A 60,303-nucleotide genomic window follows, 5' to 3' on the forward strand; every position below is an offset into this window, starting at 1 on the left:
AACTGTTGGGGGACCATATTGCAAACAGACTAAATGTTGGGGGACTATATTGCAAGTTTTAAAAGTTAGGGAACCTAAATGAAAGCTTTAGAAAAATTTAGTGACCATTACTATACTTTACCCTATTATTTATTATGATTTTTATGAAATCATGAATTAACATGAATTTCAGGTTACGATGAAGAAATTGGGTTGAATAAGTCGGTTTGCAAGTTTAATGTTTTATTTAAATTTTTTGTTTATATTTATGATATTTTCATGTTTTATCTCACCTTAGCTTATTATTGTCTCACTAAGTTATACTTAGCGCATGATGATTTTCATGCGTAGATTCTGATATAGATAAGGACGAGTAGTGAGGAGCCTCCCGAGCATCTTTTTGAAAGTCATATCTATCATCAATATTAATAAGACATCTATGATGTTACTTTTGATTTTTAGTGGCATGTATATTTATGTTAGTAGTTCTAGTTATCGAATTTGTTTTCAAATGGTCTGTAATAGTTAAATATGACTATTTTATCTTGGTCAATTTAGTTTTATCAATAATTATGAATGAGTAGTATATATATATATATATATATATATATATATATATATATATATATATATAAAGTGGATTGAAAATCTAGCAGAAGTTAGGTAATTTTAATTAGTTTGTGAAACATCATTAAATTGTTTAATCGCTGCCCAAAAATAAGTTTGTTTTAAATGTCTGAATATTAATTTATGTTTTTATGTGATTAAGAAAATAGTTTTAAAGTTGGACTATAAATGTTTTTAAAATAAAACAAAATTTTAAGCATTTATGTTCAATGAAAATCTATCATATTGATGTGATATCTTTAATTCGTATTTCGAAACGTATATGAACTATGAGTGTTACACTTAGACAGGCCTTAAGTGAGGATCTGGTGCACCTTGCGACTGGTAACCCCATTCCTTGTGATGATCTCGGAGAGGACTATCCGATTTGGTACTGGGAACCCAATGGCGAATGTTCGGTCAAAATCGCTTACCACCAACTCTAATAGGATAAATGGGAACCCCAAAATAATAATTGGAACCTAACTTGGCATTTTAATGGTCTCCAAAGAATTAAATAATTCATAAGACTTGTCGTGTGCAACCATCTTATGACTAACATGGAGCACAACAGATGGGGTCTGTCTACCGAGCCTCAATGCCCGATTTGTGGCAGGGAGGATGAAACCATCATTCATGCTTTGCGCGATTGCCCCCCAAGCTAACTCGGTCTGGGAAGTATTAATTCTAAATAACTTTTTTGCTTCGTTCTTCTCTGCTCCTCTTATAGATTGGTTAAAGGTCAACTTAGCTAAGATTTTAAATCTCAACTGTAGATTTTCATTGGCACCATCTCTTCAGCATCATCGCTTGGAGACTTTGGAAGCAACGAATCTGCTTCATTTTTAACGACCGAGTGTGGGCGACGTCGAATATTCTCCAATCAACGAGATCCTGGGCAAGTATCATCAAGCAGAACCAAGGAAGAAAAAAGTCTTAGTAGCAACCACAAGAACACCTACCAAAGATTCGTACCTACTACAACTATCCTGCTCAGCACCGATGGACCCATGGACTCGAGCTTTATAAAAGCCACTAGAGGGGGAGCTCTCAGGGACGATAACGACGAATAGACCACGGGCTACACAAGGATAATTGGTTGTTGCTCGGCTTATTACACTGAGCTGTTGGCACTCTTTGATGGTATGGAAATTGGTTGACAATGAGGACATCGTCACCTAGTTGTGGAGAAGGATAGCCTTGAAGCCATACGTAGATTAACCTCTCCTATCCAGGCGGATGAATCCACCAATCTCAAGCGAGTTCAAAGCTAAATAAATCGTCAGTGAAGCTTTTCTTTCGTCCACATCCCACGTGACATGAACAGACTAGTTGATGCCTTGGCTCGCATTGGTCGTGGAGTGTATTTGGGGCTCTTGATTTTCCTTCAGCCCCCTATGGAAGTGCAGAATATCCTTGCTTTTGGACAAAACCACCCTGAGTACAAGACTTGTTGATGTTTAATTTAGACAAAAAAAGAACCTGAGGTCCTTGAACTCTAAAAAAATAATAATGTGCCATCATCTTATCTTTCAAATCAATATGGCCCTCCAACTATAAAAAGAAACTTAATGTAGTTTTTTGACCAACGATTTTTGTCTTTGACCGACGATTCCGTTAATTCCTGCTATTATAAATTGGGTAAATTACACAATTCATCACTCGACTATCTTCTCTTTTCTATTTTGGTCACTAAACTCTAATTTTTTTAATTTAATCATTCAACATTTAAATTGCTCCTATTTTAATTATCACAACTTATTTTATTAATATTTATGTATGATGTGATATTTGTTATTATTATTATTATATTAATATATAATTAAAATATTATTAATTTTCACTCGTGCCTTTTTTCCAAATTACATTCAAAGCAAGAAGTTCAAAATCTTCTATAAAAAAATTCAAATACCCACTAAACAGTATTCCCAATAAACAAATATTACTAAGTTAATCTAACTGAAAATAAATCTCAAAGGACAACAAAATGAAATATCAACAAACCTAGAAAAAAGAAAACAAAGCAACACCCAAAATATGTGAAGTTAGCGAGGATACTTTCAACTGTGGCCATGCTCACGGAGCAGGGGTATTTGATTCTTTTTTTTGGGATTTAGTGGGTATTTGATTTTTTTTATGAAAGATTTTGAATTTCTTGCTTTGAATGTATTTTGATAAAAAGACACCCGAGGTTCTTGGGTTTTTGGCTGTTACTCTTTGAATAAATTAAAAAATTGAATTTAAATTAAAATGGAATAAAATAATAAAGATGGGGTGGGTTGTGATTAAGGGTTTTGGGAATATTTTTTATTTAAATACAAATTTTTAATTACTTTAAAAAATTTAATAATATTATTTTAATTATATATTTATAAAATAATAATAAATGTCATATTATACATAAATTTTAATAAAATAAATCATGACAATTAAAATAGGAGCAATTCAAAAATTGAGTGATTAAATTAAAAGTTTTTAGAGTTTATTGATTAAAATAGAAGAGAAAAGATAGTTGAGTGATAAATAATATAATTTACCCAATTTATAACAACAGAAATTAACGAAACCCTTGATCAATGACACAAAATATTGATCAAAGAGTTATATCAATTTTTTTTTTGAGATGGACTATATTAATAAAAAAAAATAGGATGAGGGTATATTAATTTTTTTAAAAAAAAAAATCAGAAATTTATGCCTTTAATTTATTTCTTTGCCTGTAGCAAAAAAGAGAGTTTAAAAACATTTTTATAATATTAAAATAATAATATATTAATTGAATACATAGGGAGGTCAAGTTGTTTGCGATAAGATCGAGCCCAACTTGCGTACTTACAACGCAGTTTCGCAAAATGACGTGTATCCAACTCATGTTTCACACGGCCGTGGTGCCCAAGTAAGAATTCGTTGTCTTTACCTAATTGTCTGGCTAATTCCTTTAATTCGCAACATACTTTTCTAAATGTTACTATTAAAAAAGATGTCGACTTAACACGTGGACGTATCTAATCCGTTCAACGTCCCACACTTTCTTATATCTCGACCGTTCATCCATGTCAAATACCCTATATAATTGAGGCTTTGTCCGGGTAGAGCCTCTCATTCTAATTAATTCATCTTATCTTTTCCTCCTTGCCGTATGGTTTTTGCTCGTTCGATTTTCGCATCGATGTCGTATTTCCTTTCTGGGATTCTGTCTTCGGATCCGCTCGCATCGGCCCAACAGCTCTTTGTATATTGTCTTACGATGAAAGGAGCGACGCTGTTGGATCTATGCCTTTAAAGGCCTTTGCTGCTGGCAAGGAAGCAAATATTAAATTGAAGGACTCCAGCGCTTCTGGCGGCCTTTGCACGTTGTTAATGTTTTATTATTTTAATTTTGTAGGGACGGTTTCATCAGCGGCTGAGTTTTGGTGGAGCATACCGTTTTTGGATGTAAGGTGGTGATTAACGAGGCATCTGATGTTTTGAGCCGGCGATGTGGCATTGACTGGGTTGTTTTTGAAAGGATGTGTAAGATGTCAGGGCAAAAGGTCCTACTGATGATATTTATTTGTTAGGGGACTGAGTCCCGATCTATCTTTGTCGTCCAAGACCTTTGCCATGGCGGGTGCGCTTGCATGGCAGGTCACCTGAACTTAATAAAATTTGTCTTTTTGGGTGTCTTCGAGGGGAGATCGCACGGGGTTTGCCCGGGTTCTCCCCTCTGCTGCGGTGTCGTATCGTGTCTCCTGCACTTGTGTTCCTTTTTCTCTTTCCCTTGCTCGCTTTCCATTTTTACATCATACGGCATGGACGCTTGATCCAACACCACCATCAACGTCAGAATAAGCTCATGAACTTCCAAGCCAAACTACTAGGTTATCTCTCGGCCAAGGTATTATTTTACATATTTTAATCCCACTCCGCCTTATCTAATTTACTTCAAAATTTAATTTTATTCTGCAAGTAGATTTACCATTAACATAGATAACATGAAACGGTAACAAATACTAGTTTTTAACATATTAAGGGGTTTAATGAGATTGAATGGTGAAGGGTACACATGCATGGTTTTTAAATTGTTCATCACCCTTCAATCTTTGTTTTCTAAAATTACGCGGCCCTGAATTATTGATTTTCTTTCATAATTTTTTTCGTAGAGAATATTATTTTTAAATAAGCTGTCTAATTTTAGATTATTTGATTTTGGTAATGTTTTATCCCATCTTAGCAAGTATAATAGTAAAAACATAAATTGAAATGTTCTTTTTTAAATTTAATATATTTTCTTTTATTAAACCTGCTTAACGTGAAAGTCCAATTTAAAGCATTATTACGGGAGCTAATTGAAATAATTGTATGAAAAATTAAATTGAGTTAAACCTGCGGATGTTAAGTTCTTATTTAGTAGATCTTAACTGTATATTATTGTTCTATAAAATCAATTATTATATTTTAATATGTTTAAAATGATGGTATAAGTTCATTGAGGATACACTGGCTATGATCTCCATTTTTATCTCAGAGAAGTTACTCTCAACGTAATTGAAGCTTTTAAGGTTCGATCTGCCAACTTCACAGTTCATTGAATTTTCAATTTTTTCAGTCTGAATTCCATTTCTTTCTTTTCGTTTGTTATTTACATTTCACTTTTATTAGCCAAGTGCGTTCCCTAGTATTTCAGTATTCTTTTTCTAGTGCGTATTGGAACTGTATACTATGATAGGAGTTTTGTATGTAAGTTGATGCAGCATATGTATTTGCTTGTATGTAGCATTTTGTTGTTGTTTTGGTCCTTGTACGGGTTTCTGATTTCATCAGCTTGAAAGCAAGTGTTCCTTCACTCTCTGAACAAGATTCCGATGGATTATGTCACAGCAGCTGGTGTAATGATGTTGGGAGGTATTTTTGGATTTACACTATTCCATCATGTTACATGTTGCATGTCTAATCTTTTATAGAGAAACTGGCAATCAAGGCATGTGGGATGAAGTGTTTGTTGGGTATGGATTGGTCACGGCACGTAAGGATGTTGGGAGGTATTTCGTATTTACATTATTCCATCATGTTGCTTCTTCTCTTCTTTTTCATAGAAACTGGAAATTAAGGAGTTTGTGGGTCGCAGCAGTGAGCGTAATGTTGTAAATCCAGAAATACCTCAACACACTTACATGTTGAAAGTTGAAATCGAAAGATGCATGGTCAAAAGTTAAAGTTTGATACCGAATATGCATTAGTCAATTTTAGTGCAGTTTTTGTTGGACTAATGCATGTTAGGTGTCAAACTTTGACTTTTGACTATGCATCATTCGGGGTCAACTTTCAACACGTGGTGTTGGAGGTATTTTTGGATTTATACTTTTCCAATCATGTTCCGTATTGTGTATCTTCTAATTCTTGATAGAAACCAGAAATCAAGCTATGCTGGATGAGGTCTACCTCTGCAGAACTTGGTTGTTGCAGCGAGTATAATGAAGTTGGGAGGTATTTGGGATTAAAGGTTCTTCCCATAAAGATGCTAGGAGGTATTTCTAAATTTACAATATGCCATCATGTTCCATGGGTCTTCCCTTTTGAGTAACACAGGGAATCAAGGTATCTGCGGTGAAGTGTTTGTGTATATAGCTTGGTTGACATTCAGGGTTTATGCTGGAAGTCATTTGGAGACTTGGAATTGAGCTGTGGAGGCATTCAATGCAGAGTGGCAGGTAAAATTCTGTGAAGATTTTCCATACAGATGCAATTGTTGAAGCGTTGAAGTCATTATGCAGTGATGTAGTGAGATTAGTTTTGAGGAGCTTCTGTTGTGGAAGATTGATCGAATTCTGAAAGAGGTACATGCACACCGTGTAAACCAGTTCCTTTTACATAGTGAAGATTTTCAGTGGACTACGGTCCCGTGGTTTTTCCCCTTAATTATCAAGGGGTTTTCCACGTTAACTGTGGTGTTTCTTTTTTTGTTTTGTTTTTGTTTTCATGTTTCTGGCTTTTATGTTGCTCATTATCTTGTCGACAAACATTTCAAAGCCTACTTAAATTCTTCGTTTGCTGTTTTGATAAGTGCATATAGAAGGTATGGTCATGTGCCACTTTATACTCCCAGTGAATTACCTTTACTTGAACAGTGAGGCAACTTGGTGCAGGAATTGGATCTCTTAAAGGCCGGAAGGTTTTATATTTTGAATTTTTAGATTAATTTATAATGAGAGTTTTATTTTATATTTCATACATCATATTTCTTTTTCCCACTCCCCGTATAGCTTGCATTTTCATTTGCAGCGTTAATATGAACTAATTAATTAGCCGATTATTTTGAAGTCCTCTCTATATATCATTTTCCCCCATTAAACTGATCTTTTTACGAATCAAAAACCAAAACAAGGAACAAAGTATATGTTCACGCATTTATTGAAGACAGTAAGGCCGGTGATATTAAGGGGAAAACGACGGTATACAACATATATGGACAAGGTAAAAAAAAATCTCATTTTTGGTGGGAAGGATTTATCAAGTGGACTTTATAATTACTACTAGAATTCAAGTGCGGTGTATAGTTTATTCCGTGTGGCGCAAATAAAGGAACAAAAATATGAAATTCATGCGCGTTAATTTGCATGTGTCCAGGAAGATCTGTAAGCTCAAAATGGCAGAGCGCTCAATCCCAACTAGAGGTTTTGAGAGGTTGGTGGTTCGAATCCATCCAGATCTGCTCTTTCTCTCCCTACATTAGTTTCAGGGTTTTATTAAGTAGTATATATTAAGTAGTACTTAATCTTATTGTTGTGAAATTTGGGATTTAGGATGACTTGCGTTATTCATTAAAAGATTGTAAGGAGCTTTTTTTTAATAAAATTCCATATAATGCTTGAATAAAAAGGTTAAGATCAACTGATGGTACAATTTTATAATTTTTGATTGGTTGTTGTATAGACTCTTATAATAAAAAAAAGTTAAGATCCTCTAATGATACAAATTTATATAAAATTTAATATATTTTCATAAAATGTGGTATTTTACTAGTATAATTAGCGTGACATAATTTTATTTTCTAAAAATTGCGATGTCATGTGAATATTTCAAAACATAATAAGTCTGGAAATAGGAAAAAGAGATAACACTTATGTACGTATAAAATTGTCGCTGAAAAACTCATCTATCAAAAGTCAGATGTGAGATCTAAATCGTTTTGAATTAATTAAGCGAAATCGGGCAACTAAAAAATTTGCAAGACAGCTGGCTTCTTTGGGGGTTAGTCGAAAGATGATCGTTAATCTTTAAAATAAGGGAAAGTAGTCCTATGGGAAGAAAGAGAACGGATATATGAACAATTGTTTTCGTGAGTTATCTAATTAACCCAACCAAAAGGCATGGCGTTATATTAGTATTAATTACATTATAATTTTTTTATATAATATATTATGAAACAAATGAATATGAATCAAATATAAAAATTTTAATATAATGTCAACTATAGCTAAATTGTATCTATTAAGAATTACGATTAAGTTCGAACAATGTTATTATTATTATTTTAATATTAGATTTGTATCGTTTTTATTATTTTAATGATAAAATTTCAAAATATTTAAAAATAATTAAATGATTAAAATAAAAAAGCGATAATGATAAGGTATAATAAATAATTCCCAATTATATGTCTGGATTTAAACATTGGGTAAATTATGCATTTGGTACTTAAAGTTTGACTTTAGGTATAATGATTATTGCGAATTACGAATATCTGGTGAAGTTCTCTCTCTCTTGGTTATTTCACTATTGAAGTACGCGATAACGTTAACTAATCCAAATTCCTTCGCAATAATCGACGTGGCTCCGAATTTCGTTAAAATCAGCCAGTGGAGAAGCACCAGGAGCTTATATGCGGCGTTTTTGCAGGTTCCGATCTCTCAACTTGTTCTTGCTTTAGCTTGTGATTAGTTTGAATTTCTCTGCCTGGATCGTTTGAACCTCGTTTTCGTTTCCTGCAACCTTGTTCGGTATTATACCTACTCGATTCTTCTTGAATTCGTACTTATTGTACTTTTTTTGACTTTTCTTTTTTCCCTTTCATTTTTTTCTTACCTTTTTAACAGTCTTGTGCAGTAGAGCTGAGAACGTTAGCAATTTCATAGATGCGGAATCAATTTTTGGTCCGTAAATTTCTTTCATTTTCTATTTTTTCCCATTGTTCTTGGAAGACTTGACATCGATCTATTTCCATTAACATTCTCCTCTTGATTAGAACTTTTGTTTGAATCTTGTCAATAACTGCTATAGCTTTAGTACGAGAATTCTGTTTAATTGTTTCATAATTCTCACTTGCAGGATAGTCGCCTTGTCTACAAGCATTTTGCTACTCTTTACTTTGTGTTTGTGTTTGATACTTGATAGTTCTCAGAATGAGCTAGGCGTGCTTGACTTGATACAAGGTATCTTGGGAAATTTCATTTTAGAATTTACCTATAATGGACTAATCAATCTATAAAATGTGGTTCTCGTTAGTTATAGCCCTTTCCAGATCAAGATTTGAACTTAGTCAGTATTTGGAGATGTTTCAATAGTCAATACTTAAATGTTGCATTATTGATATAATGCTTTGTAATCATTATAAACATGCTTTGTAATGATCTTGTAATCATTATAAGTTGAATTTTGTTTGGATTTTGGAAGCACCTTTTTATGGAATAGATTTTGTTATCTGAGCATTTAATAATGAACATTGATTTTTGTGTGCTGGAATCAGCTATAAGCCTATAACTGTTGTTTTGTCAGCCTGACTTTGTTGCATTACCTCGGTTGTCTTTTAAGTGGAAAAGTTCGATTGTCATTCATCTTTTCTGTATGAACTATGGTATTGTTTTTAAACTGTAAGATTCAATGGATTCTTGGCTCTAAAATCGCTGTTTCTTTTTTCTGACCAGAACAAATTAGCAGGTTTGTCATACATTTCCTTACAGAGTAGAAAGCTATAAACAATAATTATTGATTTTTTTGAAATGATCATTTTACTTTCTTTCGATATGATGCCTTCAGTTTTTGTGGAAACGTTGGACAAATGCTTCCAGGATGTTTGCCAGCTTGACATTGTGTTAAATTACAGCAAGGTTGTATCTCTCATCACTAATATCTTCATCTATTGAGTGCTGAACATAAAGTTCATCTTTATTTATAGTTTGGTTCTTTGAAATGCAAGAGGATGGCACAGCTAATTTTACCAATAATGATATTGTTGCAAAACATTTATGGGGTATGCCTTGGGTTCCTAACTTAGTTGACGATAGGGAAAACCTTCTTGTGGTTCCAAAAAGTCCAATTATCATGGAGCTTGCCTAGAGTAACTTTAGAAAGTTAGCTTTGCCTAAGTTACCTAGTATTTTGACTCGATCACCATGTAGCTTGCTGAGTGTAACTTTTGAAGTTAGCCTTTCCCTAGTTGGTATTTTGATTTGGTAGCTCATATAGTTCTTGTTATAGTCAATATAAAGTTTCTAGTTAAGATGAGCATTATTGCCTTTTATGCAATGCTAACCAAGGAATGGCTTTTGAATAAGCTCAATTAGACACTTCTTACGACTTCATTTCAATTTCCTATCCGTGCCTTCAAAAATGATATGAAGTCCCTATAATGCCTCCTTATGATAAGATTCTGATTTAGATCTACTTTGCTAAGTCATTTTTGTTCCTCACCGACATCGACCTCATCAATGTCTTCGTTTTATTCAAATCTCCGATGACACTTTGCAGGTACACACTATCCCGGACGCAGAGGCGGATGCACTAAGATCTCATAGAGGACAAGTGCATCCTATTATTTTTGAAAAAGTTGTTAAATTTAATTTAATGAGTTAAGAAAAAAAGAAAAAAAATTTAAATTTTTGCATACCCATTAATTTTAAGAAAATAAAATTAAAATTTTGGAACCCTATTCTTAAATTTCTAGTTCCGCCAGTGCGTGGAGATGCTTTTTGGAGTGGTGGAAACAAGTTCATCAGAAATTATGGAAGCAGTTGAAGAGATTTCAAAGTTCTTTCTCTATCCTTGCGTCCTTTTTCTTGTGTGTAAAGCATGTACATGATGCCAGTTTTTCCACTTTTGCAGTGTATTTTATTCTTATTAACAGATGAACTGTAACCATGATGTAGGTTAGAAGCTGCCTCAAATGCCATCACACTCGTTCCAAAATCTGCTTCTGGTTGGCCAAGTAGGTATTTTTAACATTCAAATGCTGTTAAAATTGGTTGTTGAACTATTTACCGTCACTGTGAGTTGTTAAGTCATAATAACATTACTCTCTCTAATCGATAATTTGTTCAAATAAAAAAATATCAAAGACGAAACATCTTGGGAGAATATCAATCCTTCGAAAACCTTCATCACTGATAATTCATTTTTTTATAAGATTCTATCAAATCGACCTATCAAATATATATATAAAATTTATTACCTGTTGCTGGCTACTGGCTGCTGCCATGCATGTTGAAGAAACAGGGACGTGACTTCCAATCGACAAGTTTCTTAATCGTCCTAAAAGAGTTCCAGAAGAATACTGTTGCTTGCATCAGCAAAAGACCGACTGATTCCAAAGCCCACTGTTCTGTTTCTCTTTCTCTGACGTCAATTATCATACAGGGGTGTTCATGGTGATATAATATTAATTAATCGTGACAATTGAATATATATATATTTGATTAACTTGACCCGAATCCGATTATCCGTAACGATTTACTTGAACCGAGACTTGAAATAGACCCAAACATGATGATTCAAGTTTGACCCGAAAATCAAAAAAATTGAGCCGAACCGAAACCGATCCGAATTTAGTCAAAACGAAAGTAACCCGAAATGAAAACATCCCGAACTAAAAATAATCCAAACCAAGAATAACTCGAATTTAATTTATCTAAAATAGCTCTGAACCAAACATTGACCCGTTTTAACCCAATAATTGAATATAAATGTATAAACATATTAAAATAACTTATTAAATTGATTTTCAATTTATTTAAATCAAATTATGAATTATTAATGAGTTAATTGCATTATATGTCACCAATCTATGACTCTCATTTCAAATTACTCCCTAAACATTTAAATATTTCAATTTCATCCTTAAACTATACCTATTATTCTAGATTAGTCCTCAAACTTTTAAACATTTCATTTTCATCCCAAGCTATGATCTTCATCCTAAATTGGTCCCCAAACTTTTTGAATATTTCAATTTTATCCTAAATTATTCATATATACTAATCACCAATGTTTTTAAAACCGGACTGGACATTAAACCGGTGAAGGAATTGGTTCACTGGTTCAATCGGGTTAAACCGTAGTTGAACCAGATTATAAAATAATAATATTTTTTAAAAAAAAGTTTACATAATATTCAAAGCAATATATATATATATAACACTCTTTAAGTTCACAATATCAAAAGGTATAAAAATATCATAAGTCATAACATATATAAGTTAAATATCATAATATCAAGTGAAACAAAATGATTCAAATCAACTACAACATAATATTTAAGGTCAATACCTAATGAAATTCATCAACAACTAAATAAAAAAAGTACATAATTGATACAAGTATCAATCATCATAATATTCATTGAAATTGATTCCCTCAAATTCCAAAATATTGAGAAAAGCTTCTTCATTAGTTGAACTACCACCACCATCACCGCTTTGAACTTGAAACTCCATAGCATCACTTTGAACTTGAAAGTTCACAACATCAAGTCTTCATCACCTAGCAATATGATAAATAAATACAAAGTTAAATTTAAATTCCCAAATAATACTTAACAATTAAAAGTAAAAGTGTAAAACATATTAAATAATAAATATAATTATATAACTAAAATAAAGAAGTAAAGATTAACCTTCATTGTTTTTTATGATAATTATATAACTAAAATAAAATTGGGGCTGAAAAAAATTATAACAAACGACGTCGTTTTGTTTAATTTTTTTAAAAAAAAAACAGAACCACCGGTTCACACTGGTTTTGCCGGTTCCCAACCGGTTCTTTAGCGGTTCATTACAAAACTGGTTTTGGAGGCTGACCAGACCGAACAAGCAATCGGTTCCCGGTTCAACAGGTCTAACTGGCCGGTTCGATCCGGTTTTGATAACATTGCTAATCACATCTCTTGTTAATATAATCATTAGACAAGTTATATTATTATATGTTTGAAAAAAATTAAAATTTAGGTTAAACTATTGGTGAAATGAATTACATATTTGGATCAATTTGGGGATGAAATTGAAATATTTAAAAGTTTAGGGACCAATTTAGAATGAGATTCATAGTTTGGGGATGAAATTCGAATGTCCAACAGTTTAAGGACTAATTTAAAATGATAATTGAATTTGAATGAAATTGAACAAAAATGATAAGATATAAAGAAAAGACACATTTTTACAAAAAAAAAATATCAATAATTCTGTATATACTTAATTTGACTTATACTCGACTCAACTTGAATTGATTTGAAGATCCAAAGTTGACCCAAACCAAAAATAATTAATCAGATATTAATTCGGCCCAAAAATCAACCGATCCAATTTAATCCGATCTGAAATTAACCAATCCGATATTGACACAACCCAATACCCGAACCGACTTGACTTTTGTTTTGAAAGGGAGAGTTTTGTATTTGATAATGATTATAAATATAAAACAAAAAATAAACATGACTCTCGCTAAAAAAATCTCCCTACACTTAATTGGAGGAAAACACGTAAATGTCGGGAAAAGGATCAGCAACCAAATACAATCACATTGGTCTTAACTAACATACGGAACAACCCTTAGACCAAAAACGACGAAACGAATACTTAACCAACTGTGCACCATTTCGAAAAACATAACGAACTACTGCCCATCGCCCATTGAATGCAGTTCCCAAACTCATCCTTTTATAGGCTTCAGCAAATCTGTAGAGAACGACACACTAATGCCAGGAAAGGTTGCCACGAGAATAGACGAGCAAAAGACCTCACTAAAGCACATAAAATCTCCACTCACAAATGGCCTCAGCATACTTTCCAGAACAAGCCTAAGCTCAAATAACTTCACCCCCATTGACACCACAACAAACATATTATACCATAGAAGCCACATCAACTAATCATACAAACGACCAGGCAGCATAACCCTTCTTACCATCGCCAGAACAAAGAAAACACAAAGGCAAAATCATAACAGAACGAGTAGACCCAGATCAGACCAAGGGGAACAATCAGGCTCGTATATAGACTACACAGAGTAAATATGCAGCAAGACAACAATCACACACAAACAATACAGACCTCAGCCCTTCACCACAACATTTATGGGAGATCGAAGGAAATCAAGGATATATGGACAGCAAGTGGGCCATTTGTTCTTGCACCAAAATCCCACCCTCAACAACCCTTATCGAACACTCGGTCTTTAATGAAACTTTTATGAATGAAGAAGGCTTCATACCCGCAAGATCTAAATTAGCAATCGACTTGTGAGTTCCAAAATGACATCTCGCTCATCCCCTTTAAAATGAATACCAAGCTTCTATCCAAGTGGCCAAACTCTCTCAGCTTCCATGATGATTAATTTTTCCAGTTATTAATATCCGAATCAGACCAAGAACTATCACCCAAATCGCGTGAATCAAACCGTTCCTTAGACCTTATTTTCTTTAGAGCTTTATCCTTCTTTTTTTCCTATCGGCTGTCGATAAAGACTTGTACTGAATTTTCCCAATGATTTATATTTTTTCTTCGGATCAATCTTGGAAGAAATCTTCCCGACAGACTCCGAAACAATCTGATCAGACTCAAATTCCACCTGCCTCAACCCTATATTACTAACCTCCTGTAAAGCTTGCCTAGCTCCCGTACTTAATAAAACCTCAACCGCAACTTGAACGATACCTGGCCCAACTAATTTAATATGAATATTTCCCTCTGCCGTTGTTTCCTTTGCAAAGGAGAAAGGACCCAACAATGGACACACTTCACGTGAAACAATGTCTGCAGCTCTCTCCCTCAAAACCATGTTGCAAGGAGAAATATTAATGCTAAGGGACCCACTTACATTATTAACAGAGCCCCCATAAAAAGCTGCATCATTATGTGCCCCATGCGTTAAGGGGCTGCAGCTTTCACAATGCAAAATTCTACCAAGATTGCCCTCTCGTCTGCCTCAACCATGGAGACTCCAGGAAACTCAGTTACTACCTGACGATTCAACTCCAACAAAGGGGGATGACATCCTCACAGACGCAGCTCGAAGAAATATCTCCCATAGTTGGCGACGTCGTGCCATTAGCTCCGTGAACAAGCGGGGAAAAAGCTGCATCATTATCCTCCACCGCCGACGGCTCCTCCCAAACTGAAACCGGATCAAAACACGGTTCAAACTCAGATACACTAATAGAAAACAACCAGTTCCCCACTTTCAACTCAATACAATCTTCGATTCGAGCTTGACACTCAGTTATAATTTGAAACAACGCCCTGTCAAATGAACCAGGGTTCAAAGTCTTCTCGTCAATGGAGATAAGCTCACCCCACTTCCCAGCAATGCTTCGAAATGTCCATTGGCTCCACGCCATTGGAGGAATCCCTTTACACGAGAGCCACGCACGGCGACTTCTACATTGAAGCTTTTCAGACCAAGCCTCCACCTTCTCAAAACATTTTTCCAATGCACAGATTTGGTTTGTTAAAGCCTCATCCCTTCTTGCTTCATCTTCAAAGATGATTGATACTGCCAACCCACTCAACCTCATAATCCTCGGGCCTATAATACCTTCTTTGTGCATTTTAATCGCTAACTCTTTATCCTCAAGAAGTTTTTGCACCAACCTACAATGCAATCTTTAAGGACCACTAGTTTATCCTCGTCAATGGAGCCTTCAACCGGGGGCTTCAAGCAAGAATAATCCATCCTCATGTTTCTGGTTATGGGATGTTGTAGGCCAATGGATTTATTTCTCTAAACCGATCCGACTTACTATATACTCAAATAAAACTGAAACCCAAAATAAACCCATCCGACTTGAACTCAACCCTACTTATCATTGATCGGAATAAAATTAAAATATAAAATTAACTGACTATCCCAAACCTGACCCGAATTAAGTCTAAACCTAAATGATCCCAACCGAATTCGATCCGAATGGCACATGGCAAAATCTAACCGGAAATCTGGTGATGATTGTCATGTCTCATGTCTAAAGAAAGAAGGAGTCTGACGTCTGTCGCGCTTTATTTTGGCAGACCAAATAGGACAAAGGCCAAGGTGGAAATTGTAATTTACACTTTAAAATTGCAAAGCTGACCATAATCGGGGATGACCAGTCAACAAATTCTGAAAACGGGAATAATAAAACGGAATGTCGGAAGCTTTCAGTAAGATTAAAATTTATTGATGTTTGTTAAGGTAATTGACACCCAATACATATGTTAGTTAATCGAATATAGTCACTGGTATTTTTAGTATTAGTGAGTTTTTGTACCAGGCTTAGATCTTCTTGCGTATTTCCTAGTCAAAGTGGCAGTGGATCGTCCTCCTTGTAAATAACAACCATCCCTATCCCAACGCATTCTGTGCCTTTTTCTTTTAAGTTTCGCATTTTCCTTTTTTTTTTCAAACAAAAATTAAGATTACATGGGGAGTAAGTTTTAATTAATTATTATAATATTTTTTATACAAAAGATGTAGTGATCTAGAAACAAAATAAAAGCTAATCTATTGCATGTGAACCATGTTCAGTAATGACAAAAAGACGATGATAGGTAGATTATAAAACTGTTCATGGTTGCATCTCGACTTGTTTTTTCTTCACGTCTTTTGTTCAAGTATATAAAATTATTTTTATATACTTATGTATGCTATAACCTTATTTAAAATTCTTTATCCAGTGTTACCAGACCAAGCTTAGGCAAGTTTAGCTGCTTTGGATAATGGAGGGATTAATGGTTTTGATGTTCAAGGTTCTTTACTTCCTTTTTTTTTCTAGACGAAGAACAAGAACATAATCTATTAACACCTCTCTTTTTTTTCCCTTTTAATGTATTAAGTTTTCCAAGATCTTGTTGTCTTGGAATAATTCCACTTATTTTATTTTTGGGTGTATACGAATTATGCTCATTCTGTCCATTTGCATTTGACGACAAGGTGGACTGCAGGAGCTGACTGGTATTTTGCCATTTTATTAGCTTTATAGAGCTACGACAACAACTCTTGTCATTCTCACTCTCGTATGTACCATTAACCTCTCTTACTTCAATTATTCAAACACTATATTATTGAACTTCCCTCTCCGTTTTCACTGTTTGACTAGCTCGATAGTACGGCACTGCCATTCCCCTTTAAGTACTATAAACTCACATTCCCCTCTCTTTTACAATTGCACTATCCTTCCTTTTCTCTTATGTTTTCTCTCATTTGCAGTTTTTGGTTGATTTCGTCAACATTCTGAACGATGAAAGGGTGACATATAATCATAGGGAACGGAAAAAATTGTGAAATGATGCACAGGTGCAGTAATTCTCAGGGAAACATGGCTTTCGGTTTATGTTCATGTGGTGTGTTTCATCATAGCCAAAGCAACTCCTTCTCGGTGCCTTTTTCCATGCCGAACCACAAATATTTCGATGAAACAGACATGCACCGTTTCACGTCCCCTTCATCGTCTTCTTCCGTCGATTGCACTCTCTCGTTGGGAACTCCATCTACTCGGCTTTGCGAAAACAACGGCAACAAGCGTTTCCGCCATGAGCGTCACTCTTCTAGCTTCTGTTTGCAGGACAAGAACATACACTGTTCGCAGCAAAGTGCAAAAGGTAGCCGTGGAAGCAATGGGAATAGCAGTAGCATCTCGGGCAATGATGCTCTCTTAGCTCGCCGTTGTGCTAATTGTGACACCACTTCTACACCACTTTGGAGGAACGGTCCAAGAGGTCCAAAGGTATATAGAGATATTACAATTAAACACTTGTTTCATTAAAAACAAGCACAGTTTCAATGAATCTTCATGGTTCTCTTTTGTTTAATTGTAGTCACTTTGCAATGCTTGTGGAATTCGATTCAAGAAAGAAGAAAGAAGAGCAGCAAAAGCCAGCAACTCATTAGGTGCAGCGGCTTCAATGTATTCATGGGTTCATCATCCGCAAAACCAGAAAATGCCATGTTTCTCGTCGCCCGTCAATGTATTCTGGTTCATTTGATTGAGATTCTGATACTGGGCATTCCCTTTTCTTTCTTGGCCAACAAGCCTTGCCCACGACTTTAGAAGATAAGATTCATAAGAAGACAATAAAAGAAGAAGAAAAGAAACCCTAGCACCTCATTGACTGTCAAGATCATGCAGGCAATGACTGGAACGTTTCACAATAAGGATGTTGTCGATGTCTATATGGTCTTAGTTTCGCATCGTCAAACTTAAGCACTGTTCGTTTACTGTTTTTCCTGATGTAACGTGTTAGCTTATATATGAAAACGAGACGGTGCTTTTCTTTCTTTTCATGCTATATGAACTGGAGTTTATTTTAATTATCCAAGACCCTGGAATCTGAAGTAACTTCTTGCTGCTCTCCGAATTTCCAACTGAAGAAACAGAGGAAAGAAAAAAATGGGTTTTCATGGCTGATTTTTTCAGATAATTCTATTGAGAATTTTATTTCGTAAAATAATGTACTCTCGGAATTATTTCTTCAAATAGGGTGATTACTACAGTACACGCCGAAGACGCATTGCACTCCATGTGTCTCTCTCATTTCCCCCGAAAACGCATTGCACTCCTTGCATCTCTCCCTTGCATGCACAACCCTTCATTCGCCAGTGACACCGCCCCTGCATGGTAGTCTGCATGCGTCCGTGACACTGTCCCTACATGGCAGTCTGCATGCATCAATAACAACATCAATAATAGCAGCAATAATGCTGCAATCATGGGTTGGTTGGATTAGTTGGGTAATAATGGGGTTGAGTTGTTATTATATAGGGGAGTGTATGGGAGGGAAGGGACACCGGGGAGAAGAAAGAAAAACATGAGAAAGAAAAAAGAACAGAAAAGAGGAAGGAAGAATAATAGAAGAAAATAATCAAGTAAATTAATTTTTTTTATTTTTTTTGTTGACGTTTTAATATCTTACTGAGTTTAGATTAAATTAGTTTCGTTTATAATAATATTTATATTAAATTGTTAATATTATTAAAATTATTTTTTTTACAGATTCGTTGAAATGACAGAACAAAATCAACTAATTAATCTTGATGCTCAACCTATTTCTAGCCATTTGGTAGTGATGGTGTTATTATTATTTAATAAATATTATTATTTGAGATAAAAATATTATTAGTAAATGGTAGAAGTTTATTTTATGATTAATCATGAATATTATAATTATAGGAAGACGAGCAGTGACTCCTCCATCATTGGATCAATATTCTTACTTAGCCACACACTTTGATTGAAGATCACCTGGAAGAGGTTGAATTTTATTATGTTACATTTGTTTGGGAGTAAAAGTTGGTCTCGGTTTTAATAAGTGCATTGATTGAACGTTGGAGGTCAGAAACACATACATTTCATTTTTTGTGCGGAGAATGCACGATAACCCTAGAAGATGTGGGCTTCCAACTTGGGGTTCCAAAAAATAGGATACTGGTGGTGATGAGAAATGATTACAATACCGTGGAAACACTTTGCAATGAGTTTCTAGGGCAGACGACAGTAAGCTCATATTTAAAAGGGTGGCGTTTGAAGCTGTCGTGGTTGGATGATCAATTTCAACTCCAAGAAAATAGTACCCAAGAAGAAATTGTATATGCAACTCGAGCATATATCTTGCAGTTGATTGGGGGAGTTTTGATGCCGGATAAATTCGATAATGTGGTTCACAAGCAGTAATCAAGTAATGCCGGATAAATTCGGTAATGGAGGTATATGTGGCATGTCTGGGAATTCTAGTGCCCTCATCACATCATAGTCTATCTCGTACATGTGAGGGGTAGGTTGATATGGTGTCAGAACTTCATCAGTGGCCAGCTTAGGTGCACCACCACGGCCAAAATTATCATCGTCGGCCAAAACCGGTTCCTTAGTTTCTTCGTCTTCGCTAGAATCATCACGGTCAAAATTATCAACATCAACAGTCAATTCTGAGTTATATATGTTTCTCCCCTTGTACTCTGTTGATGCGGATGTTCCATCGACTTCATTTCCACTTTCCAATATCGCCATAAAATTGTTTATCGAACTGTATGTCGGGTCTTCAAACTCGCTTCTGAAAGCCATTTGAGATGAATCTCCAACCACATTTCTTGATGACCCAGGAACATCATATATCTTACGTACATCAACAAATAACTCAATAACTGAAATATTTGTTGAATCATGTAACCCAATCATGGTTCCAATAACATCTTCATCTTCAACTGGTACTACAGCATATCTAATTGAATTGGGACATACCATGAACCTATACCTCAAACCATCAAATGTATCTCGGATTTTCCTTTCTATCCTTTGCTTCATTTATACAAATGTGATGCCCCTTTTAAACATCATATTTATAGGTCTTTCAGACTGAAAAACAACTCCAGCCTCATTTTGCATAATATGTCCATTATAATGGACAATACTAAAAAAATTGTTGATAATTTTCTCTACAAATTCAAAATTTGTATTTAGAATAGCAAAATTATGATACACTATGATCATAAATCGTAAAATTGATATTATACAATATAAAAATAATATTAACATAACAACAATTGTAAAAATAATAAATATTTATAAAAAATAATATTAACATAATAATCAATAGTCAAATATCTCAAATAAAATTTTGGAAGAAAACTAACCAGGTTAAATTTGTCGAATAATGTAGTATGAACCAACTTTAACTTTATTCTTTTCTTCTTCTTTCTTTCTCTTTTCTTTTCTTTCTTCCTCTTTTCTCTTCTTCCTTTCTTTCTTCCTTCTCCTGTTTTTATTTCTTCTCCCCGATGCCCCTTCCCTCCCATACACTCCCCTATATAATAACAACCCAACCCCATTATTACTCAACCAACCCAACCAACCTGTGATTGGAGCATTATTACTGCTATTATTGCAGCTGTTATTGCTGCATGCAGACTGCCATGCAGGGGTGGTGTCACGGGCGAGGGGGAGTGCATGTAGGAGGGAGATGCATGGAGTGCAATGCATCTTTAAGGGGAGGAGAGAGACGCATGGAGTGCAATGCGTCTTCGGGGGGAAAGGGGAGAGACGTATGGAGTGCAATGCGTCTTTGGTGTGTACTATAACAATCACCCCATTTAAAAAAAATAAATCCGATAATATATTATTTTACGAAATAAAATTCTCAGCAGCATTATCTGTAAAAAATCAGCTGGGCTTTCATCTGTCATCGGAGACTTATCCAATATTTAATAAATATTGCATTTTTCTTTTCAAACTTTACTTAAATTGATTAAAATATTTGTGAATACGACGGACCAATTACTTTGTGTTTGCATATGCGATTGTTCCCAGTCTGTGAGGACACTGTGCTTCTCAGAACATACGGTAATGCACTTTGTCGTTTTAAGATTTCTGGCCATGTCCAAAACCACTCATTTCTTAGAATCTTGACCTTCAAATTGGCCTCTAATTCACACCTTGGAACACACCAAGTAAACCTCTTCCCAATAAAATTGAAAATTATTTGAATATATAGTGTAAAATGATATGTGAAATTTAATTTAACGTAGTGATGCACTTTTAATATATGTTGAAAATATCTTGAGCCTTTAACTAAATTTAGAAAGTTACCTTTATTAGTAGAATCAAATGAATTATAACGGTTATAAGTAATTCATTCATTTTGATATGAACGAAGAGTTACAATCGGTGATGGATCAATATTTTGTTGGTGCTCAAGTGTTCAGTCTATATAAAAAGATAGAAAAGATGTGAATAAGGATGGCGTGGTTTCATATAGGTTGAATCTCTTTTTCTCGATATTGTTTTAGGCCTTGAGGGATTTTATAGTGATTCTTGGAGCTGTTGCTATGGTAGAGTCATTATGGCTACATGTAAGCTGGCAGGTTAAGTGAATATGATCAATTGAAAGTTAATTTGACTCCGTTAAACATATCAAAAGTAATGTCGGTAATTCCCAATTTCTCAAGAGATTTTAGATATTCAAGATCATTCATTCAAAAACATTTATTTATGTATTTCGAAATTCTCCAAATATCAAAGATTCAAAGATGCTTCTAAAACCCTCTTAAAGATGTGAAGTACAAAAATAATATGCTGAAGACATTTGAACGGATAAAATAACCTATAATCCTTTATTTTTTCCCCCAATAAAACATGTTCGGTACAGATGCTGACGTTAACAATGCCCAAAAATATAAATCATACAAAGAGGCCCAAGAAAAGTCCAAAAACTCAAACCCAAAGGAAAACTTGCCAGCACCAAGATAACCGCTACGGGGGAAGAGGTGTCAGCCCAGGTTCATACGAGCGAAACTGGTTGTATCCTCGGTCCTTGGGGGCACCATTTCCAACTTTATCATCATATCTTTAGCTGCGTATCTCCCAGTCTCAAATTTCGCTCCTTTAAGCCTACCAGACTCATATTAATTACTTAAGAACCTCAGTTTCAAGTGACAATTATTAACATATTGAATCAAGCTAACAATTTACTCGATGACATGATAGGGGATGGTAGTTGAGTAATAAAAATTGCTCGTTGTTGAAGAATCAAACCTAATAATTTAGACTCGATTAAAGAACGAAAGGGGATGTAGAGAAAGAGGGCGGCGACAAAGTTATAGTTTGAGGGAATTAGGGTTTGTTGGAAATCAAAGATAGAAAACAAAATTATGATAATGAAGATTAAATAAAAATAAAAAGAAAAATAAAGATAACAAATATAATAGAATAGGAAAAACTTAGCTAAAATTAGGGATTCGACAAAATTGTTCCTTAGATTTGTGGAGAAAGTAGTGTGAATGATGTTGTATGATGAATATGCGACGATAGTTAATGGATAGCTGTCATGCAAACCCTCCTAATCACAAATGACTAGGAATAAAATAATAATAAATTAAATATGTTTTGATTCTAATTTTTAATCAAATAATAAATATAATCATAAAAGATAGTGTATCATCCTATATTAAATTATATTATAAATGATCAATAAAAATATTATAAATTTGTGATATTTACAAAATCATGTATTAATTACGTATAAGATTTTTTGCATGCGCTATCTTTACTAAAATGAACGTATCTTGAGTTCTTGACATCAAATTAACGTGTTTCAAGTATTGTTGGAAAATTAAGAGACAACCAGTCATATTTCCAGAAGATATGTCGACCAAATAATGTTTGGATCCCATTCAAAATATTGTTGCAAGTATGCTACTATTATGGTATTCTTTTCCAAGGCTTGGACGTGTGGATCAATTGGAAGAGTTAGTCCATCTTCCATTGATGGGATCCTTATGGTGCATGTATCATTCTTCCTCTCTTCAAAAGGATTCGACCTCGAATTTGAAACATCAAAGGGAGCAACATTATAGCTTTTTAAGAATTCAATTATATTATACTTAGAATAGTTATGCTTTGAATCTTCAAGACCTTATTCTTCTAATAGATTCGAGTAGAAATATTAATCCAAGAAACATGCATTATCATTATAGACTCCGGAACAAGTATCATGGCACCCGTTAATTTTTTTCATTTTTGCAAATGGTATTTTCCCAAAGGAAACTTAACTTGCAATATAGAATCGGGCCACACAAATAAAATCTTTAAACGATTATAACATAAGGAGATTAGTTCCATTTTATCTTCCTCCAATTTCTATCCTTTCTATTTCCCCCTTTTTTATCAAATTAAGTCTAAAGGAATACGAGTAATGAAAACAGTGGTAACCACTAACCACTTTCATTTTCATGTTGCTTTCTTGCAAATTGTGCTTTCAAAATCATAATTTTAAAGCTTAGTTCCAAGAAAATATCTTTAGCTTCTCATTCTCAATGTTTAGTGGCTGAAACTGAAGCATATTCAACTTCTCCACAGATGAGATGATAAGTTCATATCCAGAATGCATGGTTTCCTGTCTTTATTATAATTGATCCACCCTTTTGAATTGGGGCCCACTAAGAGCTAAGGTCAGTAATTGCAATCATAGACCTTAATACATTGTGCAGAAGTAGAATTAAAAATGAAGTTGATGGGCGAGTTTTCGATCATTGGTATGTTACTTCAATGAGTTGGCAAGGGACAATAGCCTATAATGGTGGGGTTTTGTTTTTTTATAATACATAGTCCGATTTATTTATTAATTAATTAATTTTAATATTTTAAAGAAGAACGATCCTTTCGATTCTATTTACTCTATTCATTAATGATAAGAATTAAATTTTTACTCTTAGTTAAAAAGTTTAGTGTATCATCTTAATAAACTAACTTATCGTTGGTATAATGGGTTTTGTTAGTGTGATTAACTACTATTCTGCAAAAGTTACTTAGGAGACATACCCACATGAGGTTGGTGAAGGTCCCTCCAACATACCCTATACCCATGCTCTCTTGAGCCCTACCCTACCATTATGGGACAAAACAAAAAAAAAATTCTATGCACGAGAAGTTAAGATAAATGGGTTAATTAGGTCAGATAATTTTCTTTGTGGATTAAAATATAATTTAAGAAACTGTCAATCCTCTCAATCCCGTGGCATTTTCATTAGGAAGCATTTGCATTTATTTGTTATTTAGGAAGAATATAATGAAATTTCTAAGTTATTTTGCAACTTATCTAACAGATGAGAAGTGATTTGCGAGGGTAAGGTGGTTAATAGGCTATCCTTTTAGAGTGTGATTTTTTGGGTATGCTATAAGTTAATTATGGGTTTGATAATAGATGAGTCAATTTTTTTTTAAATTTATAAATATGACAAGAAAGCTATGGGTTTTGAAATGTCGGCGCACGATTGCAGAGTTCTCTCGGTGCACATTAGCTGGACTAATGGGTTCTGAGATTCCCTCAGCGTCTCCGACGTTTTCCCCGTCTTCCCATCGATCCTCCCTCAATCTCCTTTTGTTTCCTCGCTCATAGTGTTTCCTCAATGGATTGGCGTAAGTTGTTCCGATGCTCTTCTAATCATCAACTCCAGTATTTTCCCCCAAACGTGAGAAATGGAGTCCCGACTGTTCATCCTCCTCCTGAAGTGTTCGAAGGTGGGATTTCTGAGTGGAAGCACTCCCTCGTGGGGCAATTTCTGGGTTCTGCGCCAAATTTTACAACTCTTCAGAGGATTATTGACGGCTTATGGAAAAACTCCTTGAAAGGTTCCAATATCCAGGTCCGTTACGTTGGACCCAATCTTTATTTATTTTCCTTCGAATCTGATTTTGCTCATGAATGGGTAATGGAAAACAGGCCTTGGCATATTTACAATAAACCTTTAATTCTCAGACGTGGGAACCTAATATGCAAAAACTTCACTTTGATTTATATCCAGGTCAGTTACGTTGGACCCAATCTTTATTTATTTTCCTTCGAATCTGATTTTGCTCATGAATGGGTAATGGAAAACAGGCCTTGGCATATTTACAATAAACCTTTAATTCTCAGACAGTGGGAACCTAATATGCAAAAACTTCACTTTGATTTATCCAGAATTTCGATTTGGCTCCATTTGTACAATGTCCCTCTTGAACTATTCTATAATGATGGATTGAGTTACATTGCTAGTGGCATAGGTTTCCCTCTGTCTATGGATTCTATCACAGCTTTTAAGACAAGATTGGAATACACTAAGGTCTATGTTGAAATAGGGGCTACTGATACGATTCCTAAGTCTATCGATGTTTCACTTAACAATGGTCTTCAAGCTTCTGTTTCAGTAGATATCCCATGGCTTCCCCCTTGCTGCAAGTCTTGTAACATTTTTTGCCATAATACTAAATCTTGCAAGTTTAATCCCAATTCTTCCACCTCTGGCCAAGTATGGAGGAAAAAGGAATCTCTTCCCACTTCTTCACAGACTAAAGTTTCTCCTACCATTAATCCTTTACTTAACTCTAACGCTGAGGTTTCTACTAGTGCTAAGGTTTTTAACCTTGAGGAAACTGTAGCAGGAAACCATCTTGTCTCTGATCTCTTACCTACTGTTAATGCTTCTTCTTCCCTATCTGCCCACTCAAATTTACCTCCCTTAAGTCCTCCTCAAGAACAAGAAACTGCTGATGTTGATCTTGTTGAACCCAATATTCCACTAGAGTCTTTTATTTGTAATAAAGAGTCAACATCTCCTTTAAAAGGGGTAGAGGTAAACCTCCAAGAGCTAATTCCTCCAAATCATTAGCAGGTTCCACTAACATATTTGAGATTCTGAATTCTTTTGAAGAGGAGCCTAGGATTCAGGGGGAAAAAACCAAGAGTTGTAGCTTCTGGGGTTGCATATTTGATTAAAGAACTCAAAGCTAAAAAGAAATCCCATCTTGACAAAGCTAAAAGTGCAACAGTAGATAGTAAAAAATGTGTAACATCCTGAATCAGGGTCAGTGACTAAATTGCAACTTTTGAAAACTATATGCTCAGTTTCAAAATAAGTTAAAAGTTCAAGGATTTAAATAGAAAAATTTCAGTATTAGATTAAATGGTAATTTTTGGAAAGTTTGAAGGGTATAATGGTAATTCCATAAGAAAATTTTTTATTTCTCCTTTATATAGGAGATGGCACGTGGAAATGGATGAAAAAAATAGAAAAGTCTAGAGGCTTTGGTTCAACCTTCTTCTTCTTCTCTTCCCGTAAGCTCCATGGCAAAGGTAAGTATAATTTCAGTTGTTTAATTCTTGGATTTATAAGTTGGTTTTGATTCTTTGGGTGTTATATAAGCTTAAGGAAAGCTTATATAAGCTTTAAACATCACAAATAGTGAATTAAAGAGGAAATTATATGAAGGGTGTAGAAATGAATTGTTAGAATAAAGAGGTTTTTGAAGTTTTAATTATGAATTTGACTTGTCATCTATGAGAATAAGGAAGCTAGAAGTGTTAGAATTAAGTTTGGGTAACATGGAAAATTTGGTATGATATTGATTTTTATTGGAGAATAGAATTTGAGGTTTAGATGACATAAATGGGTATAAATTAGTTTAAGTATGTATATTTGAGTTAAGAGTATAAAAGGGGTTGAAATATGAAGAATTGAAGTTGGAATAGTGAATTTTCGTAGTTGAAAATGATTTCTGGGCTAGGGGGATCGGTACCCATTCAAAGGGGTACTGATACCCTCTCAAACGAGCAGAATTCCAGAATGTCATGAGGGTATCGATACCCCCTAAAGGAAAATTGAAAATATGGGTTTAATAAGTTTGTTTAAGTTGATAGTATCCAATTGCAAGGTGTAGGTATCTAATAATTACCTTAAAATGTACAGTTATGTAGATTCTGAGCATATGACAATTCCGGAACATTTGGCAAGTAAGATCGATCAGGGGAAAGATTAGAGATCGAGATTGACTAGTGAGGCCAGGTGAGTGCATATTCAATAGTATATGATGTGTGATGGGAATAAGACTTGCGATGAGTCTATTTCCTGAAGTGTTATATATATGAATTCATGATTAAAGGCATGAGTTGAAAATGAGTGTATGTATGCTTGATTATCTGAATTGATATGTTTTGTATGTGCCATGTGGTTTATGTAAAAACATGATTAAGTGTTAATGAGAGAATATAAAATAAGTTATGAAATTATAGAAAATATAGAAGATAAGTCAAGAGATGTAGGGAAATGGAAATAGATGTTTATAAAGAGTCATATGAGAACAAATATAAGTAATATGATAATGAAATATAAGACTGTGAATACATGGTTATGAGATAAAATATGTAATAATAAGAAAATATGATGAAAGTGAGTTTATGAGAAGTGATATGAACTAGGTAAACATGGGTAATAGTATATGCATAATGGAAACATGAGTTGGACAAGTACATAGTGGTATGATTTATTATGAGAATTAGTATAATAGAGCTTTTTGATTTAATGAGAGTTAAGGGAACTAAATAAAATTGAATTATAGAATGAAATGGACATAATATATCAATTAGGAAACTTGAATATAAAGGGACGATACGAATATGCAAGATAAGTTATATGCTAAATATCTATGGAGCTATATGAAAATATTATAATGAATATATGAAATTGAATTAAGTAAAAAGATTAAATTAGTACCTAAATAAAAATACTATTAAAATGATATATGTTTAGAAATACGACATAATTTATATAATCTAAGGGAATACAAAGAAATGGAGTATAAGGTAGATGATATGATATCAGTTATTATATACCTATATGATATATGGCATCAGGTAATATGAAAGAACTCTGAAAATTTATATAAGCTATGAGAAAGTGTTCTAGGTGTTTCTATGTGTTATATGAAGCATATATGATCATATGTGAACAAGATATGATATGTATGTTTATATGAATACCTGAGAAATGATCTAAGCTATATGATATGATATATGTGATTATATGCACTTTGGGATATATGTTATATGACATGGATCTATTGGACTACGTGAGAAAGTATATAAGCTATGTGACATGTAAATGTGAATCATATGGAAATGTTCTATGTGTATATATGAATATGTGAAATGACAATGCCCATGTTAAGTGTCTTGAGAGCTAGAGGTATAGTTGGCATGCCAAGAGTCGAGGGTCTACGCGGTCCTTCGTGACATATATGTATTCCTTGGAACATGTGTGATGTCTTTTGAGACACATGCTTGATCCTTTGTATATATATATGATTCTTAAGGAATTTCTATGTGGTCCTTCGGGACAAATTTCTACGCGGCACTTCGGTGCAAAATTCTACGTGGCACTACGGTGCAATTTATACGAGCTGTGGTGACAGCACTAGTGCACAACCTCTATAGACTCACATATCCATAGTTCTCACATGTGTACATGGGCTAATAAAGAAATAACATCCATCACATTACATGTGACTTGTATGCTTTTGTGCTATGAATGATAGTATATATAATTTATATGATGAGATGTTGATGGTAGGATTAAATGAGTCAATTGTTGGTTAAAATACTAGGTATAAGAGGATATGTATTAAGTGATATTAACGATAATAATATTGATAATGAAATAAGGCTAAAGATGGAAATTATGAGTGATGAATATATGTGTGTATATATGTTCTTACATGAAATGATGTATTGCATAGGTGTTATAGGGATTTGTTACATGAATAAGGGTATGAGTGATAGCAGTAAGTGTTCATGCATGATTACAAGCTATAGTTTATATTACATGTTTATTTGCCTCACCAAGTCATAGACTTAGCATGTGATTGTTTCACACGTAGGTTGCAGAAGTAAGAAGAGTAAAGAGCAAAGTGGAGAAAGACATGTCAGTTACTTCTTACCGAAGATCAAATCAGAAAAGATGTCTTGAATTAGATATATTTTGTATATTGAAAATAGTTGACATGTAATTAATGTTTTGAATTGTATATACTCTGATCGGTTTTGCAAAAACATTTAAGCTCTGAATAGTTCTGAAAATCTTTTGAATAAGTTACATGTATAAAAGTTTTAAATTACTCACCATTTTATACAAGTAAACGTTTTGAAAAGTCATTGTGACACCTCGGACTCGGATCCGGGTCGGGTACGGGTTGGGGGTGTTACAAAAGGGGATTCAGTCACCTCACCCCATATCAATTGATTATTTTTTTTGGAACGTAAGGGGATTAAATAATCCTCTTAAACAAGGAAAAGTCCTTAGAAGAACTACTTAAAATAATACTGATATTCTCTGTTTGCTTGAAACCCGAGTTAAACTGGAAAAATCTGCTGATATACTTGCTTCTAGATTTGAGAACTGGAATGTATTCTGCAATTATGATCATGCCGAGAATTGGAGAATTTGGTTACTCTGGAGGAAGGGGTTAGATATTTCACTATGTCATATATCTTCTCAAAGTATTACTGTAAAGTGTTTATTCAAGAAAGTTCACTTTCTGCTTACTGGGATTTATGGTCACAATGACGGAATTGCAAGAAGAAGCCTCTGGAAGGACCTTAGAAATGTTGAATCTAGGTTTCCTGACTGCCCATGGATCTTGGGAGGGGACTTCAATGTCACTTTGTATCCTAACGAAAGTTCCAATCATGAGCTTTTAGGTTCTTTCTCCTCTTCTGATATGATATAATTCCAAGAGCTTACTCATGACCTTCATGATCATCCTTTTTTTGGCCCTACTTATTCTTGGAGCAACAAACAAATAGATAACTTCCTTGCAAGAAAACTTGACAGAGTCCTCACCAACTCTCAATGGTTTGAATCTTTCCCTCATTCCTTTATGGAATTTTTAGCACCTGGTCCTTCTGACCATTACATGGCTTTGGTTACTCTAATTAAAGAAATTCAGCTCAAAAAACCCAAGCCTTTCAAATTCTTCAACTGTTGGACACTTCACCAAAATTTCTTAATCAATTTTCATAACTCTTGGCTCCAACCTTGTCATGGCAACCCAATGAAGAAAATTTTTCTTAAGCTTAAAAGACTCAAAGCTTCTCTAAAAATTCTGAACAAGAATTACTTTAGCAACATTTCTTCTCGGGTTAGAAGTAAAAGAGACGAGATTGAAAAACAACAAATTCTCAATCTCAGAGGAGTTGAACCCATTGTAACAGAACTTGATCTGCAAAGAGAGCTTCATTCTCTCGAGGAAGCCGAAGCTATGGTTCTTAAACAAAAAGTGAAAACTCATTGGTTGAAAGAGGGGGACAAGTGCTCCAAATTCTTTTACTCTGTCATTGCTACCAAGAATAAACATGACACCATTAGAGTCTTAGTTGATGATCAAGGAAGAAGAATAGACTCCTTCGATGACATGTCTAATGAAGCTATTAATTTCTTCAAAAATCTGCTTGGTTCCTCTGATCCTGAAGTTAAAGTATGTTCAACTAGTCTTCTAAAAGGTCTATTACATCTTATTCCTTGATTTGAAGATTACGAGGGGCTCACAAAGGAATTTACTAATGAAGAGATTAAAGAGGCAATTTTCAGCCAAGGTAATGATAAGGCTCCCGATCCAGACGGTTATACTCCTTTTTTCTTTAATAAAGCTTGGCCAGTGATTGGAGAAGAAGTAATTGAAGCTATCAAATTTTTCTTTCAAGAATCTTTCATCTACCCTGCTTTCAATGCAACTACTATTGTATTAGTTCCTAAAATTCCTAATCCTAGTAAAGTCTCAGATTTTCGGCCAATATCTTGATGATCTGTCCTTTACAAGTTCATTTCAAAAATCATTGTTAAGAGGATCACTCATTTATTGCCCAAGATTATTTCCCCTAACCAAACAGCTTTTGTCAAAGGGAGGAGTATTGTTGATAATACCCCCCTTGCTCAATAAATAGTGAAAGGTTATGGGAGGAAATTTATTTCCCCTAGGTGTGCTCTAAAAATTGACCTCCAAAAGGCCTTTGACTCTATCCATTAGGGCTTAATTCCTATTATTCTCAAGGCTTTAGAGCTTCCTAGTAAACTCATCGACTGGATTACTGCCTGCTACTCTAATGCTTCCTACTCCATTGCCTTTAATGGAAGCTTGGTTGGATTTTTTAAAGGAGCCAATGGTCTAAGACAAGGTGACCCTTTATCCCCTCTTTTGTTTGTTCTTGTTATGAATTTTCTCTCCAAACTTCTTAATAAAGTTGCTGATAAAGGGATATTTGGTTTACATCCTAAGTATAAGAAAATTGGCATGACTCATCTTACTTTTGCTAATGATCTATTAATTTTCTGCAAAGGAAATCTTGATTTTGTCATGGGAGTTGTTACGATTCTTGACTCATCTTACACTTAATGCTCTCAAGTGTGAGATATTTACTGCGGGTATTCCTGTTTCCACTATTTATAACATTATTTATTCTTCTGGGTTCAAGCATGGTTTTCTGCCTATCAAATATCTGGGAATCCCCTTGGTTACTAGAAAACTTTCTTTAAAAGGTTGTCAGCCTCTTATTGATAAGATTAAATCCAAACTTCACAAATGGTCGAGGATGAAGTTGAGTTATGCTGGCAGGCTTAAGCTTATCAAAACTATCTTTTTCAGCGTCGCAAACTACTGGTGTAGGCAGTTGGTTATGCCTCAGTCTATCATTTGTAAGATTGAGCAAATCTACTCTCGTTATTTCTGGAAAGGGTCGGATATTCCTGCTTCAGGAGCTCGAGTTAGCTGGGAAAGAATTTGCACACCAAATTACGAATGAGGCTTAGGCCTCAAAGATATTAAATCATGGAATAGAGTTTGTATGATCCACCTTATCAAAAAAATTCTTTCCCAGGATGGCTCATTATGGGGAGCTTGGTTACACTGTTATATTATCAAGCATCATAACTTCTGGTTCATAGATGATTCTACTATTATCAGCTAGAGTTTTAGAAAAATTTTGAAGCTTCGCAGTGTTGCGTACCCACTACTTTCATCAGGAGTCACCAGCACCAAAGAAATTTGGGAGAAGGTTCGACCTAATCACAGTAAAGTCCACTGGCAAAAGCTCATATGGTTCCCACTTCAAATTTCGAAACACAACATTATCTCTTGTATGCTAATCCAGGATCGCCTCCCCACCAAAGAGAGGCTTCTTAGGTTCGGGCTTGTCACCAATGATCAGTGCATTCTCTGCTCTGATGGATGCGAAACCAGAAACCATCTGTTCGCTGAATGCAAACTGTCTTCTTCAATATGGAATTCTGATCTTCTTCTTTCAAGTATCAAAAAACCTCTTTTCACTTGGTCTAATTTACTGATATGGGCAACAACAACATGGAAAGGTAAATCTCTCATTACTATCATCCTCAAACTCTCTTGTTGCGCATTCAACTACATTATATGGGAGGAAAGAAACCGAAGGCTTTTCAGGGGTAGTTGCATATCCGAGGACACTATCATTCTTGAAATTAAGCAGATTATAGGTTCTCATTTAAGCAATAGAAATATCAATAGATTAGATAGCACTAATTTGGATATTTGTAATCATTGGGGTATAGTTTAATTTTGGTTGTACATAGAATACCCTTGACTTTTCTTTTCACTGTCAGAACTGATTTTTGTAGCATATTTCTGCCTCCTTTGGGTAATAAAATTTAATTATCCAAAAAAAAATATTAGACGAGAATAGTGATATGAGTTGATATAATAATAGTTCAAATCCTCAAAACTATACAATCTATCAAGTTGATATTAATTCAAAATATTTCAATAAATTTAACGATTCATATTTAAAATTTTCATTTTAGACTTTGTTCTTATCATAATATCATCAACTTTATACATTACTTGTTCATCATTTCAAGTATAAAAGTGGTATTCAATAAAGAAACAAAGCTAAACTAAATATAAGAGAGACCTTATATGAGAGTATATCCTTAAATAGTGCTTAGGAAGGAATTAGACCATAAAAGAACTTCTAGGATGCTCTGGGGTTTATCGTACAAGAAAAAATCAAGTATAATTGAAATATGTATATATAACCTAAATACATGGTTATGTACTAAAAGTCGAAACTCATCTTACAACCTTTAATTTTATTGAGAATAGAACATGGAGATGCATGCTGTCATGTATCATGTATTCTTAGACGAGAAGAAAAAGCAGGTTGGGGGGATTTGCTGATATGCTGCCTTAAATTGTCACACATTGCCGGTGGGTCACGCATATAATCCATTCAATATCTCCATGCAAATATTCTTGTCCTGGGAAATAAAAAGCTTTTTATGAACCAGCGTCCCCTTATCCTTATCATCGCTGAGCCTTAAGCTATATAAAAAACTCGTATAAATAAATACCTGTGAAAGTGCATATAACAAGTTTGTACCTGAATCAGTCACAGGATGTTGCTGAGTATCTATGTATGTTGGTTGCTTTGATATGTAAGAAAACTCGAAGGTTCATCAAACAACTTGATTTGATTGTTTGTTTAGAGATAGTCTTTTTTGACGATGAAAACTCACCAAACTTAAAAATTTAATCTGCAGTTGGGAGCCTCCAAATATCACAGATTCATTTGAATCACCTTCACCGAACCTTGAAAATGTTGACCTCAACCATAACCATAACCCGAACCCGAAACACCCGACCATGTTTTGAAGCCTCTCGTTTTCTGTTAAAAACTGACATTCCCACATGGAGTTTATGTCACTGGGTCCCATTGGCCACAAGCTCTCGTTAATGGCTTACATTCTTTGTGATTCTTTTCCACCCTTCTATCCAAATCATTTTTCTTTATAAATATGATTATATATCCTTTGCAAATTCATCTTCACAATAGCAGTTTCTTGTTTCTCTGAAAAAAAGGGGTCTTGAAAAGTTTAAAAAGGGAAGCAAAACGAATCTCATTTCTCCTCCTTGGTGAATTGACTAGAGATGTTACATAGGCTGGAGTCCTTAGAAAGCTGTAACTATAACGGGATGGAAGCAAGGTTGAAATGGCAGCAGCAAAACTATGTGGTCCAAAACAACAATCTTGTTGAACTATGTGCAGGCTCATTGCCTCAGTTTCAGGGTCTGATTGGGAGCAATTTAGGTGGTGCACAAATGATTGAGCTGAAAAGGCCAGAAGTTTTTCTGGGTAGTGTTGATTTTCAGGAATTTGTGAACTTTCCGGTAGTTGGACCAGAGTTTGGTGACAGTGAAAAGTTGGATTTGGTGCCGCCAGAGGCTGCTACAAATTACTGTATTTTTCGGACTTCTAGCTGTCAGATGTCAGCTCTCAATACTTCTGTCATGAAAGAGGAAAGAGAGGATTTGATTCTGGAGAAAATGGAATCCGCCACTGGCATTGGCAGAGAGAGCTTTAACAAGAGAAAAGCTGAGGTTTACTCCAAATTTATTCACGTTTTCTTTCCAGTTTCTGGTTATTATGAATTGCGAACTTCTGAATAAATTTGATCATTATGATACCAAGGTTATGAACTGTGGTAAAGATTTGCTTTTTGTAAGTCATGTTAATTACTAGATCAAAGCAATCCTATATAGTGTCATTAATGCCTTTGTCTCTTGATGTACAGGCTGTTGCAGACCATAAAAGCAAAGATAAGAGGATTAAAGGGGAAGGGGAATCTGAGGTGAAAGCAAACTGCAGTACTGAAATTTCCAGGAATTCTTCAAAGAAGAGCTCCAAGGCTTCTGAGGTTCTGAAACCGGATTACATTCATGTAAGAGCACGTCGTGGTCAGGCTACAGACAGTCACAGCTTGGCTGAAAGAGTAAGTCCGAAAACGTTTTCGAATTTTTAGTTTCCAAGTCGAAATTGCTAAGGAAAATTCCTAGTAATTTAACTGGTATGTCCTCTTATCTGTCTGTAATGTACAGGCCAGAAGGGAAAAGCTCAGTAAGAAGATGAAATGCTTGCAAGATCTAGTCCCTGGTTGCAATAAAATCACAAGTAAAGCTGGAATGCTTGATGAAATAATCAACTATGTTCAATCTCTCCAAAGACAAGTTGAGGTAAGATAGATATTATTGATATTATTAGCCATGAATATTTTAGTACATTATCTTTCTGTTAAGCTTGTCAAGTTGTAATTTAATATACTTGCAGTTCTTGTCTATGAAAATTGCTGCTCTAAATTCAAGTGTTGAAACCCTACCTATGAAAGAGGTAAGAAAACAGACTTCTGAATTGTCCTTTCTCTCTCTGCATAACAAGTGACTTCTTTTATGACTGACTTGTGCTTAAATAATCATGCAATGAAGTTTCCTGCTTATGTCGCCAATTTTCCAGCAGCCGCTAAGTTACCTGAAACGGCCGATTTGCCCTACTTTCAGTTGAATCCATTGCAAAATCAATCTGTAAATTGCATGTTAAATGAGTCAATGCTTCCTCCCCAAACAGGAGCTGAAGGAATTGCAAGTCCTTCTGTTTCTAGCTCATCCAGCATGACTGTAATTGTCCTACTTTTATAATTTTAGCTACTCTTCTTTCCTGATTTCATGTATGATGTTCTGAAATGCCTCTCATATTGCAGCAACTCCAACCATTCTCAACTTGGAACACGGATCCTCAAGGTCTTTCCAACATGTACAATATGGGGTTTCATTAAGGATGATCAACTAATTTTTGCCTCCAACATCAACAGGTAGCTCTAGCAATCTTACTCTAGTTTTCCATTCCAATTCCATTTTTGTTCATCTATGTTACTTGGAATCCATTGTAAGTGTTGGATACATTCGTACTCGACACGTGTTTGGATATACGTCCGACACAGACGCTACATGAAAGATGAAGAGCCGGTACAACATACTTGTACATAAACAAAATCCATTATATATATATATATATATATATATATATATATATATATATATAAACTCATATTTTTCCCTTCTTCCAGCTAGCAAAAACATCTACCATTTTCAATTTATTTATTCCTTAATCATCAGCTAAAATATGTTGTTCACTTTTTTTTCTGCAGATACTATTCCTGGAATCATATAAAACTTCAAGAGGGAATACAATTACAAATGCCACTATTCCAAAGGTTCTGATAGTTACCATTCCTGAAATCCTTGCAGTATCAAGATGAAGATGTTATTTTTTATGACATTATTGATTATTCACCATCTTAATCCTTAAAAGACCGTAATACTAGGAAAATTCCAACAAATTACTCGATGAACAAACTCTTGTTCTTCATGTATAGTCACTACTATTCTGATAAAATATCATCTATATCATTAGTCATCATAATTTTTACTATGTTTGCATTGTATAACGACTAAAGATATGTTTCTTGTCAGTATGTTTGCCCAACGCAATGAATATGGATGTCTTTATTGGCTGTGAAAGGAGAGAAAGCATAAAGGACCACACTAAGACTACCCTAAAAAAAGGCTGATGGGGATAGAAAATGACAGAGGCATAGTGTTGGAAACTTTAAGTTATTGTTGAGGGGGCGACAAAGGTGATAGAGATGAGTGAAAAGAGTGGGAGCTAATGACAGAAATGGCCCAGCCAACTGCCCAACTTGCCTGCAAATCTCCAAACTCTCTTTGGTAATATTAAAAGCAAAAGGCGGTTGAATCAGATACAACCTAACATTCTTGATATCATTGAGGAGGCCGTTAACAGTTTTCTTATCGTTTCTCCGACTCCCTCGGTGAACGTGGTGGATCTGTGTCCCTTTTTGATATCAGTTTTCTTATCTGTTTACCGCGAAGCTAAATTTTTTACTTTGCCACTTCCATTCAGTTTTACATATGATATGCTTAAATTCTATAGTCCCTTCTTTCAAATTTTGGGGTTGTCTGGATACGGGTATGTGTGTGTTTGGTGTATGCTGAGTACCTGCAAAGCAATAGTACGGACCAAAAGAATCAAGAGCGTACTAGAATTTCGTATGCTTGCTTCTCAAGTTTCCGTGAGAATTTCAACAGTTGGTACTATATTGCTGTTAGTATCAGCTGTTTGCAGCTGGAGCCTGGGGCACACAAGTGCACATAATTCAATGTTATTAAAACCGGACCGGACCGGCCTGTTCGACCGGTTGAACCGTGAACCGGTGGCCTGTCCGGTCCGGTTAACTCCCAAAACCGGATTAGCACAGAATCGGTAAAGAACCGGAAGAATCAGCTGAAAACCGGAAAAACCGGGGTGAACCGGCTGAAAACCGGCAAAACCGGTTTGAACCGCCGGTTCACTTTTTTTCTTTAAAAAAAAATTAAACCAAACGACGTTGTTTGTTCAACGAGCCGAGTTAAATTCGAGTATTGCTGAGCTCGACTCGAACTCGAAAACTTTAAAAGTAAGCTCAACTCGACTCAAAAACTCACGAGCTAAAAATTATCAACTCGAAATATAATATTAAAACTTGAAATCGAAAAGGCTCGTACTCAAAAAAAAATTAGAAGTTCAATTAAAGCCTAAAATTTGAGCCCAATTGAAGCCTAAAATTTGAGCTCAATTGAAGCGAAAGAATAGTTCGCTTTGTGCTCACCAAAAGGCTCCATGATTTTAAATGTCAAATTACCTCTATTATTTATAGAAGTAAGTTGGGATGCTCTTCTATGTTTCTTAGCCATGTGAGATTGTTTTGTTCTCATATTTTTACTCTTTAAACTTTTGGGATACTCTTCTATGTTTCTTAGCCATGTGTGATTATTTTTTTTAAAACAATTAAACCAAATAACATCATTTATTATAATTTTTTTAAGCCCCAATTTTATTTTTTTATTATAGTTGTATAATTATATTTATTATTTAATATGTTTTACCTTAAATATTATGTTGTAGTTGATTTGAATCATTTTGTTTCACTTGATTTTATGGTTTTTCATTTATACATGTTATGACTTGTGATATTTTTATACCTTTTAATATTGTAAACTTAAAAAAAATGTTACATATATATTAATATTGTTTTGAATATTATGTAAAATTTAAAAAATATATTATTTTATATAAAATTCGGTTCAACCGCGGTTGAACCCGATTAAATCAATGAACCAGTACCTTCACCGGTTCAATGTCCGGTCCGGTTTTGAAAACATTGGCACATATCGACTAATTATTGACCAACAGAATTTTTTATTTGGTACCTGTGAATCAAAACATATAGAAGCAAAACTTTCATAAATACCTACGTTATTCGAATACATATTTTATGATTATATATGATTTCCAAATATATATAAACTTAGATAGTAATAAATGTGGCCTAACAGCTGAATTGGAGAGCAAAAGGACATTGAACATGAAATGTGGAAGGTTGTCTAAATTGAAGAGAACAAAAACATGTTGCAGAAAGCAACCATATACCTTCTTCAGAACTAAGAAATAATAGATAAGATTATACAAATCTATAACATGATGAATATGAAGAAAAAGAGGCGATATTGACACTGACAGTGTTCACTCCCTTGTGCAAAAGGTTGTAGATATATGAGTTTGTCACTGTTCAATGAAATACTGTTCCCCAGCACAGAGAAGGAAGAATTCTATTTTGTTGTAACTGGAAGTGAGGTTTAACTATCATATCGATATCTTCGTTTCGAGATTATTAATAAGAAAATAATACAAGATATAGGCAACTTGCTGTTAATTCAGTTCTTATTCTAAGATGATAAAACAATAGACAAGCCAGATTGCATGATCAGAAAAGTCATGCACCAAACAGCATATATCGGCCAGTCAAGACCAGGCAAAAAGCTTCCATTTGAACATAAATACAGTACTAAAAAAATACAGGAAGCATTCTATAGGAGAAAGATATGTATCTCCTACCAACAAATCCTCATTCATATACCAGTTCCGCATACAGCTGTTTGGTAGATCGCAAAGGCATTCAAGGAAGGAAGGAAGGATACTAATTATCCATGGTGACATCAGTGATGTAGATCTCAACCTGTGATGATCATTCACAAGCTGGTTTGGTGTCAAAGCAGCTTAGGCTGATTGCAAAAGCTTGAAGAGCAGAAAGAGGGTAACAATAATCCATGGTGAAGATGTCTTTGCCGATTTTTCCAAACTGTAAGATTACCTTCTCTTGCTCTTCAGGTGATACATTATGTGATGGCTCAACAGCTGCAACAAGCTGGAAATTCTTAACAGAGGCCACTGTCACACGCCCCTTGAAGTTAAGGCACCAGCACTGTAACTGTTCATGCCATCTAGGAGCCTTGTTTTTAAGGGCTAATGGTTCTGCTGAGCCCGAGGAGAATACTGGTGTGGCTGAGAGGCTTGGAGAGATGGGATCTATGATCAGATCCTTTCCTTTTGAACTCAAGGGACAAAGTTGTTCATCAAAGGATTTGGGGAGGGCTAATGGTGTTGGAGCAGTGCCTCCTTCTTGAATAGCAGAGATGGGAATCGAATGCAAAATGCAATGCATTCTCCTTGGTCCTCGTGTACGTAGAACATTGAGCTCATAGGTAACAGAACCAATGCTGTAGTTGCATGCAGGTAATCTTGGAGACACCTGCTTAGAGTGAAATTTACGACTAGGTCGAGTAGTTGACGGGATTATCAAGTCACATGGAGGTTGACTGTCATATATAGTGAACTTGGTACCCAAAAAATTAGACCTAAAAAGAAATCACAATGTCATAGACATGAGGAAAAATCAGATAAGAATGAGAAATCTAATGGTGAGACTTGCCTTAGTTTACCAACATACATATTGCTCGCCCTAGTAAAATCATCTGCAACAAAAGATATAACAAAATCTGTGCACGTTGCCCTTCGGACCTTTCTGGCTGCCAACAACAATTTATCTCTCTCTCCCTCAGCTGTAAACCAAAGAAGCAACACAAATGAGTACCTCTTTAAAACTAGGCAAGCCTCGTTACTTGAAGGTTGAGTAACCCTGATTATGCCACAAAGTTGCTTCCGAAAGCAATGCTACACTACATTTACAGTTTTCCAATCAAAGAAACCTAAAATGTCATACTAACTTCTCCATCAGAGCAACTTTTTTAAGATAAAAATGATATAGATGTACAAGATAAATGAAATTAGTAACTAAGGATATCATAACAAGATGACTTACAAGGCACCAGACCACAGAACAAAAGATATGTAGAAGTTGTTCTGTCCCTTCTAATATAGCACTGAACCGGAGACTCCCGAGGACCTGGCTGTTCATTAGCACAAATATAATACATAAATGAACTTACAAATCGAAGAGTAAGAAAATAGTCACAACCATTATTCACGGACACCAACTTGAGAGTTATTGTTGAGTGTATGGAAGACACAGCAGATTAGGAAAAATAAATGCTTAAGCTCTATATGCATTGTTCGAAAAGTTAAAATCATATATTAAACTATAAGTCAGTGCTCATTTGATGACAGAAAAGTCCCAACAAATGATTAAAATTTCGGAAAATATGCGTACAATCAATATATCCAAGCAAAGTTTTTCACTCCCCTTGACATAAATCTAGCTAACCTCTAAACATCCAGGCTCCAGCAGTTTATTCTAAAGGAGTCGACATGACATACCCAACAAGGAAGGAGTTTTAACCTGTTTCAATGAGATGGGGAATGTGAGTCTTCCACATTGCTCGGGAGTCTTCACAATCTCCTTCGTAATTTCCCTCCAAGATCTACAAACTGCAGCACAGAAGACGACGACAGCTCGAGCAGGCCAAGCGGTTTCGCTCTGTTCGATCCTCTGGATGATATCCAAGAGCAATTCAGGTGGTAGATTGGCCCAAGGGCTTTGCTCTGTGAGTACATGTTCCAATGGTGCTTCATCAGGAGCAACATAGGATCTGGTCCGGCTACCCCAAAGCTTGCTTTGGTCTCCCCTCTTTGACATGTTCCCAATCGCATCTTTCATTCCCTTTAACGACCGCATGATACTCTTCTGTGACATCTTCTATGAGGGTACCAAATCCAATTTCTCAATATCCAACTGAAAAGAACAAATCATATATCAACCACCAAAAAAGAATAAACTTTTTCTTCACCATTCAAATCTCAGCTCAACTATATGCAAATTCACATCAAATCAAACTCCACGAATCAACATAAACACCCAGAAAACACAAAATAAAGAAAACTTCAAGATCAACTAGAATTTTTTAACATATATTTCATTTTAACAGAAGCATCCACCGGAAAAGCTTAAAACTTGAGATACTGAAAGGAAAGAAAAAGAATGTGGAAACCAACTCAAAGCCAACAGATGAAAATCAAAGCAAGAACTGAATCAGCTCAGACATATCCCAACAGTCTTAGGGATCAAAGTTCAACCAGTACCACAAAGCGAAAAGGAAAAAAAATAAAGATCAAACCCGAATGAAAAAAATATAAAATAAAAATGATTCCTTTTCTTTTTGGGTAAAGAAAAGGTGCCAACTTTTCTCTTTATGAGTGGGAATCCTAAGATGGTCACGTCATTGCTAGAGCTGGTTCCACCACTTCCATAAACACCATCAGCGACGGCATTTTAACACCCCTTCCACCACCGCCGCCATCAGCACAAGAATTCGCTCATCAGTCAGCCCAAGAGCTTTCTCTCCTCTTCTTGCTGTAAAAAGGACAAAATCTCATTCACTTTAATAGGAGGATCTAAAGTTGTTTTTTAATCCAGGGTCATTAAAGGGGTAGTTCTGTGGTACGGCGTCTAAAAAACGGTTAATATACATCGTGATCGATTAAATAAGTGACCAATTAAATAAGTGATCGGTTAAAATTTAGACAGATTATGTTATATTATTTAACCGGAAATATTATAAAGTACAATAACATATTAGGTAACGCTTATATAATGTAATAGGTAGCGCTTATATTGACTTATTTTATAAGTAAACTGATATATTTATACAGATTGCATTACAAATTTACCTATTACATTATAATATGTTGAAAGTGTCTATACTTTTTTATAAAAAATATCGATACTTTTTTGAAAGTTATGTAATTTATGTTTTAATTTTTTAATAGTGTTTCATGTTTTCCACCTACAATATTAATTTAATAATTTCATTTGCACAAAAAATTATTTGATTGTTTTGATATTTTATAAAATAATATTTAAAATTTAAATTTAACAATATTAACCAAAGATAATAATAAATATGTAATATATATGTTTATTGTTTTTAATTTAATAATAATATATATCGTAACGTAAAAAATAAATCATTAGACGCCTATAATTACTAAATTAATATCTTAAAACTCACTCAAAAGATAACCTTAAATTAATGTTTTCCACAGTGGAAAAAAGTATAGACACTTTTATAAAAAGGATAGATACTTTACAACATAAGAACTACCTATTACATTATATAAACGCTACCTATTACATTATATAAGCGCTACCTATTACATCATATTTTTACCTATTATATTGAAAATGTCTATACTTTTTATAAAAAAGATCGATACTTTTTTTAAAGTTATGTAATTTATGTTTCAATTTTTTTAATAGTGTTTCATGTTTTCCACCTACAATATTAATTTAATAATTTCATTTGCACAAAAAATTATTTGATTGTTTTGATATTTTATAAAATAATATTTAGAATTTAAATTTAACAATATTAACCAAAGATAATAATAAATATGTAATATATATGTTTATTGTTTTTAATTTAATAATAATATATACCGTAACGTAAAAAATAAATCATTAGACGCCTATAATTACTAAATTAATATCTTAAAACTCACTCAAAAGATAACCTTAAATTAATGTTTTCCACAGTGGAAAAAAGTATAGACACTTTTATAAAAAGGATAGATATTTTACAACATAAGAACTACCTATTACATTATATAAACTCTACCTATTACATTATATAAGCGCTACCTATTACATCATATTTTTACTTATTATATTGAAAGTGTTTATACTTTTTATAAAAAAGATCGATACTTTTTTTAAAGTTATGTAATTTATGTTTCAATTTTTTTAATAGTGTTTCATGTTTTCCACCTACAATATTAATTTAATAATTTCATTTGCACAAAAAATTATTTGATTGTTTTGATATTTTATAAAATAATATTTAGAATTTAAATTTAACAATATTAACCAAAGATAATAATAAATATGTAATATATATGTTTATTGTTTTTAATTTAATAATAATATATATCGTAACGTAAAAAATAAATCATTACACGCCTATAATTACTAAATTAATATCTTAAAACTCACTCAAAAGATAACCTTAAATTAATGTTTTCCACAGCGAAAAAAGTATAGACACTTTTATAAAAAAGGATAGATACTTTACAATATAAGCACTACCTATTACATTATATAAACGTTACCTATTACATTATATAAGCGCTACCTATTACATTATATTTTTACCTATTATATTGAAAGTGTCTATACTTTTTATAAAAAGGATCGATACTTTTTTTTAAGTTATGTAATTTATGTTTCAATTTTTTTTAATAGTGTTTCATGTTTTCCACCTACAATATTAATTTAATAATTTCATTTGCACAAAAAATTATTTGATTGATTTGATATTATATAAAATAATATTTAGAATTTAAATTTAACAATATTAACCAAAGATAATAATAAATATGTAATATATATGTTTATTGTTTTTAATTTAATAATAATATATACCGCAACGTAAAAAATAAATCATTAGACGCCTATAATTACTAAATTAATATCTTAAAACTCACTCAAAAGATGTACATACCTAAATATGTAGTTATTGTACATACCGAATCCAAATCTGCTGCTATAACACTCTCCGGTGTATAAATGACATCGACTTCCTTCCTCCTCATTTCTTTCATCTCTTCTTCTTCCTCCTCCCTCTTTTCTTCTTCATATTTTTTCAGTTCATCGTATTTTTTTTTCTACATAGCTCTTCATCTCTTTTATTTCACCCTTCAATTGATCTCCTTCATCCAAGTATTTATCAACCACCCCCTTCACCCCGTAAGTCCACTCCTCAATTCCACAACCTCCTTCACCACTCCCTCAAATTTTTCACCCGTCACCATCTTAATATCACCCCTTAACACCCCAACTTCTTTCACCACTTCACCCCTCAACACATCTACTTCTTTCACCACTCCATTTATTTTTCCTTCCACTACCCCCTTATGCCTCTCAAGTGTATCTTCGACTCTCTCAAGTTTCTCTTCGACTCTATCAAGTTTCTCTTCGACTCTTGATTGTCTTTGCATGATATCAAATTGGATTTTTTTGATATCAGCCAATTCAGACATCAAAATGTCGAAGTTACTATGTTTTCTCTCACCGTCGTCCCACTCACCGTCATCCCCCAATAAAACCATCTCTCCTTTCTTCTCCTCTGCCTCCTCTGCCTCCTCTACATCTTTGCCAATAACCTTCAAAATTAAATTACAATATTAAGACATTGATTATATTCTTAATATTATTTAATTACATTTATTACCCTTTCTTGCTTCTTCGCTCTATCCAACTTCAACTTCACCATCACTCTAACCACCTGTTCCTTCCCACATGCACGGATGCGTGCCACTCCGGTTCTTTCATAAGCCGGCACTGCCTCACAGCCTGACCAAAAATCGAACAGTGCAACCTGTATTTATAATAAAATTTATATTTTTATATAAAAACACAAAAAAATTCTTCAACTCATTTACCTCTAAGATTTCTATGCACCCTTTGAGGTATCTCTGGCTGCCCTTTTTAAAGGTGATTATTGATTCAATCAATCTCGAATGGATATATTCAGCCCAATTGAATTCACCCTTCAATCCTTCATCGCAAATGAGCTTCATATGTTCCTTGTTCGTTGACGTATTACCCGTTGAACAAAGAAAGATACCGACAAGGTATAATAGAACTCTGGCCTTCAGCTCATCCCCAACGTAAGATCCACTTTTTATTTCCTCTTCAATTTCAGCATATGTCACCTTCTGCTTCAAACCATATTTGGAGGCAAGTGCTTTCCAGTCCTTACTCTTACAGACTTCTACAACACTTTTGCCTTTATTTTCTACCCCCAATACGGCTGCAGCACATGAGATCCCGAGAGGAAATGAAAAATCACCATACTTAGCAATACATTGTCTGACATCAAATTGCGCCATCAAGGATCGACACAATTCCCTCCGAATAGGTCGATCCCTTACTCCTACCAACGATCCAAAACCTATTTCTCCCAGCACATTCAACTGACCCTTCTCCTTAAGGTGTTTAATTAATGAATTCACCCTTTTAATGCTGCATCTTGTCGACACTTCCTACATTTTTTAACAATATATAATGTTATAGTTCTTATATATTTTGTATCAACGTATTTACAAGTTTAATGAATACCTTATTTTCATGTGCTTTCCTCCGTTCTTTGTATTCTTTACTATCATTCCTTGACTGTGTGATGTAAGGTTCCTTTTCAGCATCACTCATTGAATTCCATTTGGACCTCACATCTTTTGTCACCTAATATTAAACATAAACGTTTCTTAATCAATACATTAACACTAAATACTACTCAATGTCAATTTCATTTTACATACCGAACCGCTCTATGTGCCATCTTCCTTCATCCTTTTGCATTCAGCCATACTGTCAACATTTAAAATTTGTAATCAATTTAAAGTTTATCGATACTTTAATCCAATTACCATTTCAACAATAATAACAAAAAGACATTGATACTTACTAGAAGTACATATATCCACCCTTTGGTTGCTTTCGAGTCTCGGCCTCAATTTCAAAGTCATCTGCTCCACCAACAATTTTCCAACCCATTGACTCCATTTTTCCTTCATATATCAGTTTACGCAAATCAAATTATTTTGTTACATACACTTTATTCAATATACAAATATAGATAACTACTCTTGTGGTAAAACGGTTTTCTTCAAAAGAATTTGAATGGCCACACCAAAATGTGTCAGCACATTTATACAACCTATAATATCATTTTCTACCTATAATATTTAATAAAGGTATCGACATTTATATTTTTTCCTTGAATATCACTTTCTACCTGCAATCGGTCTCAAATGCTTCTTTACTCCAAAACCCCAAACAACACATAAAAATCCTATCGCGATTACTGTAATAATAAAAAATTAGGGTTTCGACAACATACTTTTCGATTCGACTGCAGCAACAAACAAACAAACTTCGCTTTAGAAACGCCTTCTGAAATACAGCAACAATTACGCTTCGATTTCAAAAACTCGTCCGTTCTATCTATTTTCAGAGGATATTTAGCTATGACCTTTATATTTTCATCGGATATGTTATTTATATTTAATCGATACAAATACAAAAGAGTCGATACTTTTATGTCAGGTGTCGATACTTTCGAAAGGATAATTACCTATTTCTTTGAAAGTGTCGATAATTTATTACACGTACTTACGAAAGTATCAACACTTTCAATATATCCGGTATCATTTTACCGGTTTTATCATTTTGATACCGGTTTTATCATATTTTTACATGTTATATCTTTGTGGATCGATATATTTTTTTAAAGTATCGACACATTATAGGCGCTAAAACTGCTTCTCTTTTAAATTCACAAAGTGTCGATCCTTATATAAAGTATCGACACTTTTAATATATCCGGTAACGTTTTACCGGTTTTATCATATTTTTACCTGGTATATCGTTTTTTAAAAGTATCGACACTTTATAGGATTTAAAACTGCTTCTCTTTTAAATTCACGAAGTGTCGATCCTTATATTAAAGTACCGACACTTTAAATGTATCCGGTAGCGCTTTACCGTTTTTATCATTTCAATACTGATTTTGTCATAGTTTTACCTGTTATATCGTTTTGGATCGACACATTTTAATTTGGATCGACAAGAACCGACAAGTTAAGTTTGCCGGTTGCACAATTTTTTAATATTTCTTCATGACTTAGACCTACTACATTATTATTAGACAACATTTCCGGTAGCGCTAAACCGAATTTGTTAAATATCTTTTAATATATCCGGTAACGCCGTATATTAGCCGTATATTAACCCGCCTTTCCTGAGACATTCCCCATTAAAAGGTACTTTTTAATTTTATTGAATTTTAATGAACAGTCTTCCTACTCGGATTATAGTGAAAATTATTAATGGGTAAAATACTGAACTTTACTTTCTCCTATATTACTTACTGTAATTTTAATTTTTCTATTTTGCTCACTGAACTTTACAGATTGAATCATTCTATTCACTCTATAGTTAATTTTCTAACGGTGTGATGATGTGTAATTTTTTTTATTATTTAAAATAAAATAATTGAAAATATAAAGAGTAAATTACATCATTCTTCACTGAACTTTACACTCTATCCTATTTTGTTCACCCAACTATAAAATAGAAACAGAATGTGACTGGATGCCACCGTAAACCGTCGTAGATGGTGGCCTTTCGGTCTCAAATTTCATGGGTCACTTTGTCTCGAGACATTGAGTCTGAATCCGACCTCCATTTTTTCGGAACTTGCTCCGAAGTGCAGGAATCAAAGATTGAAAGTGATGAAGCAGAAAAGTTTCAGTCGAGATTCACAGATTTTGAGACATTTTTTGGTGAAACAACCACCAGATTCGGACTCAAAGGATCGAGACGAAATGACCCATGAATTTTGGCATCAAATGGCTACCATCAACGACGATCAACAATGGCCAGAGTGAAAAATGACATTGTGGTCGACGGCTACAATGGGAGAAAGAAGAGTATTCGAAACAACATCATTTTGGTGTATATTTGAGTTTTCAAAACGACGTCGTTTTGATGCTTGTGTCATGTCATAACACTGTTAAAAAGTTAACGGTAGAGTGAGCAAAATGATTTAATCCGTAAAGTTCAGTGAGTAAAATAGAAAAATTGAAAGTATGGTGAGAAAAATAGGAGAGAAAGTAAAGTTTAGTAAGGAATTGAGTAATTTACCCATTGTTAATTAGTGAGACACGTGGCATCTGTCAAGTAGTTTCGGAAATGCATCTTTTTCTACCCACCTGATTAGTATTCGATGGGAGACCTTGTTTTGCTGTTTTAAGTGCTTTTAATTCAATTCCTACCTAATAAATTCAATTTACCCAAGAAGGATAGTGGTGGATAACCCAGCAAATGCGAATTATCCCAGTCAAGTTGGCAGGCAGAGCCGCCTTGAGCCTTGGGTGAGAGCTGTAGTGTTGGTAGGGTCAAAAGGTTCAAGCCATGGGTGGAGTCCCATACCAGATGGGAGCCAAACAATGGTCCACAAATGCACGTGCAGAACCCCATTCTCATCGGTCAGTGGGCTCGATTGTTACTCCTTCATTTTCTCCTTTTTGGTGGACCACACGTTGTTAAGCTTACAACGTTATCCTTTCACAAATTTCTAGTAAAACCAGTCATCCTCTCCAACATCAAATATGAAATATTCCTTTTTTTTTTTGGTTACACAATGCTTTACCGATGGTCTTAATTCAGTCAGGTTCAAGGAATTTAAGGGCCGAAAACGCACCCACGAGGGCCTGTCATTAGAGTGGAGGCCAAAGAGATGAGCATTAAAAATATGAAAATTTTAGTTACATTGTTGATTAATTTGTGGATCCCACGTCTCTCCTTTCAGGCTTTATGGGTTCCATCAAATATATACATATTTTTTTATTAGGCTAAGAGTTAGTTGGATGATGGGAACTGGCTTAAATCTCCTCATTTTATGGGTAAAATTGGGTTGGATTTTTTTCGATAAGATCGGGCTCCCATTCCCTTAATATGTAACACTCTACCCACTGCCACCTTTGCAAGGGCCAAAACATCTATCTATTGGGGAGGATGAGATTTTGGAACTTGCAATCATGCTGAATTTAAAAATATTTGCCAATAATCTTCACCACCAAATCAGCATAGTCTAAGAATATTTTAAGACCAATTTAACTTTTCTTTTTTCCTCAAAGTCCCTTGGCTATTATGTCAATCGTAATTTGTTTGTCGTCAATCCTCTTGTTTCGTCGTCTGTGCAATAAAAAATCATCTTTGATTGATAGATCTTACAAAGGCAATGCTTCAAATCTTTAGCAATTGGCTACTTCTCATTTTTGTTTGCCGCAAATATATGTATTTTTAAGCTATAAATGCCTAAGGGACCCTAATGGCTTCATATTTGCACCATAGGAAAATTAGCAATTTGATTGTTAGTATATTATCCATCCGAAACCAGAGGTTCCTTTCACGAATTCAGGAATTCGAGCATTATTGCAACCTGTATAACCCCCAGTCTTCATTCATCGATCGAAACATGAACTGCAAAGCCATAAATCAATGCAGTCAACAAAGAGACTTCCTTTTTCTTCACTTCCTTAAAGACCTTTAAAGCTTCTTCCATGTAACCACACTTTGCAAACTTATCTATAAGAGCACGGACTAAGATTGGGTCAATCACAGATTCGGTTTTGTCCCATATATGCATGAATTCATCTACCCTGATCCAATGCCTCAGGATATGAGCAAGCAGAGAGAGTGCTTGCAAGGGAAAATTTATCAGGCCCGATTTCTTCAATCTGCATTGCTTGAAAGGCTTCCTCATACATGCCCTCCCCAACATATCCAGAAATCATAGTAGTCCCAGAGATGACATTCTTTGTTTGCATGTTCTTGAAAAATTCATACGCTATTTCCATTTTGCTACACTTTTCATAGCCATAAACCATTGAGTTCCAACAGATGTCGTCTCGTTCTGAGACCCGGTCGAAGATCAGATGCACAACTTAAATACTGCAGGATGATCCATAGACATGGGGCAAGGAAGCAGCATAAACCTCTTGAGCCAAAACAAAAATTTATGACATGGGGGTAAATTTGCTTGGTTTCCACAACTGACAAACTCAAACACAGTTTAAGCAGGAAAGGAAAACTGTAAAGAATTGTGTGGGACTAAAAGATGCAGAATTTGATGATGTAGAAGAATCGCTTTTTCCGGTTTGTTGTTCTCTGAGTATCCTTCAATCATGGTGTTGAACATGAAGGTGGCAGGCATATTTACTGTGTCAAAAACTGATGGGTGTCATTTATTGTAAGGCAATGACTTTAGGACAATGCTGATAGAAAGTAGTTTCTTTCTTCAATTTAATTTATATTTGAGGATAAGGTTTTTGGCAACTTCAAATATATATGAACATCATTAAATTTCCTTTGTGTGGTCCTTATTTGACCTTTCGTCAAGCTATCTCCCATAGAAAAAGAATTTTGAACCACAAGCTCATGACAAATATTCTTCATCATAACCAATGTATCGAATTTACCATTCAGGTGCATTCAAATGGCCATCCTATAATTGCTGGCCGAAATACCCCTAAAAATACTGATACTTCAGAGAAGAAGAAACTTTCATACTTCACATTTTTGCTCTTGGAGTTCCACAAAAGAAAGAACATGAAAATATGACAACCTCTGTTGCAGCCATTGATAGAAAATCAGTTTATTACCATCAAGTATGTGGTGGACTTTGGTTTTTGGCCTTCTCAGCTTCAAGCTTCCTTAATGTTGTTGAACTCAACTTGCCTCCACTACGTCCTTCAGAAACTAGATCTATAACTTCAATCTACAGAAAACGTCACCATCTCAAGACGTCATCTTTGACAAACTTTGCGAAATTCTAAAGAGAATTTGTATTATTTCCACTTCAAAGTAAATTACGTACAAAACCAACCTACAGCATAGAAATCAACCAGACAAAAACAAACCTTTAACTGAGAAAGGCCTCTTTCAGCTCTTTTCTTATTAACTGAGACTCCGCCTGGTAATGTCTCCTTGCTGTCAAGAAATTACTGCAGTTAGGCAAAGATGGATTCCACTAGCGTTATCAAAGGTAAATATAAAGTAGCTCGTCCCTTGTGTTGCCACTTTTTCGAACATGGCAAAATCACCATGTCACCACAGGGTTAATTCAAATGAAAAACAAAACTTAAACTGCAAGGACAAATGTAGAAATGGGATTTTAAAAGGCAACACAATTTTTTGCAGTTCAAAGTACAAGATCCAGAAAGCAAAGTAAGCATTCATGTGAACTAAATTACCAAAACAACTCTCTTTTATTTCAGAAAATCGGTTCCTTTATATCATATCTTAGACGATCAGTGACAAACCTCACAACAATGGCCTCCAAATGTTCATCAATGATTGAAGGTCCATAGGGATCTGTAATAGGTTCAACATGCACTACCAGCGCTGGTTTGATAGACTGCATAAATATGAGCAAAATTATTAATAAACAAAATCATCAAATGACTGAACCCTAATACTCCTTCATGGTCTTCTCCGATAAAAATACTCCAGGTTCATTTCATACCTTAATGTAATTCTCAATATTACGCATCCTTTCTTCAATGGGTTGAATCAATTCAGCGAACTACACAAATGAGAGAATGATTACTACAGTTAATAAAAGGTCTTTTGCCTTTTCTATGTCAACCAATCAACCAACTTTAGGGTTTCGATTATTTCAGAGTAAGCAAAAAAAAAACTAACCTGTTTTTTGGTTAACATGGGACCATCACAAACACCCACCACGATTCGATCCCTGGCAAGCTCCGCTGCTGACTATTTCCAAAAAGAAAATGTTTCTTTCATTCAAATTCGGATCAAGAACACGAGCAATCGGAAAACAGAGAGAAAAAGAGATGAATATATTAGTTTTACTTTGAGGAAGAGGCGATGGCCGTCGTGCAAGCGGTCGAAGGTGCCACCGAGAACGACGGAGCCATATGAATTTGGCGGCGATAGCTTCGGGTTCTCCAAAGCTGATTGATCCTTTTGCCCGTGATGTTTAGTTTAGAATTAATTTGGTTTAGTAGGAGGGTTTTATCTTTCAGGTATCTACCTATTTATCAATGTAGTATATAATTCAGACCATTTATTCTGCTGTTGTTAATGATGTCCGATGATGTTCTTTCATGCTTGCTTAGATATGTAACTAACTTTTTCAAATATATGAGAATATCAGATAAAAAAAGTTTTTAATTTATTTAAAAAAGTATGTTTAATACTAAAGAATAATAGAAATTATAGCATTAGAAAAAAAAACTAGTATGCTTTCTCCGGAAAACCCTAATGTGAGTGTGACAACGTGGCAGGAGGTCAGAGGTGGGGCAAAATGGCCTGCCGCCGGATTTGTTTCCACAAGTCTCGTGCCTTCCAGTTCTTGAGCGCAAGGGGTCATCGCTTAAGGAAGACAGGATCCTTAAGAAACAAAGAAACGTAGAGGATGCTTTGGCAATGTGACGTAGTAACGATAGCTAAGTTCAAGGGGAGGGAAGGGGGGGGGGGGAGGAATATGCTGTTGAGGAGTTACCTTCGCTGGATGGGACTCGAATAGGGCAATAAAGATGGGGGATGTACCAATTAGTTTTTCAGTACCGCTTATAATGTCGTTGTCCTAAATGGAAAAAAAAATGGTTGTCCCTTATTCCCATATGTAATAAGGTAAGGAGGAGGTAATATAGTAGGCTGCCCCCAACACTAAGTTGAGAGCAACTTCCATAAAAGACCTCCGAATTATGAAATGTACTCCGTGAGACTCGATCCCACGACCTCGCGTTATTGACGATACTGGTCCGATTACAACGATATGATTTTTGGATCGTGTCCATGATAAGATTGACCAGAGTATGGGACAAGTGCTGGTTATCCGATTATTGGACATGTCGATTGGGTATAAGACGTTGTTGACTAGAAGCCAATAGGGAAGGTCCAGCTAGTGGATTTAGAAAACAGTTATTATCTTGCGAAATTTTGCAATAGAGATGATTACGTCAAGGTTCTAACCGAAGGTTCTTGGAATATCTATGGTAGTTACTTAACGGTTCAACCGTGGAGTCGTTCTTTTTTACGTCTGAAAAGCACCCTTCTCAGGTGTTCGTTTGGATGCGATTGTCGGTGCTTCCTTATCGATAATATTCGAAAGCACTATTCCGAAGGATTGTAGGTGCGGTTGGAAGAGTAGTGAAAGTGGATTATAATACTCAAGCATGTGGTCGTGGTAAGTTTGCTAGGCTTGCATTAATTGTGGATCTCAATAAGCCGCTTAAATTGTGCGTTGGGATTGATGGATTTATTCAAAAGCTGGAATATGCAGGTTTGAGTAATATTTGTTATTCATGTGGAACTTATGGCCATTCTAGTGATGCTTGTTCTAAGCTAGGTTCTAATCCTGAGAAAAAGACGGTCTCGGAGGAGTCGAAAAAGGGACGAATGGTCCTACCATGGAATCCTAGGGAGAATACCTTTATGATCCATGGATGGTTGTGGAAAAGAGGAAGCGTAAGCCAAAAAAAAGTAGCAAGAGTAGGACAACCGTTAGAGATGCCAAAATAGGGTGTTAATTCTTCAAGATTTGCGGTTTTATCAAAGGAACATTGTGAAGAGGGTACTGATCATTAGGGAACTTCGGGTCAAGACAATGGAAATGGAAAGCCAACTAAATCTCGAGCAAAACGGAAAGCTCCGATAGTAATCCCATAGATTAACAATTCTCAGCGTGTTTTCACTATGAATTCAGCTTATTTAGCGTCTAATCCGAGGCTAAAGGAAACAAAGAGATGGACGGGGTTCAGGTGTTACCATCGGTGGCGGGACAGAATGCAAAACCGGTGATACACTTTTCAGCTCATGTTCCAGGTACTCATAAGGCATACACAATTTTGGAGAACGGTAAGGATGGTAATGAGAGTTAGGGAGTGATATTGTCTGACCATCATAAAGTCGTTAGTAAGTCTTCCACTGAGAATTTTAAGCGAAGATTTATGTTGGGAGAGGATGTTGCAAGCAGCAGTCGAGTAACCCATGAAAGTATTGCTTCCCTTTCACAGCATTGTCATAACCATTTTTCGGTGGAATAATTAAATATTATTTTAAAAAACGGTTACGACTTTTAATTTAGAAAATTCAGTGATTTGGAATTAAATTTGATAGAATTGAAAAAAGAATCGTCATCGACCTTTGGACTAGATAGGCCAAATGCCTAAAAACGTCATTCAAAACAATTTTAAGAAAAAATATTTTTAAGACGAAAAACTGGTTACAAAGATTAGATTAAAACGGATTCAGGAGTCGGTTACAGTCAAGGAATGATTAACACCTTTGAACTACCCTTTCGGTACCATTTAATTTGTTGGTTGTCTTAATTGCAAAACTTTAAATTTAAATTGAAATTTAAAAAATTCAATTCGAATTATTTACCTTTTATCGATTGAAGTTACTACTGAAAAATCAAACAAAATATTAGATGGTAAAATAAAATATTGAATGCTAAACAAAAAAAGAAAAATTTTAGAAGATTAAAAAAATTAAGATAAAAATAATAATAATAAAGTGAAATAATGTTACAAGATAAATAAATAAAAATGAAGAAAATGTTAAAAATAAAAAAAAAAATTTAAGAAAATGTTAATTTCTAAAAGAAATAAAAAAATAAAAAAATATATAAAAATTAGGAAATAATAATAATAATTTTTATTCTAAAAATGAAGAAAATGTTAAATGATCACCTAGTAATTAGACAAAATACCAAGCACACACAATTAGTGATTAAAATAAAATTACTATAAAATTAAAAGACCAAAATAAAAGAAAATAATTTACATTAGAGACCAAAATAAAACACGCATAAATTCCTAAGTCATATTCGAATAAAAATATAAAAAGTGACCAAAATACAAAAATTAAAATAACAGTAACTAAATCAGAAATTAACAGTGACTAAATTAAAATAAAACAACATCAGCATGCATAATCGAAATAAAATAAAAAAGGGTGATCATAGTATAAAATATGCTAAAGCTAAGAACTTATGCATGATTTAACAATTAAGATATGTGAACCAAGCAAAAAACATCTTAGAATCTGGGGACCTTACGCATGATTTACCCTTTTTCTGTACAACCATAATATATCCTCATTTCCACGTGAAGCAGCCCAGAAACCTGCAAGCTTCAAAAATTCTCCTACCCGCCGCACGCCGGATGTGGCCGATGGCCACCAAAATTTACCAGGAGACTCATCTTGACACGATGGTCATGGATCCAGGTTCCGTTTCATCAGGGGGTGCTCCGAACGTCGTGAAATGGCAAAAAATCGCTCAGTTTTCCTGGGCTCCGATCTGCGTCGTCCGTCGTTGGATCAAGCTCAAATTTCAGTATGTTACTCCCCTCCTCGAGACGCTCCTTCTCACCGTTCAGTTCGTCGAACCGAACCTCCGAACGCGAGCGAGATTTCGACAGAACGGTAAAACATCTTTTTTTTCCTTTTTTGTTGTTATTTTTTATTTGAAAGATAATAAATGAATAACATAAAATAAGAATACCAAAAATAACTTTGAAGATTTTTCTTTACTTTTTATTGATGAATCCAACTCCCCCTTCATACATTTCTTGTTCGGGTTTATATAGCCCGAATTATATATTTTTTCATGCTTTTTTTTCAACATGTTTGAAATTGTGGCAGTGGCATGTGGATGAAGCGATGATAGTGGATAAATCGGTGGGTGACTTTTCTTTTTTGACCCGGACAAAACAGGTGTCTACAGCTGCCCCTCTTTGCACATTTTTGTGTTAACAAGAATAGGGTAAAGATGAAAAAGACAACCAGTTTTTGTCCAATTTTTTGATGTGTTTGATGTTGGAGAACAATTGTAATCGGGCTTCAGGTTGAGCTTGAAATTGGGCCTTGGTCTTTTCCTCGATTTAAAAACCTCGGCTTGAAAATTCTTCCGGAAAGTAGTTCATCGTTGCTACCATGCGGTGAATATGTCTTCAAACTGAATGAAATCGAACTTGAAAATTCTTGTTAACAGATAACCCTTCTCGTCTTGAGCTATGCTGTAAATTTGATATGTCCATGAGCTGAATGTAATCGAACTCGAAGGTTTGCTTACAGATAACCCTTCTCGCCTTGAGCTATGCTCCAAATGATGTGCCTTTGAGCTGAGTGTAATCGAACTCGAAGGTCTTTTATTGGCAGATATCCCTTCTTACCTTGAGTTATGCTGCAAATGATGTGCCTTTGAGACGAGTGTAATCGAACTCGAAGGTCTTTTGTTGGCAGATAACCCTTCTTGCCTTGAGCTATGCTGCAAATGATGTGCATTTAAGCTAAGTGTAATCGAACTCGAAGGCCTTCTGTTGGGAGATAACCCTTTTTTCCTTGAGTTATGCTGCAAATGAACACGATATCCTTCGTCGTGAAGTTAAAATCGTGGAGGGCCCCTTCGTTGTGAAGTTGAACCTTGAATTAGATATCCTTCGTCGTGAAGCTGAAATCCAATCTGAAGATGAATGTTGCTGGTAGGCACGATTCCCTTCGTCGTGAAGTTGAAATCGTGGATGGTCCATTCGTTGTGAAGTTGAGCCTTGAATTGGATATCCTTCGTCATGAAGTTGAAATCCAATCTGAAGATGAATATTGCTGGTGGGCACGATTCCCTTCATCGTGAAGTTGAAACCGTGGATGACCCATTCGTTGTGAAGTTGAGCCTTGAATTTGATATCCTTCGTCGTGAAGTTGGAATCCAATCTAAAGATGAATATTGCTTCGAGTTCAATATCCTTCGCCGTGAAGTTGAAATTAGCTCTTAATGAAGCTGTGAAGCTCATTCGCCATGAAGTTGAGCTTTGAATTGGATATCATTCGTCGTGAAGTTGAAATCCAATCTAGAGTTGGCACGATATCCTTCGTCTTGAAGTTGAAATCGTGGATGACCCCTTCGTTGTGAAGTTGAGCCTTGACTTGAATATCCTTCTTCATGAAGTTGAAATCCAAGCTTGCATTGTTTCGAGTCCAATATTCTTCACCGTGAAGTTGAAATTGGCTCTGAATGAAACTGAGAAGTTGTTTGTTGAGTCCAATATCCTTCGCTGTGAAGTTAAAATTGCTGACTGAAACTGTAAATTAGCCACTCGTCTTTGAGTTAAGCTGAACTGTATTCGTTATGGTTTGGCTTTCAAACCCGTTTGAGGTTGATTCTAAAATATGTCGATCTTTCAATTGGTCAAATTGGTTGAGGTGTAGCTCTTCGCTGTTGAGTTAAGCAACCACCATTGATTTCTGAATGTGCTTTTGAATCGAGAATCTTTGAAGTTGAAACTTGACTCTAAAAGCTTCAAAAAATTATGTATGCAAAAAATGGTAAATGTGATGCTCTTAAGTATGTCTAAGATACATACAACATGAATTAGTCATGTTTTATCTCCTGGATTGAGCCTCATTCTTTGTCTGCTTGTTCCTGCATGTGGAGGAAATGCCTTCAAAAGATCGGGTCATTTACATCTGGATATTGAATCCCCCAAAGATGCCCCAATATTCGATGTTGAATCTTCAAAGATGCCCCATTATCCCTTATTTTTTCTTCAACGTTGATTCTAAGCATGAGTTTTATATCTGAGAGCCACATGTCATTTACCAAGATCCACTCTAGAGAGATTGTCTTGTTTGAAAAAATGTTTTTCTTTCTCTTTTATTTTCAAAGTTCTGAAAATATCAATTAAAAGAGTTTCGAAAAATGTTTAATCAGAAGTTTTGAAAATATTTCCCCTTTCACGGTTTTACAATTGAGACGAATCATAAAACTAGAGTTAATTGGATATCAAATAATTAATTAAATTGTTAATCCTTCAATAAATTATAGCTATTTGACAAGTGTCAAGATCAAAGCTATCTTTGGGAAATGGTTAAGTAAAGAAAAAAAGTCTCAGGTTATTGTGTTTGGTCACTGGTTTGGCATTTTTTATTCGATGCTCAAAGGTTTGATCGGGTAGCTTATAAGCTCCTCTACCGGAAGTGTTCTCCGGCTCCCAACTTTGATGGTCACGTTCATATTGTGCGGTGCCTTATCAAGGAATTTGTGCGATTGCCTTAGTTGCACAATTTTTATATTCGAGCTGCCTTTTTTGGTTTTCAACTTGAATCCTCATTTGGTTTCAAGGCGTAATCAAAATTTACGTCTTGAACCCCCCTTTGTTATTTTTCTCTATCATACATTAAAGATTTTAGAAAACTTTTTGCAAATAATGATTAATCCTGATGGGCTGAATGAAATCTGAAGATAGTCTCTTCTATTCAGAAATTCATGTATGATTAGAAGTGTAACATCCTCAATACCGGGTTAGTGACCAAATTGTAAAGTTTCAGAATTTGGTGACTAAAGTATAAGAATGAAATAGTTCAATGATTATTGGATATATATATGATGAAGGTTATTTAGTAATTATTAAAGGAAATTAAGGGTTAAATGGTCATTTGACCAGAAAGATTTTTATATTCCTTTTAAAGGTAATATAAACGTGGGAAATGTGAGAAACATCCAGAGTTCTCTTCTCATTTCTTCTTCTTCATACGTGGGAGAGCAAGGCAAAGGTAAGTTTAATTTCAGTTGGTTAATTCTTGAGTTTTAAGCTTAGTTTTGATTCTTTGGGTATTAAATAAGCTTAAGGAAAGCTTATATGAGATTTAAACAATAAGATAAAGGAATTATGAAGGAATTTGCAATATGAGTTTTAAGATGAAATTTTGATATGGTATGGTTGTTGAAGTTTTATGGATGAATTTGACTTGTCATCAATCTAATTAAGAAGTATGAAGTGTTAGAATTGGAATTAGAACACATTGAAAATTTGGTATGATTCTTGAATCTCATATGGAAGATAGGATTTTGAGGTTTAAGATGAAATAAATGAATATAGATTGGTTTAAGTATGTGTACTAGAGTTAAGAATGAAAAGGGGATGATATATGAAGTGTTTGAGAGGAAATGAAGTAATTTTCGGGTTGAAAATATGATTTCTGGGCAAGGGGAATCGGTACCCATTCAAGGGGAACCGATACCCCTTCAAACGAACAAAATTTCCAGAATGTCATGAGGGAATCGATACCCCCTTAGTAGGGAACCGATTCCCCTAAAGGAAAAATGGGAATATTGGTTTAATAAGTTCGTTTAAGTTGCTAGTATCCAATTACAAGGTGTAGGTATCTAATAATTGCCTCAAAATGTACATTTATGTAGATTCTGCGCGTAAAGCAATTCCGGAACATTTGGCAAGTAAGATCGATCAAGGGAAGATAAGAGATTGGAATGGACTAGTGAGGCAAGGTGAGTGCATACTAGTGATATGTAGTGTTTAATGGAAATAAGACTTGCGATGAGTCTATTTCCTAGAGTAATATGCATGAAGTCATGGACATGATTATGTGTGGTTATAATTATATGTGATTATCTGTATTACATTGATTGTATGTATGCATGACTAAAGATAATGATATGATTTGTATATGCTATATGATTTATGTAAGACTTTAGTATGTAATAATGGAAGAACATGGAATAAGTTATATGATAGAGTCATAAGAAATGAAATGAACATGAGAGAATAAGATAATCAAGTATAAGTTATATGATATGGTATAAGTGATTATACGAGAAATGTTATGAGACTCTAAGAGAATAGTATGAATTCGAAGGCATAAATAAGGATACATAAGTAATATAGGGAAGATTGATAAATTAAAGGAAACTATAGTTTATGTATTATAGTGAAGAGCTACAAAGTTTTATTAAAGAGTATTGTGGAAGTCATGAGAGATTGAACTAAATAAATAGATGGTTTATGTGAGTGGAAAAGGAAAATGATATAAAATAAATGGAAATTATTTATAAGATAGCATGAGACTAATTGAACATGTAATATAAACTTTATAAATGAGTACTTGGGTAAAATCATTATATGATACAATTATAGAGTATTACTATACAAATTATATTAAAATATGATATATGAGAATATGAGTAAGTTTATAGGATATTGATAGGACATATAAGAATATTTAAATGTATGATGATATGAAAAAGGGAATACAAAGAAATGGAGCATCAGGTAGATAATATGATATCAGTTATTATAAATCTATATGATATATGCCATCAGGTAATATGATAGGACTCTGAAAATTTATATAAGCTATGATAAAGTGTTATAGGTGTTTCTTGTGTTATATGAAGCATATATGATCATATGTGAACAAGATATGATATGTATGTTTATATGAATATCTGAGAAATGAACTAAGCTATATGATATGTTATATGACATGGATCTATGTAACTACGCGAGAAAGTATATAAGCTATGTGGCATGTAAATGTGACTCATATGAAAATGTTCTATGAGTAATTGAACTATGTGTTATGTGAAATGATAAGTAT

General features: G+C 34.5%; 4 protein-coding genes and 3 long non-coding RNA genes across 11 annotated transcripts; 4 read left to right on the forward strand and 3 right to left on the reverse strand.

Moving 5' to 3' along the window:
- Positions 1–3,698: 3,698 nt before the first annotated feature.
- On the forward strand, positions 3,699–7,455 carry LOC120153103. The gene is made up of 2 exons (XR_005518759.1): positions 3,699–6,502; positions 7,192–7,455. It is a non-coding gene; the product is annotated as an uncharacterized LOC120153103 (long non-coding RNA).
- An 852-nt stretch (positions 7,456–8,307) lies between these two features.
- LOC120153104 lies at positions 8,308–9,312 on the forward strand. Its single transcript, XR_005518760.1, has 3 exons — positions 8,308–8,463; positions 8,661–8,717; positions 8,893–9,312. It is a non-coding gene; the product is annotated as an uncharacterized LOC120153104 (long non-coding RNA).
- A 7,777-nt stretch (positions 9,313–17,089) lies between these two features.
- LOC120153114 (GATA transcription factor 18-like) lies at positions 17,090–17,821 on the forward strand. Its single transcript, XM_039165113.1, has 2 exons — positions 17,090–17,530; positions 17,622–17,821. The coding sequence occupies exons 1-2, from the start codon at positions 17,090–17,092 to the stop codon at positions 17,787–17,789; spliced, it is 609 nt and encodes a 202-aa protein (XP_039021044.1). The 3' UTR covers positions 17,790–17,821.
- A 5,379-nt stretch (positions 17,822–23,200) lies between these two features.
- LOC120153137 lies at positions 23,201–36,324 on the reverse strand. The gene is made up of 3 exons (XR_005518765.1): positions 36,189–36,324; positions 25,112–25,116; positions 23,201–23,212 (listed from the first exon to the last, which is right to left on the reverse strand). It is a non-coding gene; the product is annotated as an uncharacterized LOC120153137 (long non-coding RNA).
- Positions 33,841–36,913, forward strand: LOC120153136 (transcription factor HBI1-like). Of its 2 annotated transcripts, XR_005518764.1 has the most exons (8): positions 33,841–34,507; positions 34,702–34,899; positions 35,006–35,140; positions 35,235–35,294; positions 35,390–35,578; positions 35,662–35,772; positions 36,109–36,174; positions 36,434–36,913. XR_005518764.1 is itself a non-coding variant. In XM_039165136.1 (7 exons), exons 1-6 carry the CDS (start codon positions 34,058–34,060, stop codon positions 35,734–35,736), a joined length of 1,107 nt encoding a protein of 368 aa, XP_039021067.1. In that variant the 5' UTR covers positions 33,841–34,057; the 3' UTR covers positions 35,737–35,772; positions 36,109–36,256. The 2 variants fall into 2 exon arrangements, 1 of the variants encoding a protein (XP_039021067.1); XM_039165136.1 differs by lacking the exon at positions 36,434–36,913 and having other exon boundaries at positions 36,109–36,256.
- A 2,069-nt stretch (positions 36,914–38,982) lies between these two features.
- Positions 38,983–41,380, reverse strand: LOC120153135 (tubby-like F-box protein 5). 4 transcript variants are annotated; one of them, XM_039165132.1, is made up of 5 exons: positions 41,246–41,380; positions 40,657–41,055; positions 40,180–40,267; positions 39,790–39,919; positions 38,983–39,715 (listed from the first exon to the last, which is right to left on the reverse strand). In XM_039165132.1, exons 2-5 carry the CDS (start codon positions 41,008–41,010, stop codon positions 39,046–39,048), a joined length of 1,242 nt encoding a protein of 413 aa, XP_039021063.1. In that variant the 5' UTR covers positions 41,011–41,055; positions 41,246–41,380; the 3' UTR covers positions 38,983–39,045. The 4 variants fall into 4 exon arrangements, with proteins under 4 accessions (XP_039021063.1, XP_039021065.1, XP_039021064.1 ...); XM_039165134.1 differs by having other exon boundaries at positions 40,657–41,049; positions 41,321–41,341; XM_039165133.1 differs by having other exon boundaries at positions 40,657–41,049; positions 41,310–41,327.
- A 9,128-nt stretch (positions 41,381–50,508) lies between these two features.
- On the reverse strand, positions 50,509–51,876 carry LOC120153032 (phosphopantetheine adenylyltransferase-like; the record flags this gene model as incomplete). The annotated part of the gene is made up of 6 exons (XM_039165060.1): positions 50,509–50,656; positions 50,799–50,868; positions 51,201–51,295; positions 51,404–51,463; positions 51,583–51,654; positions 51,754–51,876. Coding segments are annotated over 6 exons (534 nt in total), but the record flags the coding sequence as incomplete, so codon positions are not given.
- Positions 51,877–60,303: the final 8,427 nt, after the last annotated feature.

The sequence above is a fragment of the Hibiscus syriacus genome, unplaced genomic scaffold (assembly GCF_006381635.1).
Source record: "Hibiscus syriacus cultivar Baekdansim isolate YM2019G1 unplaced genomic scaffold, ASM638163v2 tig00111098_pilon, whole genome shotgun sequence".
Lineage (NCBI taxonomy): Eukaryota > Viridiplantae > Streptophyta > Magnoliopsida > Malvales > Malvaceae > Hibiscus > Hibiscus syriacus.

Excerpts from the sequence above, each read along its gene's own strand:
- LOC120153135 (XM_039165132.1), bottom strand. The coding sequence starts at position 41,010 with ATGTCACAGAAGAGTATCATGCGGTCGTTAAAGGGAATGAAAGATGCG. Across the intron at positions 39,920-40,179 it reads GTTCTGTGGTCTGGTGCCTT|CTGAGGGAGAGAGAGATAAA; the intron begins GTAAGTCATCTT and ends TTTGGTTTACAG. Across the intron at positions 39,716-39,789 it reads ATGTATGTTGGTAAACTAAG|GTCTAATTTTTTGGGTACCA; the intron begins GCAAGTCTCACC and ends ATTTCTTTTTAG.
- LOC120153136 (XM_039165136.1), top strand. The coding sequence starts at position 34,058 with ATGTTACATAGGCTGGAGTCCTTAGAAAGCTGTAACTATAACGGGATG. Across the intron at positions 34,900-35,005 it reads GTCACAGCTTGGCTGAAAGA|GCCAGAAGGGAAAAGCTCAG; the intron begins GTAAGTCCGAAA and ends TGTAATGTACAG. Across the intron at positions 35,579-35,661 it reads CTAGCTCATCCAGCATGACT|CAACTCCAACCATTCTCAAC; the intron begins GTAATTGTCCTA and ends CTCATATTGCAG.
- LOC120153114 (XM_039165113.1), top strand. The coding sequence starts at position 17,090 with ATGATGCACAGGTGCAGTAATTCTCAGGGAAACATGGCTTTCGGTTTA. Across the intron at positions 17,531-17,621 it reads ACGGTCCAAGAGGTCCAAAG|TCACTTTGCAATGCTTGTGG; the intron begins GTATATAGAGAT and ends GTTTAATTGTAG.